The sequence below is a fragment of the Pelecanus crispus genome, chromosome 1, assembly GCF_030463565.1.
Source record: "Pelecanus crispus isolate bPelCri1 chromosome 1, bPelCri1.pri, whole genome shotgun sequence".
Lineage (NCBI taxonomy): Eukaryota > Metazoa > Chordata > Aves > Pelecaniformes > Pelecanidae > Pelecanus > Pelecanus crispus.
Genome location: NC_134643.1, coordinates 67,617,141 through 67,689,229, shown reverse-complemented (window position 1 = coordinate 67,689,229; position 72,089 = coordinate 67,617,141). Strand labels below are relative to the sequence as shown.

Below are 72,089 nucleotides of genomic sequence, written 5' to 3'. Positions count from 1 at the left end.
GTTACTCACATATATTTATACATGTATTTAGAAGACCACATATGTAGCTTTGTAAGCTGTAAATGTTCTTTCTTTTCCTTTTTTTTTTTTTTTTGTTGCCTACTTAGCAATTGCAAACACATTGCAAGAAGACAGGCTAGGGCATGAAAGATGAGGAAGGAAAAGATGTTTGCTGTGATCCAGCTGACAGTCTTGCAATTAAACTGCCAGGGAAAAAAATACATGTTTTATTTGTCTAAAGAATGGTTTCAAGCCAAGCACATTTTGTACTGCACATTCAAGGAAGTAATTAGCATATCTAGCATTGTAATAGCTTAGGTGATGGGCAACAAGATATTAGTCACTGCAAATAGCTGCAGTATGGGACTAAAGTACATTACACGGATGGTTGTCTGACACCATTTATCTGAGGAGAAAGAACATACAAATGCATCTAAATAAATTAGAATGCAAAATTATGTTTCTCCCTTCATTTTGAAAACAGGACTAAATGTAATTAAATAATTTTTACATGCTTGCCTCATATTGTCTTTTGTTTTTTTTAGAATAAAAGGGCCAAGGACAGTGGATAATCACAGATCTCCTAGCCTGTGCATTAGCCCATCCTCTCTAGGAGCAGCAGGGATGGAGATTACTGTGTCTGATTCCATCCTTTGCAGTGATGATATAGACAAATCCAGTAATGTCTCATAACATTTTTTTTGTGTAGGACCCCATGTTCCTCAGATGAGTTAAGAAACAATTCATCTGAATCAGTTAGTCATGACAATACAGGCGTAATACAAGATCCAGTGCAGAGTAATGTCAAGGTAAGGAAATTGTTGCAAGGAACTACACTTAGGTCCCAAATCTCAGTGGCAGCCAGGAGGCGAGTCAGCCTCTATACTCACACTGGACAGCCTGAGATCAAGGACAACCACATTATTTTTGTCTGGTAGAAACAAAACAAAACAAAACAAAACAAAACAAAACAAAACAAAACAAAACAACACAACACAACACAAGTCATACTGTCAAAAGGAAATTCTTGCCTGGGGTCCAGTCTTCTTTCCAAGTGTTGCCTTCCATAAAATTTCCGCTGAGGGTAGTTATTTGAGTCTTCAAAAAGACTATGTGTCCCAGTGTACTCGGGTAGCACATGCTCAGCTAACACAATGTGAATGGCAGATCTGATAGGGAGCACTAATTAGGCGTCAACTCAGATGTGACAGCAAGTTCAGAATTAAATTATCCATGAACACTCACTAGACGAGTCTCTGTAAAAGTAAGGTCACAACTAGATAGCAGACCCTTGTGCATTGTGGATACTAACAAAAGCTCATTGCTAAAAGAACACTATTGGTATAGAGGCCTTGACATTTGTCCATGGCTGTAAAACATGCATGTCACCTTTTACAAGATGCTAATCTTAGATAAAACTTGCCATAGACTAAGTGATAGAAAAGACCTATCAAACACTTCTACATCCAGGAATGCAGAGATTATTTTTTTCAGCTACAAAAACCAGCCCATATGATTTTAGGCACACAGTGAAATGTCAGCTGTGATTATCAAGATTACTACCGTAGGCAGGTATCCAAAGGCTAACTGTAGCGAATGGCTGAAGCAGCATATTACCTGCATCTGTTATTGATTACATGGAGAAATTCTGGCTATATATGGGGGTCTGAAGAAGGCATCCAAAGGGGATATATTTACTTTTCCTGAGTCTCTCAAAAGGCTTCAGATCAGTTTAGCTGTTTGTCAGAGGGCTCATTTTCATATTATTGACTAAATCAGACTAGATCAAATTGAACTTCAGTAGTCTTAGATATAGTGTTCTTGGACTAGTCATCTATTGGGAATCTCTCTGTATCATTAGCTAGTACTTGCTGGCACAAATGGTAGTATGTTTTGTGGAGAAACACAGACATAGAACTGAAGACTCACAGGTGGAATTACAGTTTATGTGTAAGTAGGAACCATAGGGGAAATTTAATCCTCTTCAGGGGAAAAATTCTCTTCAGAAAGGATTGCATTCTTTTTTATTTCTCAAGAACTTCTCTCCTCCTGCTGTTTTTATTTTGATTTTTTTTTTTGGCTCTGTGCGACAGTCTATGCTTTATAAATTGGCAGTAGGAGTAGTGCATGCTTCCAAATTCTCACTACTGCAAATGTTCTCATTGTTCATTCAAGAATTAATCCCACATCTGGAATACAGTTATACTCCTATTCCTAGCCCTGGTCGCCACTGTGAATTAAACTATTCACCTTTTCACTACTGACATGCACAAAAGTAAGAATTTGCTCTGAATATTAGGATATGTTCAACTGTACATAGTCCCTTTGTCCAGGCTCTCTCCTGGAAGAGCATGACATGACTGAAAGATGAGGGGTGCTCTCCTGCAATAGGTTTGGGTGCTGTCACTGGAGTCTGTTCATATTCAAGCTGATTGCCCCACTGCTGTGTCCCAGGCCCTCTCTGGGACATCATCTCTGGGATGACACAAAATCCTTTCTACTATAGTCAGAGATGGATGAACAATTTTTTATGTATATAAATGTCTGCACACACTGCAATACAAGAGAGAAGCAGGCTGAATGAGTTTTTTGTGGTCTCTATTTTCTTTAATCTTATGGAATTACTTCTGAACTTTTTCCAGTAATACCTGGGCAAATCTCAAATAACTATTTGTTATTATGATACCACATTACCAACTTGTATGTTACCCATGGCTAGTATTAAATTGTGCTGGTTTAAGGTTTTTGAGTTTGTTGTGGAGGTTTTTTGTTTGGATGTTTTTTTTTTTTCTGGCTGAGCTGCCTACATTGATCATCTTATAATTTGTAATCTACACTACTTCCACATATAGTTGTTTTGGTGCAGCTTAGCAAGTGAAATTGGTCACTGCTGTTTGAGTTGGTGGAGGCATCACCAAGTATACTAGCTTACAACTAGTTCCATAATATGTGTTATCCACAGGAGCTTATTTTTAAGCTAAACTTGAGCTCAATCTTTTTGCAGGATAATTTTACAGTGAAAAACTTAGGGAAAAGTAAAAAAGTGTAAGGAAAGCAATAAGAAAAAGTATTAAAAATGCATTGAATGACTGAAGTGTGCATGTGAGTATAGGAGTTAACATAAGTTAAGCCTAGTTGACAACAGTGTCAGCATAAGTAGACAAGGTTTAGTTAGCCCCTTAGAATCAGGGAGTAGCTTAGTCATATGAACAGAGGAGTAACTTAAGTGTAAACAATCTGTTATTCATTGTGAATGCTGCAAAGGTGTTGAGACCCTTTGAGACAAGCAGATCATGAGCATCATTGGTGGTGGCAGCCATTTGTGGGGTGCCCAGTGTAAGAAAGAGTCAACTAAGAATGCGGTATTCCCTATGCAGTCCTGTAACAATCGGTGCCTGGAGTCACTGGGGAAGAGACTAGCAGAAAAGCGGAAGAAAGGCCATGTCTGTAACAGTTAGGTCTACAGTTCTCATGCCCAGTCTTCTAAGATTTACTGTATAGGAAGCTTCAGAATTATTTTAATAGAAACATACAGATTGTTCTAAGCATGTATGTGTGAAATGAAGAAAAAATGGTTATTTATTAGTAATAAGCAGTTTGTCATTATGTTAAATGAGACAGAAAAAAGGAGTTTGAAAGAGTTTGTTCAGCTGTGGCATTTGTTCAGACTTGACAAAGTAAACAATCTTTTAAACAGCAAGAGGTCACAAAGAATGTGGGATATAAGTATCACAGATTTATAAATCAACATGTATTGCTCAATGTTATCAGAGTGTGGGGACAAATAGGGGAAAACCCAGTCACTAGTTATGGTGATGGTTTGATTTTGCACAAATATTCTCAGAAAATGAAGCAATGATTTCTTCATCCTAATTACAGCATGACACGAGTTACCTTAATCTACACATGCCTGTTCAGGTGACTGTAGTGCATGAGGAAATGTACAGGACAGCCAGCCTTGTCCTTGTAGTGTTCTGAGGTTTGGACACAAGGGAAGATGGAGCAAAGGAAAAGGGAAAATTTTCCCTTTTCTGTGGCAGAAGGGGAAGATTCTACTTTTATATTTGTGAGATGAGTGCTCAGCAGGTTGAGCAATATGAAATCGATGCAGCTGAGGGAGGCAGAGGGGGACTGAGGGACTTTGAAGACTACCACTATGAGAAATAGTTTCAGACTCTCAGGGATGAACAGAACAGAAACTATTTGTCCAGGCAGATGGGTAGGACAGGGAAAGAATAGGGAATGAATAAGATAACCTTGGCTCTGCTCACACTCTCTACAACTCAGGAAGCTTAATTCTGCCTTTCATAAAGAAGGAGCTATCTTGCAAACTCTTGCACATTATCTCGCTAGTAATCCACTTAACCAATCCTTGGCTTTAGTTCCCATATTACTTCAAAAGTGAAAGAAACTACAGACTTCTCAGGAGTATAAATGCAAAATTCCCAATCCCAAATCCACAGATTCACAGGACTATTTCAAAAGGTTTGTGGTATGTACTTGTGGGTGGTGAATGTCAACATTTACATGTATCTGAATTTGTGGTCTTCCAGGTACACTTCAGTTGCACTTTAAAATTTATGGCACAATAATAATGATAACATTTGCTTTAGTAGACCTTAAAACGTAGCACCTTCTTGTGGAGTCAAAGGCTGGGGTTTCAGGAAAAAAACCCCAAAAAACCCTCAGAACAAATACTGTAGGATTCCTAAGAAACCTAAGATATCTGTCCACTGCCAGTTCAAAAGGACTACGTCTGTGTTTTCATTTGTACCTTTTACAGGCAAAAGCCCTATACCATGGCTTAAACAAAGGTTGTAGTAATCTTGACAGACAATAATTAAATCTATCACTGTTTGAAAACCCTTTACAGAGTGTATACAGCAGCTAGTGCTGTATGCCAACATACCACTGCTCCTCAGAAACAAGAACTGAACAATATTATCACAGGATTGTTTTGGAAACAGTCAGGACTATGAACTGTAATGAATCCACCTGCATATTCAGAAACTCTCCTTTGGATGCAGGGAATAAGAACACTCCTCTTCCACAGAAAAATTCACCTTTGTATGTAAAGAGATGTTATATCTTTTTGTATATCTCAGTTGTTTCTCTGGAAAGCATAGTTATATTTGAATCAAAATGCTTGCAATTTGAATGTATATTCCAAAATAAGAAGGAGAAACAGCTTTGTTGGTTTATTAAATCTAGATAATACAAAGTGACACTAAACACTCAAAGTAATTTGCCTGACTGCTGTCACCAAGCATTGCTACTGAAGATGGATGATAAAACTCATTGAGTTTTTCTGTTTCCTGTTTTCTCTTTCCAGGTAAACAGCTGAAGGAAATGTGTCTGTGTTCCTCTATTCTTGCCCTAGGGCATTTTGATTAATATTGCCATCATCAAGCCCTGTGCCAGTGGACCAAAAGAAGAATAATATATTATGGTGACTAATCCAATACTGACAGCAGCAGGCAGCCTGAATTCAACATAGAAAAATATTTTTAGTGGATTTCTCCTGAGCCTAGGACTGAAGCCAGCACTTGGCAAGAGTCATCACACACCAGACAATCAGCTGTAGCACTGAAAGCTTTTGAAGACATGAAACAATATAATCTTACTCTTTAACATCTCACCTTGCACAATTGGTTTTAAAGATAGCTCTATTTTTTAATTCAACTTCTTTGGACAAACCAATTCTTTAGAAATATCTGCCAGTCCATAGTGTTGAATACAGGAAGTTGTATGAACACAACTAAGCAACACCAGCTGTCGTACACTTACAGGATCAAAACTGCATGACTTGCACTAGAATTGAGTATGTTCCATTTTCTTCTCTTTCCCTTCCCCTTGTTTGCCAACTTCTCATCATTCTAGTTAGGCTGGAAGTGTTTAACAGAAGCAGATACTGATGGGCAAAGAAGATGGTCACCCTTGCAGCTAAAAATTGTGTTGGTGGGAAACAACGTGATCCTGGCTGTGCTGGTGGGACTCCACTGTTGTGTGGAATAGAGGAGTTGGGTCTAGTCAGTTGCTCTGAGGACAGGACATGGTCTGCTTACACAGTGGTGGAAGATAGACCAACATCTCACAGTATCTTCTACACCTTCTGCACACCAGGGCTGCAGTCATTCTGCAGAAAGTGGGGATTTCATGTCATGTTCTTCCTCTTCATGCAGGTAGGGAGGTAGAGAAGATAGGAAAAGGGCTAAGTTTTGGCTTTTTTCAAAGTATCATTTCAAATGGAAATGACCTGGACTGAGGAGAGCATAACCTGTTATGAGGACAGCCATCACATGTGCTTTCTTCCTGAAGCAAAAGAGAAGTCATGAAGACAGTGAAATGTCACAGATTATGCTTACTTCCACAGGCTGATCCTGGATTTGTAAGTTCTGCCCCTGGGGAGAGAAGTGAGGCTCAGTCCAGCCACCTAAATATCAACCATGATGGGTGAGAGAAAGCAGATGATTGAATGGTGCAGAAGGCTTTTGGGTGAATAAATGACATGCCTGAAAGGGAACAATACATAGTTCTTTTTGGTACAATCCCACAGCTTGCTGTGGTAGGGTCTCTAGCTGAAACAAAATAGAAGTTTATGTTCACTGGTAAACAGGAAAGAATCTAGATGTGAGCTTCCTAGCCACATGTACTACTCCTGAGTTAGGAGAAAAAAATAAACACTTTAAAAGTATTTAATTTCATCATATGCTTACACAGTCATTAATACAGCATACACTTTTAAAACATTACTTACAGGTTTTCAATTAGATTTGCTTGATATCATTTTACTTCAGTATGCAGACTGTATTTGTCTGCAAAACTTAAATATCCAAATTCAATTAGAACTCAATGTAAATATTTAAATCCAATTATTACTTGCAGGCAAGCACACAGATAAATATTACCACACAACAATGTCTGTCAAAATTACATGTAATTCACTGCACTTGGAAGGCAATCAGAGTTTATATGAGCTTGTGAGTTCTTTATGTGATAAAATGGATACAAAAATTAGCTTGTATTTCCACACTGTAGGGAGGTTATCCCAATCAGCTAGCTAAGGCCCCATGTGGCACCATGGATGGGTAGTGTCAGACAGCTTTCCTTCTCTCATTTGAAAGAATTAGAAACCAGGCTCTACTGCTATTCAGATAAATGGTTCTATCTGCCTGACTGACATTTGTTTTTCTGCTAGAGATATTTATGTAGAGTCACTTTAAAATCAGGCCAAGAGAACTAATGAGAGTCAGCTGAGAGCAATCAAACATTGTATAGTTTGACAATACATTTTGTTTCCTTTTTCTTATCTACCCTGGGTTTCTTCCTTCTGCCTCACCTGAAAGGCTGCTTCCCTGAAACAACCTGAATAGTCATTGAATTTATGGTTATGCTGATCTCATTAAAGAGGATTTGTGCCACAGTTAGAGCATGCAAACCAGTTTCTGCTGCCAACAAAAATGTTTGTGAGACAACGAGAATGGTCCCCTGTGTTATTGCAGTGGGTGGTCACTTTGAATACATAAGTGATTTCATGGACCTTGGGAAAAAGAGGAGGGAATATTTTTTTCTGATGCTTGCATGCTTGTGTGAAGGGTTCACTTCCCAGCCTTTAACCTTAATGGATTGATTTTATCAGGTTTTAGCAATAAAGAACCAATCAACAGTTTAGGAATAAAGTTTTAGGACTAAAGAACAGACAAATATTTCCTAGAACATCTACATCCACTTTTTAACTAGCAGCCACAACGCCAACCAAAGTTTTGCTACAACTTCCTCCAGTGAAACACCTCTCCTGATTGTATGCACAGGCAAAACTATCTAAGCTGCCAATTCTCTGCCACTAGCGAGCTGTGTGGAGGTGATGTTCTCCAGCCAGGTGTTTCCCATGCCCACCTCACCAGTTAGAAGACCTGACATTATGTGCATAAATCCCAGCACATTTAAGTCAGAAGCACGATCCACAAAGGAAAATCAGTGAGAAATTGTTTGATGCTGTCTCTCTAGATACCTTCCTGGTTTAGGAGGTTGGCTGCTGTGCTGATCAGGGCTCTGGCCTTAAGGACCTGAGCACAGGTACTTTTCTGTTTGGCTGTAATTTGTTGTTGATGTAGGAGTTGGTGGATGACTAAGATGGTTAGCTAGCTTGTTTGAGACTGACTTGGTATCAGAAGGCTTTTAGCAGGATGTTTCCTTACAAAAACTATTTCAAGAATTTGAATTCAGGGATTTCCAAAACTCATAGTTATGACTTGGTTTTAACAAGCTGGCTTTAACAAACTTATCCTAAAGAACAAGGCCAAAGGGCAGAGAAGCTTATTAGGAAGGTTTCTTTGTGGACTTAATGGACACAGAGCTCAGAAATGAAGAGCTCAAATGTCAAGAATTCCCAAATGTAAATTCTGGGTTAAATGAAATCTGAGTATAAGTGAGCCATACTTCCGTTTTGCTAATTTCATCTATATTTAAGTACAAAAGCATTGTATTTCAGTACTTTTAGGATTGTTTTGTGCTATCGACAAAATTAATATTCAATGAGGAAAACACAGTCAGCTTTGCATAAAACATGTCTACCCAATACCACTCTTGCAAAGACTTTACAAATAATCTGTTTTTATATAACATTGTGTATGTTATTTAATATGTAAAGTCTCAGATCTTGACTCGATTCTTGAATCTCAGTGAATGCTTCATAACAGCCAACTTTACAGAAAGTCTTCTTCAGTCAATCCAAAGAAAATTTTCATCCTCAAAGGCTCTATGTTTGCAATTCTGTTAGAGTTGGGACAGGCAACAAACTTGTGAACCTCACTCGCTTTAGAGCAAAGCAATTTTCTTTGCTGTTTTCCTTGAGAAGCAGCATTAATGCAAAGAAAATTTATTTTGTAAAGTTATGAGAGAAATTAAAATGGGAAACTGTGACTGGTCATCTTAACTGGAAATCACTGCTCCATGGGATGTATGACACTGACACAAAGAGAACTGCTGGTTTTTGAAGAAGTGTAATGTGAAGCCTGAGGACATAAAAGATATATGCTGGAGAGGACATAAAAGATATATGCTGGAGAAGGCAAAAAAGCACCTGAGTGTGAGTGAGTGTGCTCACCACTTTAGTAGAAGAGCTAAGGCTGTGATTACTGCATTTTAAAGTTCCAAAGGGGAACGTAATTGAGCAATTTCAGCATGGTGGACATGTTAAGCAAAACCTGTCCATGTGCAAATCAGAGCACTTGCAGTGCTCCCAAAATACCACCTTCAGAATATGACAAGTGATAAAGATTTCTGTCTTTCTACTGCCAGAGACTTAAAGCTTTTAAAATAATCTGTTTTGTACAACTATAACCAGCATTGTGATCAACTGAGCTGCATACAAGCAGCACAGAGAATGAAGTTCATGCAGGACCTTTTGTTCTAAAAATACATGTCTGTCATTTGAGTTAAACAACAGACTCTGTTATCTACAACAGTAGCAGCAGGAGGGCTTTTATTCGACTTTCAGAATGACATAGTAGGCAATATTGTGAGAAAATAATATTTCTGTTTCCTTATCTGAACCAATGTGTTTTAGCAGGATAAGAAGGCACTATATATATATATTTTATTTTTTTGAAAATTTATTTTCTGCCTCCATATGCATAACAACTTTTCCTTTGGGAGACTCATATATTCCATGCAAAGTACAAATCCATCTAGAGGAATGGTAGTTTTGTGGCCTAGAAGGTGGGACATCTGGATTCAGTTCTGATTCCCGATTTTCTCTGCATCAGTTTTAATGTTGTGGTAATAGTGTACACTGGCCGAGACAGAGTGCTCTTCTCTGTGTGTAAGAATATTTAATAATTTGTGAAATTATGTCATGTTTATTTTTCACTGGATTAAAGGGCTAGAACACTGTGGCTTTTTAAAAGAACCATTCTCCTCTCCTAAAGTCAATGGGATGTAACTGTTTTAGTCTATTTCTAAGGCAATCTGGAAAGGGAGGTGACAGCCACAAAAAGTTTCCCCAAACCATAAAGCTGTCTGAAAATACATGTAAGTCTGGAGACAACGTATGATGGTGCATCGTGAGCCCTTTCACTTGCAGGAGCAGGTGCGTGAGAGGAGAGGCAAAGCCTCCAGTCGTGCAGCATGACCTGAGCCTGGTGCTGGGGCCAGGCTGCGGAAGTGGCACTGCAGAGCATGGGAGATGCCTGCACCTCCACCTCGACACCCCTCCCCATGCAGCCTCCATTGGGAGCTGAGGAGAAGCCACCACACTGCGCTGGAGAACACCCATTTCTTGCTTTGTGATTAGAGCAGAACTAATAGAAAGGCTAAATCTCCCAGAGCTTTGTTTGCCCTCCTTTCTTCTCGTTTCCTGACAAATCTGCTCCCAGTTCCCCTTCTGGTTCTTGCACCATTTTAAGCTGCATGTTCTCCAGCTCCTCTGTGGGCTAGTAAACTTGATTATTGTAAGAAATGCAGAAACATTCAGGAATGATTTAAGTAGAAGAATTAGGACTTTATGAGGAAATTATATTGCACAGAGTGCAATGAAATCTTAGAGAAGGTGGTGTTGCACCTATGTGCACTACAGCTAATTTTCCAAAATAAACTACACTACTCATAACCATCAGAACCCATTCCTGTAACAAAACCGAGTATTTTATATATTAAAGAGGAAATACTAAGATTAAAGGCAATGGCAAACAGGAATGACATTACCCTTGCTAGAAAAAGACAAGCAGTTTTTCGAAGAAAACTGAATCTTTCAATCACAGATATAAACCAAGTCCCTGAATTGAAGTGGAGAACAGAATTGCATTTAATATCTTAGCAGAAATTTGACTTAGGATAGATTAATGTTCAGCCAGCAGAGATCAGAAACAGGATTGGAACCTCAATATTATATATCTAATTTCACCTCCGGAGAATTACAAAAACCTGCCAAGGGGCAATTTCTTGTATGTTGAACTTGGATACTATTTTTCTCCAGACAATATTCTCCAGTGATGGAGAGATACTACAGTGGTGTTTTTTCCCAGTTTTTATCAGATGGAGTTAAGCAGCTGGTAGAATGAAAAAAGACCACATCCAGTTGAAACTGAACACTTGCAGCTTAGGTTTCTTCTTTAAACAGTACTGTCCTGCTAAGTGCCAACAAAGTATCTGATATGTCTGAGCCTGTCTACCCTGAATCATCACTACTTCATAATGTGTTGCCATTAGCACCAATTCAACTTAAACATAAATTAAGCTTTGTACAAATCTGGCTTTTTTTCCTTTGCATGGTGGTAAAGGTCTTGTCTGTTTGATCTAAATGATTAGGCAACTAGGCACAAGGAAGTTGGAAATTAGGCTTATGTCTCTTAAGCGAAATACTTTAATAATCTTAAATTGAATAATTAACCTATTATTTAAAATACAGTCTAATGACTTTGAAGATTACAGTAAACAATATCATAGCAGGAAATGGAAGATAATGTGAAAAGCATTACACAAAGTACTAGTTAATAATGGAGTTGCTTGATTTGTTTTCATTCAAAGTTACTCTGTCTTCAACCCTGCAAAGCTGGTGGCAAAAATGTCCTACACTTCTTCATAGTGTAGACTTTTAAAGTAACAGATTCATGAGAAGAAAACATTTGTAATGGTACTTGGATATAGGCAGGGGTGCTCAACCTGGGGCCAACAGGATAAGAAGGCTGCTCTTCCCACCCATGGAAAAGAAAGTGAACTGACTTTTCCATCTTAGAGTTGATCTTAAGGCATCAAGTCAATGGGAATATGCTGTAGGTGCACAAGGTATTCTGGCATGGAAAAGAGAGAGAATAAATGGGAAAAGATGATCTCTACATCTACTTAGTTATAGCTCTGAATGGGGAGCTGATCAGTAGCAATTTTTCCCAGTATTGTCCAGTATTGTTTTCTGGTAAAACAGAATGCAAAGAGCAATTATAACCCACTGACTTCCATTTACTTTTGAATAGTTTGCTTTTGTAAGAAAGACAAAAAAATGAATCATTTTAATCACTTTATTTCTTGTTCAAAATACATATGAAACAATTAGAATAAAATTATTTCAAATGTGTTCTTTTCTTTTTCTTGTCTTTTTTAATATAAAATTATCACAAACTGTACACTTCATAACATCTTTTGAGGTTTCATTGTTACATTTTTTTTTCAGAACTGACAAATAGATTCACACTTTCTAGAGAATACATTGTAAAAATACTGAAATGTGTTACAGCTCTCAAAGGCTAGTGCAAAAAAACCCATGTACTATCAGTAATACAATTTTATGCTGTCAAGTTTCACAAATGGCCATTTAGCGCATACAAAAAGCCAGTGACACAAGTTCAAAAAGTTTTGTTTTCTTGTCTCTATAATGCAGAAGCCAAGGATATTGACTTGAACAATGGCTAGGTATCAAATCACAGACGACTTTTAAAAAGTCACATCATGAACACTGAATAAAGGGTACTAAAACAGTCAGGTATTTAATATTAGATCTTGGTCAGCCAACACCACATAGCAAGAAGAGACAAAATCTTAGAAGAACTCTGCAGTTCTTTGTAAGCTACACAGACTTGGCAACATTTCTGATCTAATCATAAAGATTATTTTAAAGGTAGGGAGTTCTGTTAGAGTTTGAGCCAGTTAGGGCCTAATCCAGAACCCCACATTGTCACAGCAAAGATGCTTATTCTGACAGGCATTGTATTGGGTGCTTTCTTTTAATATTTCAAAATACTAAGTGTTTAAATATTGAGACGGTTTTCTTTTAGCTGTCAATGTTTCCTATGGCCAGGAACTCCAATTTAACTTCCTACCTTTTGAAGCATACACCCTGGAGAATGCCTTCCCCACAAACAAGCATATACTAAAAAACGTAATGCTCTATGCTGAAGAAAAGATGTGGCTGATTTCTGTATTCTACTCCCCTTGCTTCAGTTCTTGTGAGGAGTGCACTGAAGCCAGTTGGCTTGAATGCAGTGCGAACTACAAGCTCATGAGAAGAAAGGAGAAGCTTTTTGGGACTTCCCTTGCAGTGGCTAGAGGAGCGTCTGGCTGGCACACAGAGGAACCAGCACTGCAGTCTTGCTGCCTAAGGTGGTGAGGACTGGGCAGAGCAGGACAATGAAGGCATGCAATTTGGCTTTGCCCACTCTCATCCCAGCTAGTACGGCTACGCTGGCATGGAGGGTGCTGAGATGTGCTTTTAGAATAGATTATCTGTGAGACTCCCCACATCACTCCATTACTGGCCAGCAAACCACCTGAGCGGCTGCTCTGCTCAGGGTCTGTGCCCAAGCCATCGTGACTTAACAGGGACTCAATCAGCAGGTCATATTTAAAAAATATTTCACATGGTTTGCTGAACAAAGGTCCTGGTGATCAACACCAGAAAGGGGAGAAAGCACAAGTCAGAAGTGCGTCTCCAAATCAGGACGCCAACAGTGCCTACTTGTAAGGTAGAGAACTACCCATATCCAGTCCTTAGACATGTGCATTTAAGTCCAACGTATCCTACTGAGACTACTCATGTAAATAGAGAATAGAAAGAATTTAGACTCACGCTTGGAAGAAAAAGAAACAAGAAAATATGAAATATATATCCATAATTTTTTTTCTTGAGAAATAGTTTTCTATTTATTGAACAAAAGCAAAATTTGTTCAATATTTTTCCATAGAAATATAGAGTGAAAAGAAGTGCTTTATATCTGATGTGCAACAGGACTGTCTAAATGTACATATTAAAGATTTAGTCTATACAGATACCCTCTGAGCTTTAATGGCAAGATAGCATGTGGAAAACTGTAGGCCACTATTAAAAAGGAAAAATCCAGTAAAAATACGTCTGACCTCCATGCCTGACTACAGAGACCAGACATTTTTATTTACCAAATTGGGCAGCTGACGGTCATATTTCTTAAAGGTATTAGTAAAATCAGCATTTGCAATAATAGTTCATACCCTAGAGATGCACTGAAGACTCTTAATACAGCTTGAATTGTCAGCAAGCCGCAAACATCCATTGTGGATATAAGAGAATTCATTCTGCTTGCTTTGAGACTCCTTACTGGGTTCATTTCATAAGATGCTACGATACATCATCACATGCAACATGATGCAAAGCCAGTGGAAGCCAAGAGCAGTGCTTCTGCTTGATTTCAGTGGTGGGCTGGTCAAGTACGTAATACTGTGCTTTGAAATGAAATGACATATTAAAAATACCTACAGAGTAATTTTGGTGGATATATTTAATGGTCTATTGCCACGATATTAAAAAAATATTTCCATTTTAATTAACACAAGAACAATTGCCATACAAAGTAGCAAGTGATAGACCTAAAAGAAAGCTTCGTTTGAAAGCATGTTGTAATTCTTGTATATTGGAAATACGGTAATGAATAGATTTCGGTAAGCTTTTGTAGTAACACAAAATATATAAATGTGTACTGTTAAAACTGCACCTTAAAAGGCTGAATTGAATCACTTTTTTGTGCTATATTATTTCAATAAATACTAAAGCTACAGTAGATACATTTACCAATTTGTGTTTTTCTTGAGATAGCCAAAAAAAAAGGGAGGTGAAGTATTCTAATTCTACTTAAAAAAAAAAAAGAAAAAATCACAGAAAAAGCAAAATGTCTCTTTGTCAGTATCTTTATATTTTGCTGCCACAGGTATTTTTGCTAAAAGGCTTTTAAAATTTTTTTTTGCGTCAATATTATTTTCAGTGCATGAGTAGATTGGTACTTTAGTACCACTTTTTGCCCTGCTAGATTAAATTATAAAGTTTGTCTCAAAAAAAAGTTCATTTTTAACAACAGTACAGAAAACAAGGCAAAAAATTCTAAAAGATGCCTTGGAATAATTTGAATGAAATCTCTTTTCTCAGCACGGATTGCTCATTATCAAGCCCTCTTTAGGTAGGACTGCTCTTTGACAGGCTGCCCTGTTTCTGGAGGGCATGCAAAATTAGACCCAAGATTTTAGAGGTTAATCCTCAGACCTTTACTGAAACCTGGCTATGACCTACAATTGTTTGCTACTGGCAAGTAGCTAAAGTGCAATAGTGCCAGGCTCTCTTTCAGAGTAATACAGAAAAGATCTAGCTGTGCAGATTCAGTTGCTGGCTAAGATAAAGCTATACTTTTTTGTCAGTGATTTTGATTCTCTGGCCCAAAGTTACCTTGGTGGACTATGAACTGAAAAGGTTGTAGGTTTAAATAAATTAATCAAGTTCTTGTGCTACAAGGATAATTAAGATCATTAAACACTTATATTACATAAAACTTCAAAGGAATAAATGTAAGAGTGTAAAGTGCTCTTTGGAGAGTCTATCAAAATCTCCTTTTTCATTTTCTGTGGTAGCCAAATGTCCATTTACATAAAGAAGACAGACACACCCATCCACACATACCCATCTGACAAAAACAATTACAACTGGCAATTCTAAGTCTTGTTCAGCTATGTAGTCATTTCCTTCATAACGATTATTATGCAATTAAGCCTCAGAAAACCATGGTCAAGGAAGTAATGGTCCTCTATTGATCACTCTGATTTTCAGTAAGAGGCAGCCATTCTCACAGTGAAACAATCACAGTACACCCTGACAATTTAGGACAAAGGAATAAGAATTCATTATTCAGCTGAACCTGCATGAATAGGAAGAGAAGGAGATGGGATTTGCCTGGAACATCAGTTCCAGGACCCTATACATACACAAAGACCTGTGGGATATTGAGTGAGAAATACACCATAATTATGACTTCAGTTTTGTGAGTCACTGGAAAATTAGCACCTGCAACAGCCCAATGACTTTTCCACCATTGTGGGACCTTATTTTAGGCTTGACTTGGAAACAAAACCAGTACCTTGTGTATTACAGCAGCATTTTCAGAGGTGTTTCCTATTGGTAATTCAAATACTGATTGTCAGAAGCTTTGAAAATGTAAAGAGGCGACATTATAAAAAATTATTTTTCACCTATTGGAGGCTTTCTAATCTATGCCAGGTGCAAATAAATAGGATGCCATTACAGCATCTAGAGAGGAATGTGTCTGAGCACATGCTGGCAGTGTGCCCTTTTTGCCTCAATTATGCTGCAAGAGAAAGACTGGAGGGGGAGGACATGCCATGAGCAACTACCAGTGCTCTTTGCAATGTGAATCTTCTGGACTCGGGACCTGTCAGGCGGAGGGCTGGTTTTATTTTAAGAAAAGTTCTGCAACATGGCTCCCACTACCTTGTAAGCTTGCAAATGGCTGTACAAGATATGAGGTAGGGGAATTACATCAAAAATCTCCCTCTTTTGGAAATGTTTGCTACACATACATTTTTGACTATTGAAAGCACTCTCAATCCACCCCCTTTTTATATTTTCCACTTCTCTTTTTAACAGTTTTTTTCTAGAGAGCTTTTTATGTGCTTAATAGACTTTCTCCCTCCTCTCTCACGTCCATAACTCAGATGCCACAAAAGATTTAAAATATCTTCTTGTACAGTCCTCTTCACTTCTGATACAATTATCAGTTTCAACTCATAGTATATTGGAAAAAGCAGCTCTGCCCTTTCTCTCTCTCCTCTTGCAGACAGTATTTATAGAAATACATCTGCTTCACAGAAACAGCTAACGGCCCACAACCTCTCCTCCCCTGAAATTAACCTACAAACTGTCCCCAAAAACCAGGTTCCTTTCTGGTGATGTTAATCTTAAGTACCTAAAATGCCTGTCTGTTATGTTGACAAGCATTTGTTAGAACATCTCTGATACTAGGAATCACACAGGGACTAGGCAAGTAGGAATTCTGTACCTGTAGAAAAATACTGGTTTACAATAGGAGACACAGCCTTTCCTTTTAACTCTAAGAGGTCTCAAGATACCAGGTCTTAAATCTATACCACTGTCCTACACAGGAAAGCAACTTTAGCCATGTTTTAGAGCTTTGTTGGTTTTGATTTTCTCCCCCTTTTTTTGCCTCATGGGTAGATGCACGGGTAGATTTGCTTTACTTCAGGGGTTTGAATTTCTAAGGTATGAAAAAATCCCAAACTATTTTAAAAAGCAATCTCTCCAAAACATTTCTATGCTTGTATTTTGAGGGAGAGTAAAACTATATGTACAGGGTAGGTTCCTTCATGAAAACATGTTGCTGGCACCCTTTTGCTATGCCCTGCATAACAAATGAGAAGCAAAGCTCTCTGTGAGCTCTGAAGTTGTCATGAAATAGCTGTACACCCACCCTTTCCTTGGTCTGTCTTCAGCTCTCCCTTCATGTCAGGCTTCATGACTTCACCTCTCCAGAGGAGAGGCAGAATTTCACAATTCTCCTATAATTATGCTGGGCTCTGGGACACTGTGTCTGTAGTAACCGTGCTAACCCAGACAGTCTGAATGGATTTGCAACTTTTCTTTCAGGGAGTCTGTGAATATGCCACTTCATTGAAAACAGAATGTTATTTAAATACGGAAGCTTAAATATTTCAAATAAATGGATTTGAAAATAACAGTCTATATGCATACCTGTCCTGCCTCAAGCTTTCCCATCCATTAATGGGAGATTAATCCAATCTATTTTCTCTATAAACTATAGCAACAGCTTGCAACCCAGCCTGCTCAGATATAAATCTTCTCTGTCCTGAAACAGACCTCTTGATCTTTCCTATGCTGTTTTTCTTATGCCTGCTTGGGTTTTCACCATTTTTGATGAGATGCATTTTTCAGACTGGTTGTAGTGCCGGTAGAACCTCCCAGGCCACCAGTATGGACATTAACATTTTGTAAATCTCACTTTCTTTTAAGAGGCACTCCCTTGTCAAACATTTTCTGCCTGTTGTTCTTTTTTCCCTAAGGCTTACTTATTGAACTCACCTAATTTGAGACCAATAGCCAAGTCAACATATGGTATTCATGAATTATTACAGAGAAGCTCCACTTTCACACTGCAGCTATGTGACTTCCTGCAGATCCAACTTTCAGAGCACAGTCCTGAATTATGTATCAGGGAGTCATTACGTCTTTCCCACTGGAGAGAGCTTTGGTACTCTGATAACCTATATAACCTGTATTTATACTTATAAGTTATATTTTGACAATATTGATACTGAGGGTCTTCAGTAGTGCTAACATGGTTCACTAACATGGCCTTAGCAATAGAGTACTGAACAAAATGCCCTCCCTTGGATCAGTAAGGCACCAACACTTGTCCTTAGTATCAACAAAGTCCTCATGATGGTACGGTGCAAAGCTTTAATTGATTTTTCCCGCTCTGCAAATTTGACATGCTTTGTGCCCTTCCAGAGGACTGAGTCCCATGTAACATAAGAGTCACAGTCTATACTTGGGTGGAAAAATTTTACATAGCAATACCAAAGGCATTCTCCTCTCTGAGCCAGTAAAGAAGAGGTTTCCCAGCAACAGCAACATTGTAGAGGTACTATCAGATAAAACATAAAATCACAGCCCTGAGCACTTGTTATCATCAAGCATCCCCTAGCACTCAGTACAAGATTGAAGGTGTTAGTTCCATTTTCCTGGACAAATTCCCCTGTGATATTTAAATCCCACCTGCAGCTTCACTTTCTCTTAGAATTCCAGCTCTTGGTTTCCGGCGTACTGTTAAAAACCTGCCAGTTTCTAGGTGGGACTAAGGAAAAGGGGAATTGTGTAGGAGATATTTATTCATTTGGATGAGTAAAAAAAGGACACTTTTTGAAGTTAAGATATTATTTGTCTTGGAAATGTCAAACGGCTGTGATCAGCACCTCAATTAACTCCTATGCCTAATGCCGAGTCTTCTACAGTACAGAAATTATATGAATTTTGTTAATTCAAAGTCATGTGAACAAGTTACATGAATGTTGTAATGATTATCAGTTCTGAAAGGAGGCTTTTCATTTCAGAGTGTTTGCAGTTGCATTGAATGTGCATTTACTGCCACATTTTCCTTTGTCTCTCTTAGCTCTGTGGTCTGTTTTGTGCCATGATTTAGCTATTTTCTGACACCAGCGAGCTCAGTTTAGACTGGCAAGCCTCAGAAGCTAAGTGAAAGTGAATCTTGAGCAAAGGGTTAAACTGAGTCTCAGCTGTGGTGTGAATGAGATAGAAAAATTTCCATCAAAACATGCATTAATATTCCTGTCATATACACTATATTTTATGCATATTTTGGATGGTCTAACATATTATATGAGCTTTGTCCAAAAGCCACCTCACTGTCTAATTAACATATAAGTCATATTTTAACACCTACAGAATTTTCAAGCATATTCATTTGTAGAAATAAAGACATATGAACTTTTCAGGTCAAGGAACTGTCACTGAGTACAGATTTGTCCAGTATTTGTCACAAACTGTAATATATTTCTGATTAGACGTGGGTGTTCTGTTGTAATCGAAGTGCTAAATAATAAAGGTTATACATTTTGCAAGTGCAAATATTTGTATGTGCAAATCTAGGTTTTTGCATGCTCTAATAAGGTGGTTTTCAAATTTTGCAGGCACATTTATGGATCTCTGAAAAATTTGACATTTTTAACAGGAAAACAATGCTATTACTGAGCTCTAAAATAGTTACTCACCCTTCTTTCAAATGTTTACACACTTTAAAAATATAGTAAAGTGATTTCAGATGTATAAAGCTTGTTAAATTGATGGAGTGTAATAAAAAGTTTGTACATACAAAACTTTATAAGATACAAGCAGTTAATTGATTAAAAAGATATAGCAAAATAATCTTGGAACTAGGCTATCATGTATTTGTTGTGCATCATCATGTTAAAAACTTTCAAAAGGATTACATTGAAGCCAATTAAAAAACTGAGAAATAGGAGAAATTGATAGATGAAATGAGTCTTTTTTTGAAACTTAAAGTTTTCTTAATATTGCTTAAAAAATGCATCCATAGAAAGAAATTAGGAAGTAATTGTTTTTTTCCCTTGGAAAAAAATCAACCCGACGAAAAGTTTTCATGTTTGCTTAAAATTTTCTTCAAAAATATTGAATGTGGTTGTCATTCTTCAAGAAAAATATATGGTTTTGTTACTTAAGCATAAGAAGTCAAAACAATTCCATATATTGAAGAAGAAATTTTGCAGGGGAACTTTTGTCCTGATATATTATATTTTGTTTTATCTTGTGGTTCTGGCCACCTTCTCTGTCCCTGACCAATATACACATCCCTGAGATATGTATATTGTTCTTTTGGGGCTTGCTAGAAGCAAAACCCCAGACAATATTACTGATTTCTGAATGTCTGATGATCATAAGGGACTGCAGAGAAGGGAAGTTACTTCCTTGACAGCTCTTTGTAAAGTGAAAATGAGAGATGTAGCTATCCTACACCTTTTGGTCACAACCTCACAGGTTTCATATTACTACTTTTTAAGGCCAGGCGTCACCTTTCAGCAGTGCAGACAGCAGTAAGGGCCAGGTCTCTACTGCTTGAACAGAAGGCCAATATAGACAAAAGATGGTGGGGAAAGAGATGTTACTTGCTGGGAGAGTGAGGGGAAGGGCCATATCGGCAGAAGCATACAATACAGTGATCTGAAGTTGAGATCATAGAGTGCAGTACGTGACTGACATCTTATTGAGCATCTGCTCACCTGTGCTACTGTCTGCAGTGCCACTAGAATCCTAAATCTACCTGTGGTTTAGGGTCCTACTTAACATTTTGCATAGACCTAATAAGAATTTTATGGTTGCTTAGAGCAAATCTAATGGTCCCTGAAAACTTATTTAATGTGGGGAAGGGAAACAATTGCTTGAAAACAATATTTACCCAAAAGACTAGAATGGCTCATTAGATACATTTGTATGTGGGCTTTTTCACTTTACAGTGCATTATTGAAAATAAATATAAAAATGTAACAGCTCCCCTGGAACCACTTAATCCATCATGTACTTTCTCTGTACAGTTCTGTGGTTTACTGTTGTGAAAGTATAAAAAAGCTCTGCAGTGCAAAATACAGTTCTTATTAAGTACTGTTACTGTTTCCAGTAAATCATTTCAATAAAAATAACTCAGGCTTTTAGGAATGTGAGTCTTTCAAACTGCTGTAAAATTACTACAATATATTTTACACCAACCATTTGCCAGATTTGATTTTGCTCAAATTAGGCTAATGTTTATGATATGGCAGAAATGTGGATAAAAAACAAAAAAAAATTCAGGATGGGAGCAGGGAGTTTATAACTTCCCCAAATTAAAATATTTTAAATTTCTTAATAAAGACATACATAAAGCAACATATTCATTGACTAAAAGTGTGCTAAGTTTTTACTCGGGACTTCTGTGAGTAGACTTAGAGAGTAACTTGTGAACCAGGCTCTAACAGCAATGGGTTGGTTATACTAAATATATACCCTGCCTTGTGAGATAGCTAAGAAAGCAGTGGGGAAAAATAAAAAACATAATCTTTTGCATTACTTCTATTAATCACTGATAAGGGACTAAAAATCATTAATTAGGGGACCATTTTTGAAGTTAGATGTCCTGATAATTTTGCAGCCTGATTTTTCCTGGATGCGGAGCACTCATAAATCAAGTGTAGACACAGAAGTCATTCACTATTGTTATTAATAATATCAAAAATAACACAAGAGGGCACAAACCGAGCTATTATTCCTTTGGTGTTTGACAACAATTTAAATTTAAGAAAATGAATATTGAAATACCTTACTACTTACGATGAAACATACAGGATACTCATAGAGAACAATGAAAAGATGTTGCTCATTGCTGAACACTTATGCTACATTTGATCGTGAAATTGTTAGCTTTTTGGATATTAGGTGCAAAAAAGTGCAAAGAATATTTAGTTAACTGTTACAGTACCACATTACAAAAAGTATTTCCTAGGCCACAAAGGCCACTGCTGATATAATTTATATTAAGATAAATGTATACACAAAATAGTTTTTCAATCTCCACATATATATATATATATATATCTGTTTCTATACCAACCTTGTAAAATCACAATGAGAATGATCTAGGCCACAAAACCTCATGTTGATAATGATGGGAGGAAAAAAACCCCACAGAGGAGAGCTTGTTCTCCTATTTAAAAAATTACTCAGCCAGAGAAAACAGAGGAATGAAATTCTGCAAAGCTGCTCTGTATTTATGGTGATGAAAACACAATCCTGAGCAGGGAGGATCAGTGTTCAGCATTACCAACCCTCTCTGGGAAAAACTATTTCTGTCTAGAGGCCATGAGTAGCAACCTGGAACAGACATACAAAAACTTGGGCTGGAACCTTTTTTTTTTTCTTTTTTTTTTTTTTTTAATTTGTAAAGAATGTCTGAAAGTTTTATTTGTTTGTTTGTTTGTTTGCTTGCTGTGTTTGTAGGCACAGAAGGCAAGGTATAAAACTTGTCTCCTTTTTTCCCTTAAAAACACCAGTAATGTTAAGACCAGCCTTCCTAACTTTCTGGGAGTAGTTAAGACACTTCAAGATATGTTTGACTGTCTTAGAGATTAGTTAGCGGAATGGAGGGACTGGATCTTCATAAACATATTCTGTGTCAACCAGGCCAAACTAATCAAGCCAAAACGGTTCTTCAGAAGTCTGTCTAAATTGCCTTTTCCCTTCTTAACTAGATTAATTCTCACAAATTCTTCCATTATCGTAAAAGAATCTTCCATTGGCACTTTTCTTGTGTATGACACTTTTCTTCTGTAAAAATGCTGTTTTGGAAAATACTGTCTTCTCAGTTTTCTTTATACATTACAAAGATACAAAAAGAACCACCACCCCAACTTTTTTCTAGTTGCAGTTCAGCTTTCAATCTCAGGCCCAATCATGCAGTCTTTGCCACACTCTTCGCAGAAAGAAAAAAAAAAAACACAAAAAAGAAAAAAAGAAAATAACTGTCTGGTTGAGGTAAACTGCAGTGCTAAAAAGAGCTAAATCCACAAAATAATATGTATTTCTCTTCCAGTTTTTAAAACAGGTCACTTCAGCCAATACTTCTTTGCATTTGCTGTCAACGTGTATTCTAATAAATGAGTTTACTAGTTTATAAAATTGTTACATTTCAATTTCTCTCTCCACATATTGACACAAAACATATTTCAAATTCATAACTGGCATATAATTCTAGAGGCAACCAGCCAGGGACCAGAGACTACTCCACATGAGGTATTCACTCAGTCAACATAACTTCAAAGAAATCTAATACTGTCACACTAAACCAAGAATCAAAAAATGTGCTGTGTAACTGCAGTTTTTTGTCAATTTTGTGAACAGCTAAAATACATTAAATAAATTCTTTTACTTCAGAGCATTCTCTTGCCTACAGTTTGACCTGCGTAAAGACCAAATAAGGACTGCATGATGCTAGCAGCAAATGGATTCTTTCAAAGGGCCTGGATGCACCTCATCTGGAGACATCATCTCTGTGGAGCTATATCAATTTCCACGCAACTCACTGCATACATATTTACTTTCCACAACGATACCCGTACATGTGCTGTTCAGCGCCATGCAGAGACATCCGAGCTAGCTCTTCATCAGCCAGTGGGTAGCTGAAGCAAAACAGCTGCTGAGTACGGCCTCCTGCCTGGGCACATGTGCCTTGTTGTTTTGCTGGACAGGCTAACGAGTTCCTGTCGGTGCAACGGGTGTCTTGCTTGCTGGAAGATTATAACTGCATAGATCCAGTTGTGAATTCTGTTCCGTAAAGGCTGAACTAAAACCCAGTGAAGCCAGTAGGGTCCTTCTCATCAGCTTCAGTGGGCTTTTGTTCAGCCCTTCCTCCCTGCCCAAGGAATGAACTGACTTTCCGAACACTCAAAATGTGACAACAGTTGTTTTTTCATGCAACATTCAGTTTGAAGCGTTATCTTGAGAAGTCATACAGGATTTAGTGCAATTTAGAAGAAATTTACTACAAGAGCTATATATAACTATTTGTTCTCCCTCAAAAGAATTAGGCATTACAAGCTGCAGTGGTTTTGAGTTGCTTAAGGTTTTTTTTTTTCTGATTTCTTTGTCTGTGCAAAGATATAGGTCACATCAAAACACTGCTTGGATATGACACTGGATGTATGCCAGCGAGAAAACAGGTGAATGAATTTGTATGAGAAAGGGCTATACTTGGCTCAAGTCAACTTCATTCATACATTAAGAAATTATTATAAACTGTAATATAAGACTTAGAATAGGAAAAATGTATTTTAATAAAAAAATATGGATACAGTTCATCTGCAGAAGCCAAACCTTCTATTTATGTAGATGTGAGCTACGAGGGAGCTTTGGACACTGAACACGATGAATCCACTCTTGTTCCCTAGGGCGTAAGCGGTGGTTTTGGTGATGAACAAGATCCCTGGCTATCAAAACTGGTTGCTCGGCCAGGTAACTGCAAGAAAAGTGTTAGTTTTACAAATGTCGTCACATCTGGCCATGCATCACACTCATTTCAGAGGATGAGAGGCCCCCTCAAAGAAGAACCTGAATCACATCTAGACCCTTTCTGGATCAAAGTCTCCAGCCGAACTAATAATGGAAAGAAAATTCCAAAAGTGAGCTCCTAAAAATGCATCTGACTTATTCCACAGGAGTGAATTTATTTCCCCAATCAGGGGTGGCACATAATCCAGAGAAAGCCATGGACCTTTGAAAAGAGACTTTGCTGCACTGGCTTAGTTTCCCTGCACTCACAATTTAGGTGTTTTACTAAAGCTTTGCTTTTGGGCTTTTTCTACCTGTCACTGGAGATGCTACGTAGCCCTGTGCTACACAGTGGGGAAAACAAATGGCCTGTGATGCCTCAGACAGCAACTAATTTCTCTACAGACTAGGGAGGACTAAACAGTGTGTCCTCTGTGTCCCAAAGCAGGGCCTGCTGCTTCTTGAGGCTTCAATATGCATCTTTCTGAATGCAAAGCTGTGAGCATTTTGTACACACAAAACCCGTAAGATGTGGCCACAGCCAGGTTGAAAAGGGAATCCAAGCCCAGGCACTTGTAGACATAATCACGCATGCATTTGAATAAGCTTCCAATAAATGTCTGAGTAACTTTGGAGGTAGCTGCTGGTATGTTGCCTCAGCTTAGCCTAATTAGCAGGCCAGTTTCAGATTAATGTTTTAGCAACATAACTATTCATGCTAAAGATTTTTTAATAGGAAATGATTGCTTTTGAAATACTTGCAAATGATATTTTCTAAGTGGATGTAAGCTCCTTACGATAATCTCTGGAAATTTCAAATGTCTTAGTTGTTTAATGGTACAATGCTGTCAGGGCATCATGGCAACTTTTGAAGGGGTGCATTCAAGTAAGCAATAAACCTATGCAACTAGATTTAGGTTGTGCTAAGGGTCTTATAGCTGCTCCATAGGTGCTGCACTGATTTTCATGATTCTCAGAAGCACATAAGTGTGAGAGAGACAAAAACATTCAATATACTGAGAAGGAGAGAATTTCACTACTTCTTACCTCTACTAGTGGATGCCAGTGAGTTATTGGTTTACGCGGGTAAGCCAACATTTCATTCCAATGATCTCTTCCAAGCCCTTCAGCATCAATTCCTGTCCGACATACCCCAATGACCTCATTGTGCCCTACTCTGAGAATTGCAGAGAAGCAGAATTTTTTTTAATAAAAATAGTTTTAATAACACCCAATGTACAATTCAGTTTACTGGTTTAGTGCAGCACAGAATACATGCCCAAAATTTTCACATTATTTATCACAGATACTAGTTTTAGTGGTAGTATAGTAATATTAAGCTCTGTAATGGTAGCATCAAAAAGCTCTAGCCACTACCAGACTGCTTCTAGCAGTTATAAAAATAGCAATGAAGATGTAATGCTTGCCATTAAAAAGTTACAACCCAAATGACACAAGGACAGAAAAGGACCATAATACACCAAATGATCTAGAAGGAAAACATGCTTAAATTTTGTGGGAGAGGAAGGTGAAGGAAGATGGTGGGGAGTACATTTCCTGCTGCAAATACTTCGGATGTCACTTCACACTGTATTTCCCAGCTGTAACCCTTGTGGTCATTGGAACTCCAGCCAAAAATGTGAAAGAGAGTGGTATAGCCGTAATAGGCTATACCTTAATACTTCATACTGCTGACAGCACCATAGAGTTGTTGAGGGACTCCAGAAAGTAATTTTCTGTACCTTGCCTATATGTACCTTAGAATAATGTTTCCTAACTTTCTGTTAACAAATGCTTTGAAAGGAGCAGCTGAAGAGGCCTGACAGTTGTTGTGCTCTTCTCCCCCTAACAGCACTGCAGTGTCCCTTTCACATCTGACTGAGAAACTCTTCCTGACAGAAGTTGGAGGACAACCAGAAATCTGATGTCGAGGAAAAATAATCTGAAGGTCCATGTTACTAAACTGGACTTTCACTGTTTATTTGCCCTGCAGTCTCAAGAGCTCATTACTAATAGCACTTGAACGAAGCAGACTTGGCTCAGGCATGATTCTGCCAGTCACTGTCTAGTTTAACCTGCAGTCCTTGAGCTTCTCTAAGCAGGAGTATCTTCCTGTCAGTTCTCAGTGAGGACATAGATAATTGAGGCTCAGATGTGTTATCAGTGAGTGCTGAACCCAAAGGTTACAAAGCTTCTTTATTGTGTCAACTGAAGGATTAATTATGACCTAATTCAATGAGGTAATTAGGATCTAATTCTTTTTTAGTTATCCAAATTTTCTTTGATTTCAAATACCTGTCATTTAAATAGAAATTAGAGGTGTGAGGGTCTCTTTAAAACTGAGACATACCTGATTTATAAAGTTTTTACATAGTCGAGCCACCAGATGGGGACAGAAACGTAGGCCAATGCTAATGGCCCATAAAAAGTTTGAGCCATGTTTCTTCCTCATCACAGTTATTTATGATGCAGTTAAGAAGGCCTGAGCTTTAAAAGGTGTGGAAGCTTTAAAATGCTCCAGGAAAAGACCCAAAGGCTTTATCTTTTGTGACGCTGAACCAACTTTGAAGTTCAGGGAGGTAGAAAGCAGTCACTTGCAACGATCAGGTAACTTTTCACTGAAGATTAATGTTCAGAAAGCAAATTGTGCTTACCGATCATAATCCATCACTGCAATGGAGAGGCTGACCTGGTCCACATTCTCTGGAGGGATATCAAAGATGATGGCCTCATTATAAACGGGATTGAGTGTGTTCTTCTTTGTGGTCGTTTTCCGCTTTTTCAGTCTTCGACCCTCACACATCAGTGACACTTTGACATATGGATCTGTGTAACAGATAATGAGTTGTGGGCCTTTGGACTCTACATTATTCAAATGCGTAGCACAAGAGCAATATTTTTTTTTGTAGGAATGTCATATTGATAAGACAAAAAATTGCAAAGATTTTAGTGACTCTGGCAAACACTGCTTTCAATATGCTGTCAATACAAAGGAAAGGTCCAGGCATTCTGAACAGAGAAACTGACTGCCTGACCAAAGATAGCCAGTAGATCTGAACAGGGCCTATACCCATTCTCCTGCTACTTCGATTTCGCAACCATGCCAAACACACAAAACCCAAGGATTTCCTATTTGTCCCCTTCCTGAATCAACTCTGCCTTGTTATTTAACAAAGAAGTAGATTCACCTGATGCGCCAGTTATATCCATTGCTTTGAGATTCCTACATTTGATGACTGTAAATGTCATTCTCCCAGCAGTAGGCAAATAACAGAGGGAAAACATGATCTCACCCAAATCTATGCTTTCCTGAAAAAGAAAAACAATGATTAGAAATCTGACCATATTGCCAACAACTCATTTCAGATCATGCAAAAATTTAGATTTTCTTTTTAACATGGAGAGACTTCTTTTGCAGCCTCAGATGCTTTTGAAAAGGTCACAAACAATTTTCAGAAATTATTTCGATAAAATATGGAAAGAGTACCAGCAGGATAATATTGTAGTGACAGGATCTAGAATTACTAAACTGAGAAATTAAAATAAAAGCAGAGCCAAAACTTTCTGGATTCCTGATATGTTTATGTTGAATCCACACAAATGAAAAAGCGCTGAATGTAGAATGCCAAGTTCTGATGTTAAAAAGACTCAGACTCCATCCTCCCCAACAGAAAGAAATACAGGGGAATATTTAGATCACAGTCATTTACATGCCTTTTAGCCACTGGAATTTATGTAGGAGATTTATTTCTGCACACATGTATGCATATGAAAAGTTTCTACTGTGTAAGTGCTTTGAAAAGATGAATGTGCTTGTAAAAGTTACTAGCTTTATTGCTTTTAATGTTCTTTGAGGGGTTGTTCTGTTTTAGATAAAAGCAAGGTAAAGGAGTAGCACCTACAACTTTCCTGGTTCAAGGGCAACTTTTTGGAGGATAATATACTTGAAAAGCTGGATAAGGCCCCACCTTAATAATACTCACAAAGAGATAGTTTCTATGTTGAGACAATGTGCTGGGAGTTCGTGCAATATGATGTTGCTATACATTTCAGATGCTGCAACACTTGAGAAATGTAATCTAAGAGAGGTTCCATTAAGTCTTATTTTTTCTTTCCTCATAGTTATATAATTAACCTAATATCACAAAAGTTTAGTTGTTGACATGTTAGTTATGTTCTAATTTCCTAATTCCTGTACTTCTAAGATTTTAAAAATGCCCCCCAAAAAAGCCCAAAGAAAATTGCATATTAAGAACAAGTCAGGATTTTTAAATATGAGCTTGTAAGGAGCATGTAAGGAAGTCACTGCTGTAAGGCAGCCATTCTCAAGCATGCTCATGTGATCTCAAAGGACTTTCTTTGACTACTACTAAAAAGCTTATTTTTAATATCCCAGCTTCAATATTTTATCTGTCAAACCTCCAGCTACCCCAAGAGTACAAATTTGTTTGGGGACTGCTGGATTTATGGTACAGCTCTTCTAGCATCAGAAGGCAAGCATGATATATTTTTAAATGATGCATACTAAAGTAATGATTGCTGTGTAGATGACAAATATATTGCTTATAGTTATGAGATAGACTGGGGCTTCTTGTTCACATTTTTCAGCTGCTTATATGAACGGTTTTATTGACTTCCTTCGGGTTAATGCTCTGTCTAAATTGAAATAGGTACTTCGGATCTTTCTTGAGTAAAGATGGACTTAAATCACATGCTTCAGGGTTTTTGGTTTGGGTTTTTTTTTTTTTTTTCCTGCATTGCAGACTCTAGATTGAGGAATGCAGTTTTAGAATAGCCTTAAATTCTCTGTTGCACTGTTAATACTGACTTTTGTGTAGGTTGGTCAATTCACATGTTCAGTCATTTTTCTGGGATTCTGTCCTGAGAATTAACAGATTGATAAGCATGTGAACATGTACTGTGGGCAAATTTCATGCTTGTCAGGATTTCAGGATTTCAGATTTCTTAGGATTTCAAAATGACTTAGCTCATTCAGTTCACATAAGATAAATACAGCTATTTGACATCTCCTTAGCTTAACCCCTTACTTCACCACACAGAGTGCAGAATTTTGTGCCACAGAGTACAGTTACAAACTCCCTTTTCTATTTCAGAAAATATAAATAAAACTTGAACAAATGAAGTGTAAATCTTTTCACTAATTTGTTAAAGTGTCAAGTGCTCTCATATTTTACAGGCTTTGTCATATCTGAAATCTGTTTTAAGCACAGCTTCTGTTGCTAGCATTACTTTCTGAATGCAGAATCTAATCGTTGTTCCTCATATCCATATGTGAAAGAGATCTCACTCTTTTGTTTGAAAAGGAAATATAGTTCCCTCACATCCAGTGCTTCAAAGTTTAAAGGGATATGTTGAGGGAGGTGATGAAGATGAGTTGGATCAAAAAACACAGTGAGCAGCTCATAAAATGGACTAGTCCTTCCTTCTTCAGAGAGATGACTAGTGTAGGTGAATAGAGAAAAAATCATTTTTGCAAGATGGGAGTATGAACTTGAGTATTCTGTTATTTCTTTTTGAAGAGAAATCGGATAGACACTCAAAGGTTTGGGTGAGCTCAAATGATAAACAAGAGCTCAAATGATAAACAAGAATACAGACGGACAGGACTATTTACCATGACTTAAATAATTTAAAAGAAACATTGCTCAAAATACTTGCAAAACTCCATATGGTGGTTACTCTACCCTCCTTTTCTGAAGAGCAGAGAAAAGCATCAGTGCTTAACAAAATGGCAATGGTTTGAGGCTTATGCTCAGACCTTTTGCGTTCCTTTCTGAACACCATGTACTGAAGTTATACTGAACAAGAGCTTGGCAAATCCCCTGCAATCAAACCCAGTGATGCAACCATGCAATGAATAAGCAAGATGCCTTAATGCAAAAAGAAATGATTGGATAGCAAATGACGGGAACCTTTTCACTCCACACAGCAGACTGTCCAAAAGGCAGATGTAATGAAGTTACTGGAGCTCTGTAACCTGTGTCCTGACTACTCAGTTTGAAGTTATAAGGGATGGTTTTAGGATTGGGAAAAGGCTCTCTACCCCTCTACTGTTTATGCAGGCATTTTTTGACACTTGTAACTGGAAAAAATGTGGCTTGTGCTGCCTTGAAATGTCTGATTTTCATTTGGTGGAACAACGCTCATGTTGCTCTATGCACTACTTCAACAGATAAATTCTGCAGTAGACTAGAATAGATAACTATTTCAAATAAATACTTGTCTATATCAAAGAGATTTGTGAGTCACGCATTGTAAGATCAAGGGGCTAGTAATAGTTAGTAGTTACACTGCACTAGTCTGTAGACACCATTTAACTCTTCTCCTGGTACAGAGAACTGGCTGTCCTAGATTGCCACCACAGACTAGGAGTTCCCATGGTCCTCAGAGCAAGTTCAAATACAAGTCCTTTCAGAATCCTTTGAAATAACTCTGAGGATTTTATCTTCTTAATTTAACTTTGGTACTGGTTGTGGCATCTGATATTTGGTAGACAGTGTCTTTTTGGTTAGTAAGGAATAGAAAGTCCTAATACTTTTACTCAGTTTATACTCTGAGTATCTGTCAAGATTGGTGGTCTTTCTTCATACTTGGGTGAACTGAGTACATTTTGTTAGGAGCTCTAGAAGTCATAGGGAAACTGGAATTAAGATACTAAAATGTATCATTAAAATAGATATTCTTTGGCACTCAATCACACAGGGTGAAGCCCAAGACTTACAAACATTTAAATGTTCTTTTGAAGGATTAAGATTAAAATTATGCACATAAATATGATAGCATCAGAGACTGGGTATTGGATAAAATGTCTGGAATATCACCATTCCCCCCTCCACTTTTTTGTTAACTTGAGCACTAGAGTTTCATGCACTACAGCTGAAAACACAGGTTCAGATCTAGATAATGAACAAAGTAAGGCTCCACATTTAAGCTTCTCATGGCAGTCTTTGTCTACCACATTGATTATCATGAGTAGTATTTTTAAATGCCCTGGATCCTTAAGTATTATTGATTTTAATTGAGATTTAAAAATAGGATTTAAATTACTTCAGAATCCCAGGCTCTAGAAAATTCATATTTCTCTCACTTTATAATACACTAGATACTTAAGTTCACACAACTCATCTGACAGGAACCCTTCAGTACAAGCAAATCTGAGGAAGACCAAGGCATAGACTATTCTCAACAATCACGCCTGCATTACAGTCCATTTCAAACAAAACACGACTCAGAAGACACAAGCCTGGACCCAGTGGCTGCTCTTCATGCAAATTTATAACTATGCTTCAGATTGTCTTGTATGTACCATATATTCAACTAGAATTGCACATTACTTAAGTAACTCCCATGAAATTTTATCTCTTTCCTAGGCCTATTTTGAGTTTTCCTTTTTCTTCTTAAATTAAACTTAGATTTCAATTAACAGCTAGCTTTACAGATGCTTGTAATGATTCCCCCCCCCACCGACTTCCAATAACGGGTACAGAAAAACCAGCGTTGAGCACAGCTGCACTAATGCAAAAGGAAGCATTTGCCGTACTGCATATCTCTTCTTCATTTATTTCCCTTTTGTGTACACAAGCCATCATACAGAACTAGGGAACTGGAACGGTGGTAAGCTCTATACCAGCTTCAGTTATTTTTATGGCTCCCAGTTCACCTCACTATCCAATCCTTTTTCTGGTACGGCAATGCTAGAACAAAATAAAACAAAGAAAACATCGACCTCAAATGTGTATGTCAGCCATTCAGATGAACTTGGGGTTTTTTAGCTACATTACACAATACAGGTTCTTCAAATAGCATAACTCTCATCCCACATAAGCAACCACACCTGAATGGATGTGCTAATAATTTTTTCCATTAGGTTACCAAGGATCTGTCCACATCCCCTGCTTTATGGGCTCTTGGGAAAACAGTCCAGTGGTTGGCAAAGTCAGATGAAAAAATAGTCCTTATTCTATTATTTTTTTATCTGACCCACTGGACATCAGTGCTCTCATTTTCACGCTTACGCCTGTAGAAGTAGCAGCATTTCTACAGAGGCTAGGCTCCCTACTCACAATATGGATAAACAGCGGAGGGATGTGGGGAGAAGTTTGAAGTCCTTGTAGGGGAGCATAGATTAGTCTGATCAAGTTTTTAGAACCACTGTTGCTGGAGAAAGCTTTGCTGTTTCTTACTTCTTTTAATTTTCCCAGTTGTTTCCATTAAATTAAACTGAAGAGACAACTTTTAGCTAGGAACCTCCACAAATTCAGTGAAGAAGTTAGGCAGAGATCTTCCCACGTTCAGGGTAGTTTCTTCTCACATATCACCACTCATAAACTTAAACTGAATGGGCAAAATTATTTACTGACAGTGTAAGAACTTGCATAATCTCCCTCCTGTATTCCAAGATCTTCATTGGTTTCATATACCAGCAGGAGTGAAAAGCTTATAGGGAGCTGATATGTGAAATAAGGTGTCACTTCTGCATGCCTTTTTTGATCACAAATGAACTCTATGCCATTTTTTTACTGATCGTTATTTCTTCTTCTTTTCCCTTGGTTTTTCAAGCTTTGCAATTCAAATGAACTCTTAAAAGAACAATTCACTAGAGATTCTTACAATAAGCTACATAGATGTTACTGGAACTAAAAAAAATATACACTTTCGTTGTTACTGGAGTGTCATTAATTTCCATGGTTAAAACAACAAGTATTTGCACAATTAATACTGCGTTAGAAATGGAATTCCCTAAAAACATCTTGTTACTTTCGTTATCATTCAGATTATCATAATCCACAACAATTAAACATTTTAATTTTTAATCTCAATTTTAATATCCAGAACTACTTTCCTATTAATTAAAATTTAAATGATGTTTTAAAGATTGCATGTGAGAATAGCATAGTGAAAATACAAAGGGTGGCATAAATTTATTTTGTGCTTGATTCTTAAACAAGCAATTTGAAATTTTTTTCTCTTCATTTTCCTGCTGTATTTTGAGTAAGCATCTCTACTAAGGAATAATACTTTTCTAGATATCAAAGATGTTATTCAGTCATTTACATTCCCAGACTTTTAGCTGCTTCCTTTAGTCACATTGAAAATTCCTTTTCTGTATAGTATGCAAATTAAGAAAAATATTGGCAGGCTTAGACCTTTGGATTACTTGAATGTAGAGGAAAATAATTCCCCCAAGGGACAGATTTATCTCTCTCTCTTTTTCTTATTCTGTTTAGAAACATATTATATATGTATATTCCTGCTTTCCAATAAAAACTGACCTCAAGCTTCAAGAATCAGGGATAAAATAAAATATAATGGTAAACGTTGGGGGTTGGATGGAAAGAAAAGAAGAGAGAAACCTGTCCCCTCAGGTAGTTAAGAATGTACAGAGACATTTATGGTTTTGAGGTATAGATTAAAAGAATTATAGGAAAGAGCAGTACAGAAAGCTACCAGTCTGTTTTCTCATCAGGAAACATGAAATTGCTACTATACCCTTAATCGGTTTACTGGTGGACTTGGTAATGTTAGGTTAATGGTTGGACTGGATGATCTTAAAGGTCTTTTCCAACCTAAATGATTCTATGATTCTATGCATTTAGAATTCGATGGCATTGATGCTATCACAGGAATTGTCAAAAGTTACATGAAACTTGAACTGGAGAGCCAGTTCTGCCACCTCTCAAGGGGATTTTACTTTGGAAACCTTGCCCCCCCCAGCTAATATTTATTTTCCTCTCCTGTTATTCTTTGCATATCAAATCCAGCTCTTTTTCTTCCTGCCAGCACCACTTATTGATCGAACTCTTGTCCTGGGAAATGAATCAGTGAGGTTTGTGTTTGTTCTTGCCTCTGTGGAAGACAGTATGGAAGCAGTGGGGCCTGTTGCTCTGTAATGACTCCATCTTCTGCTTGTGGAGGCCTAATGCTTGTTTTAGCCTGACATCCTGATTGCTCTGGGTAAGCGCAGCTGCTGATTGCAGTCCTGATTGCAAAGAGAGGACTCCCTGAGACAGCATGTTGGGTCCAGCAGGCTGAATGCTCTCAATAGCACCCCAGGAAGCCTCCTGGGTGCTTCTTTTGTCACTCCCTCTGTACATAACCATCCGTCTTGTGCACCAGGGGAGTAGTTTCATCATGCCAGGCAGCAAGGAAGCCCATTCCTGCCTCAGAAGAGCTGAGAACAGAGGTACTTCTGTGAACTAACCGTGGCATCTACCAGCACATGAATGAAATAAAGTATGTGCGGGTTCCAACACAAAGATGCATTGACTGCAAAGACATTATTTGCAGAGAAAAACTCAGAGAGCACTTAGGGCACAGCAGATCAGTCAAGCCATGCACCTTACCATAGCTACCATGGTACCACCTGGACACAGAGATAGTAACCTCCCTTGAGGAAACCATATTCTTTGTCCATCTAATTTTCTTACTTTTAAGGTAGACTGAAAGAAGCAGTTTGCCTCTAGAAAAGCAGAATATTAAAATAACTTAATGTTTAATGTTTCAAATGAAAAGTAACATTCAATAATAATAGAAAACTTCCCTGATTTCAGTAACTGGACAGAAATCCACCCTTTCTCCATCTTCTTTTCTAGTTATCGCCCAGAACTAAAGCAATCCCAAACCTAAATGAAAAACCTCAACATGTTTCCTGTAAAGACTGACCCAGGGTATTTGCTCATGTACTCAGCAGCAGGTGATCACATGAATGCTTTATGTCACTGGCCCTGATTAGAAATTACAAGTGCCAGCTATTCTTGGCTTTAAAGGGTCTGTTCCCATCATAGAGATGATAAATGTTTCTATATTGGCAAGCCTTTACTCTTTCACACATTTATCATTGTGTTAAAAATTTTATGCTTTTTTATGCTTTGGTTTTGGCTGGGATAGAGTTAATTTTCTTCCTAGCAGCAGGCATAGTGCTGTGTTTTGGATTTAGTAGGAGAAGAATGTGGATAACATGCTGATGTTTTAGTTCTTGCTAAGTACTGCTTATGCTAGTCAAGGACTTTTCAGCTCCCAGTGCTCTGCCCTGTACACAAGAAACTGGGAGGGGGCACAGCCAGAATAGTTGATCCAAACTGACCAAAGGGCTATTCCATACCATGTGACATCATGCTCAGTATATAAACTGGGGGGGGGGGTTGGCCAGGGAGCAGTGATTGCTGCTTGGGAACTGTCTGGGTATCAGTCGGCGGGTGGTGAGCAATTGCATTGTGCATCACTTGCTTTGTATATTATTGTTACTATTATCATTATTATATTGTTATTATTATCATTACTATTTTACTTTATTTCAATTATTAAACTGTTCTTATCACAACCCAAGAGTGTTTCTCACTCTTACTCCTCCAATTCTCTCCCCCATCTCATCGGGATAGGGGGAGTGAGCGAGCGTCTGTGTGGTGCTTAGTTGCTGGCTGGGGCTAAACCACGACAATGTACATTTCCAGAAACACTAATAGTCTAAGTCCATTCTGATGAAGATGGTTAATTGTAGAGCATAGTCCCCTACATTGCTGGTGATAAAACATTTCCTGATAGTGCTGCTCTTTGAACACTAAGAAATGGGACAATCCTTATAATGTGGCCTCAAAATTTGACCACCGTAAGACAAATCTTTGTCAGCTCTATACCACTATTGCCTTACTCAGACTAAGGTCTAATGCGCCAATTTTTGTGCACTTACGAAATAGTGACCTATGGAGAAAACTAAGCAAAGACAATGCCTGCAAGTGCTCTGGGTGAACTGCAGAGGTGGACTTCATTCTTCTTTGATCAGAAAGTCAGAAGAATCTCTTTCCATAACAGATGCCAACAGCTAGCAGGATTACCTGGGTAACATCCTACTCTGGCAAGTGTTTGAGATAGATCTACTGAGACAAATGTTACTATCCTGTTTATTAAAAAAAGGTATCTAAGCACTTCTGTCTTTTCCAGTAATGCTTTTCCAAGTGCTTTAGAAACAGCAATCACACAGCATGTGCACCACGAAGTCTGTGTCCTTACAAAACCTGCTTTTATATCCCACTTCACAAATGAAAAAACTGCAGCACTGAAATGCCTGGTGTTGGAAAACTAAATAATAATAAAGTTCCACCCATCTACATGAGATAATTCAGGAGCCTACAAATACATGATAGCTCCATGACCAACATCCCCAGGAGACTACCACTGTGCTGGAAATGGCTTTCATCTAAATTCTGAGTCCTGGGTTGTTTTTTTTTTTTCCCAATTGCATAGTTTCCTATAATTGGTTACACTAACAGAGTTCACCAAATACCTTTGAAAAGAAAATGTTTTTGACAGTCACTCACCTATTTTTTTAGGCAATGATGTTAGAGGCAGAGATTTCCAAAGCAATCAATCATTTTAAAAAGTATAGTAGGAAGTTAGTAAACTTTTACATCCAGAAAGTGTTAGATCACAAGAGGTGGTCTTTTTGCCTAAACAATTTTACAACACTGAATATTTGCACTTACGTGTTTGTTAGCAATTCCAATAAATGAGTATTTTTAAAGTATGCGGTATATTTTGATAGCAACAAAACCTCAGAAATATATGAAAAACTCACAAGCACTTTGCAAAAACAGAAGCTAGATATGTTGACTAAACAATCCATTTGATATTATTTGTTTGCCTCTGATGTTGTGAATTAATATCCTAAAGTGTATTAAGAATTACAGTATTCCAATACACTGAACAACCTTCACAGGTAGTCCAAAGCTGCCTCTTAAGTTTTTCTTTTTTTTTAATTAATCAAACAAACAGAAGTAAATGATGGATTATTTATTGAAAATTCAGTCACCCATGTATAAGCAAAATTTGGGGATATTAATATCCTCAGATATCTAGGATACTTCTTTTCCACAACTGATTTTACACCAAATTTACCTTGATGATTTGACATTAAGAAATGAAAATGCTTTAGCACTTACAACAGGTACATGCTATATATTATACAATAGCTCCAGGTTTTCAACATAACATGTAACAGAGAAACAATGATATGGGTGAAAAATTAAAGGAACAAAATACAAGCTATAAAAGATGAATAAATATCAACAGTTGAAAATCATAAAAATAAGAATGAGCAAATAGGGATGCCAATCTTGTACTTGTATAAAATATTTTCAAATTACTATTATGAACAACAACAAAAAAGTACTAAAACTGTGGATTCCCACAAAGTCATTGGTTTTATGGCCAAAAGGACTCAGTGCAACCATCCAGTCTAATTTTCCTCAGACTGTGTATTTCCTGTACCAAATAAAAACTCTTTATAGATATGCAAGCAAATCTTTTAAAAATTATGTTAACTACTGACAGAGAGTCTTTGTGTAGCAGAGAATCTCCCGATCTCCTGTGGTAACTTCCTTCAATGATAAAATGTTGCAGTTCATTTCCTTGGTCAATCTGTCTAGTAGGTGTTCAACTCCAAGACTGCAGAGCCGTGTGTCATGAAAAATAGGTTCTTCTTTCCAAGCAGGTAACAGGAATGATTTCTACCCTCACTCTACCTTCCAAATAGAAAATTCTTGACTATGGAAGAGATGTAAAAGATTCAAAGCTGAGGAGAGGCTACTTCTGCTCTGTGTTTTCAATTTTGGACCAATCCTTTGATCTATCACTTCTACCATTTTCTACCATCTATCATTTCGCAACAGCATGAACAAAGCACTGGGTGTAGGAAGCATATCTGAACAAAAGGCTGAAAAACTTCACAGAACACACAACAAAACAGAGGTGAGGAAGGAAAAAGCACAAGAGAAATATATTTGCAGAATGGCACCTTGGTTCCTGTGCTCTACTGTGTAAGGACGGACCTTCCCACTGAGACAGCCAATTTGTTTTTTAAAGATTCTTTAAGAACACCAAAGAATGCTTGCCTGGAGTACAGTTATTTTTCACTAAATGTAGAACCAGCTGGATCTTTTTTTTCCAAGGCTTAATCCAAGTCCAATTGACTCTGGCAAGCATTAGTTAGTTATTTAATTGCTAGTTAGTGACTTTGGTAAACTTTAGATCTGGTGCTTAAGACTGTAATTCCCCACTGATTAACATCTTATGCACTATTTATTCCCATGCAGGACTGGCTCCCTCATCTTACAGTTTCTGAAATGGCAGAACTAGAAACCTTTATTACTAGCCAATTTTAATCTACATGAAACAGCTGAAGTAAAACACAAGGCAGCACACTGAACATATAGTAACAGGACATCTTATAGGAGGGTTTCATTTTGCCAGGAAAAGTCAATTCAATCAGTTTCTTACATAATTTTCTGAGAATAATGTAAGGCTTGTGAAAGCTCATGCGGTCACCCGATACTAGAAGATAGCTCAATTTTATGTGTTGACTGTTAATGGTTTAAGTGGAGACAATTTATTCATAAACATGGAATACTGTAAACTATACTGGCTGAAAGGCTGAAATCCAAAAACTTCGTGGTTTCTCTTAAACTTCATATATAGTAAAACACCAGCAGAGTGAATTAAGCACTACAACTGCATGTACCAACTGTCAGTGAGGAAGAAACTTGAATTAGAATTCAGTGCCAAGATTAGCAACCATTTTCATCCAGATGTATATTAGTATCTCTCCCAACTGCATAATTTGGTATGGCATTTCAATCTGCTCAAAACGAGTGATGAACAGTCCAGGGATTCTAATTTGCTGAAACCATTCTAGTTATCAGCTAAAAATCTCACACACATGCCTGTTGCAAAGGACCACTGGGCATTTAAATTATTACTAAAGTATTACAGATAATATCAAAGCTAGAAGAAATTAAAAAAAAAAAAAAGTTACTGGGCTATTATTCCAAGACCTTAAATACAGATTCAATTTAAGCTTGAGAACACAGTTCTTAAATTTACCTCAAATCTGAGCTTCATCAAACTAAGCATACAGAGATGCAGTTTTCTGGAGGTGTGCCGGAAGCTGTTCAGACCAGTTTGGTAGACCCAGCAGTTAAAATAAATAGCTGGTTTTGTGAATTCACATTCGAAAACTGTCTCCACTATGCTCTGCTCCCTAGTATTTCTCCTTTCTTAGGAAACCCAGTGCTCGTGCACAGACTGGTGAGGAAATACCAGTCCTCTCTGTCCTTCTAGTCATGCAGACTTACTAGCACATATGAACAGCATGAAAACATTTGGGAAAAGAGGCATGGAAAGTCTCCTGCTCTATTGAAGGGATGGTATGAAGCTTCTGTCACTGAAGCAGTGTCTAGTACTGCCCTGTCCTCTGTTCATCCCCGCTGTGGAAGTCCAGCCCATGCTCAAATCCAGGGATGACTCAGACTTTTTTAGATATCTCCACAGAACAAGGGATGGGAAAACTTCCATATAAATAGCATAGTAGTTAAAAAAACCAAAACCAAACCAAAGAAAAAACAAACCACTCCCCACCATTTAATCGCCCCACCACCACCACCACCCCCCCCCCCCCCAAATTCCAGCAAGGGAAGATTACTTTGGATTTCAAGGTTAATAAAGACAATGTTCGAGTTTGGAGACCAGTGGTTTTCCCACTGGTAGCCTGTCATCCAGCCTGCTATCCATGCACGGGCCTCCTTTTCTTGCTTGCAACAATAAACAAGTACTTTCTATTTCCTAACTCTACTTGCTTGTGCCTCTTGAGTTTTGCTAGTAACCAGCAGCAATGAAGATACATCTACTAGGGACCCTAAGTACAGGGAAGCCAGCAAAGAATGTTTTAGACTTCAAGCATTTTTAGCCTCCCTCTCTTCCTTCACAGGATTCCCGACCTATGAAAATCTGCTAACAAGAGCAGGCCCTGTCCCTTAATAGATGGTCATTTTGAGGGACAGGGTATTTTGCTAACAGGAAAATGTTAATTGTTCTTGTTAAGCAGCAACTTTCATGATGTACTATTTAATTAATAAACCTAATTTATATTTGCACAGTGAACCATAAGGGTGGTGGTATGTTCCCAGAAGATTTTTTAGTAATTAAATGTTATAGCTTCCTAAGCATCTTATTCTCTAAGCTCAAAGGAAAATATTGACAACTTTTTTTTTTTCCTTCCAGACTCTGCTGATAAACAGGATGCTCTGCCACAAACTACAAAAGAAAAATGAAAATATCACGTTAACGCTTTTGGAACACATTACTTACTGTGGTGGCACAGTGGATGTCTTTCCATACATTGGCTTCCCTGGAGAGATCTGAGACTTCAAAAAGGTTATCAAGAATAACTTCCCCAATCATGTCATGTCTAGAAAATCTGTCAAAATCATAAACACTGAAATGCAATTTCCTGTTGCTGAGTTGATCATAGGCTACAGGAAACTGAAAGGTTTCATCAAAGACAGGATTTAATGTCTTTCTGTGAACTCGTGTCTGAAACTTCTTTTTCCTATCTGGAAGCAGGTAAATCTTAACGTAGGGGTCGGATGTTCCTGTGAAGTCTTTAGCAGGCAGATCTAAGGCTTTGACAATTGTGACAGCCAGAAGTTCATTCTCATAATCATACCGGAGAGTGAAGTTAAGTTTTCCACATGTTTTCACATCTTCTTGTTGCCCATCAGAATCCACAGACTTCTGTTTGTAGAGTTCCGGTTTTATTCTCCCAATGCTGGTTGTCGTCTCTCCCCTTTGCAAAATCGGATCTGTCCCCATGTTAAAATCAACACTGGACACTTGCATCTGCCTTGGCAAGTGCCTCCTGAAAGAATTGTGCCTGCACACATACACACACACACATAAAATGAGCCATGGTTACCTCTGGGAAAAGACCGGGCTATTACTAAGTAGAAACCACAAGAAGACCAAATTAGCAAGGATTTAAAATAATTTTGAAATAACCCCCCCGCCAAATGTTTTGCAAGTGTTAAAACATCCTTGAGAGGAAATGATAATTCAGAATGAACTTCTTGACCTGAGAGACACCCAGCGTCCTGGCAATACATATATTTACAACCTTGTTTTCAGGCTATGCAGCTGAAACTAAATTCAGGTTCTTTCACAGAACAAGTTGACAGTTCCACCATTCCTTGATCCCACTATGCTAGTGCCTGAGTAAAGTATAGTCAGGCAGAAAACAAATCACTTGCAGAATTATCATCAGTACTTCATGGTTGTTGGAGGCATTCTGTGGTGGTTTCCCAATTAAACATTTACCAAGCTTCACACTGATCACTGTGAAAGGTGCCTGAAAAGGCCATGCAGAGCTGTGTGTGGAGGTTTTCAGCATCGTGCTTCGCCATCCTACAACATTTTATATACACCTGCTTGGTATTTGCTACACTGAGGTACAGGCTGCCTTCTCCAATTGTACTCGGAAAATTTTGTTCTGGCTGCAATACATTTCAAAGTTTTTGTCAACGTTTTTCTGCGATAGGTTTTTTTCCCTCTGTTCTCACACTCCGCTGTATAGTGTATTAGAAAGCCAATTCCTGCACTCCTAGCAAGAAACAATGTTTAAATCCTTGTAATTCTGAATACAGTGTTGCATAACCATATGATTCTATGTATTTATGGGCTTATCTTGACTCATGAACATCAATGGAAATTTGTGCCTTTCCTACTAAGACTGAAATCAAACCCTTGGTATGCCATACAGCCTTATAGTAGTACAAAATCACTGGTCAAAAAGCTTCATAAAATTAATCACCAGCAGACACCATTATGACCACACTGTCCAGTTTATTTTTGGGGCGTTTTCACATCTCCTTGGTATTTCACTACCCCAACAATCTGTACTGGAAAAGCTCGCTATCTCCTCCTGTGAGCGTACTTAGTTGCCATTAAAAAACAATTTAATTGTCAGAATTTCCTCTGCTTTTTGCAATCAATTGCTTATTAATGCCAAATGCAGCCTTGCCTTATTGCTTGGTTTCCCTGTGGTGTTGTGTTCTGAAAACAAGAGGTGTCACAGCTGTGTGTTTCTTTCTTTAAATCAGAAATGCAAATTGTCCATTTGAAAGCAACCAGGACTCATTTCATAGATATTATTTGTATTTTTGCTCTAAGTGAAGTGGTTGCAGAAGGCATGAAGCACAAAACTACCGCAGTTCAGCTGAGCAGAGATACAAGAGGGTAATCTGCAGCCATTAAATAATAGGCAAGAACATTTCCCCTTCTGGCTGTTTCAGTACTGGTAGGTGCAGGGAGCAGTCCTATCACAACACAAGAATAGGAGAGGGAGAAGTTCATAGTCTAGATTTGAAGTAGCTCCAAAAAATCCAGGTGTTTTGATCTCAAATTTAGATGAACAATACGTGCCTCTCATAACACATTCTACCTTTCTTTCTTTACAGACAGACAAGTTGAAAGACTTAAGTGTTAAAACTCTCCAAATTCATAGTATACGATGTCTACATCGGAATGGAATGAGAAGTCAAAAGGCCCTAACTAGTCAGAAAAGTACAATATTGTCCTCAGGGAGTTTCAAGGCTGTCTTTGTGCCTTTGTCCTCCGAGAATTCCAGCCTTGTAGGTGTGCTAAACACAGGGAAGGAACTGAACTCCACCCAAAACGTAGTAGCAATAAATGTTTAGGCATGCAGCAATTCAGGCACTAGCTCTCTAGTATCTCTGACTCATAATGAAGTCCAGGAAGACTTGTGTTACTGCTACTTCTGTCTGTGCTCATGAAACTTGTGTAGGTAGGCCTTCCTGAGCCCTCCTCACACCTGCAGCTGTAGTACTGAGACACCCAGATAATCATGTTCAAATCCTGCCACAGACAAGCAGTAGAGAAAACTGCCTATGCAGGGGAAACAGTGAAGCTGACTGTATGGCAATTCGAGTTTGAGTGAAAATGGATACACAACAAATTCTCTTTTCCTTGACTTCTCTTGCATTTATGAAGATCTGAGTTAATACTTGTAAAAGTAACATATAAAACCCCAAATCTATGATGTCCAAGGTACCAACCTTCTTTCAAATTTTCAAACTTTATGCACGTTAAGACCCTCCAGTGAACACAGTCATTGTTGCGATATGTCACTAAGTAAAACAGTGCAGATGTATGGCTGTTCCCTGTGGGAAACAGCAGCGCTTTTGCTCTGGTAAGCCAAAGTCCTAATTATATAGCGCCTAGTATCTGTTCTGAGTCACAGCATTTCACCAAGATAGCTAATTGGTCTGTTAATTATTAAGATGCTTCATTGTTGTCATGGCAACATATTTACCTTCTTTTGTTCTGCAATAACAAAGGAATTAATGACTGTGATAATGAAGTACAAGAATGTCAGGCAATCACGTTGTGAAAATGCTGCAAAACTACTAACGTGTGCAAATCCAGGTACTTCAACCCCTACAGGCTCTTACATGTAGCACTCCTATAATAGACATACCTTCCATAACTTAGAACAAATACATTTTGAGTGACAGTAGATCTGTTTGTAAATCTCTAATATAAAATTGTGCTTGCATAGGAATAATGATAGTATGAAGATGATTTCTAACTCAGTAAGACTGCCATATGTAAGACAAAAGAGAAGGATAAGATGCTGATTTATGATATGACTTGAGATTTACGAGGGGTGGCTCTGGTTTAGCTTTCTTAGATGGCATTAGACCAATCTTTTGGACCAAATCCGGGAATGAACACCAGCACTTCTGGTGTTTAGACAGAACAGAGGCTGCTGTCTCCTCCTTGCAATCACTAAAATCAACAGATCTGCTTGTTTTTCTTTAACCTTAACATTCCCAAGCACCTCACTTTTGCCTTTGTGCCTCTTGGGAACCGACTTACTCTTTGTGGTGCTGAATGACAAGCTCCTCTCCCACCAAATGCTGAAGAGCAAAAAGCATGTCCTTTGAAAACAGAGGTGAACATTTGAAGGAAGGAATATCATAGAAGCAATAAACTATATTACAGAATACTTTCACAAAGTATTGGGAAGAGTGATTCTCAATAACACAGCAAAAATATTTGTAAATGAACACCATTGATGCAGGATGACCTCTATTGCAGTTTACTGGTTAACTGGGATCAAGGATTAAAGAGCTTTTGTTTTGTTTTGTTTTTTAACAAGCAGGTCTTTTCATATTATCGGGAACTGTGAAAATTATGTAATTGTAATTAAGCAGAAATTCATCATTTCTCTACACTAACGTACCTCCATGTTAAATGTACAGTCTATAAAAAGTGATCAGGCACATTTTATTATTGCTATGAATGGCTTCTTAAAATCCTTATGCTTCAATTACAATGACTTAATATGATTCTATTTCTTTTACTAAGAGTAGATGGCCGCAAGAACGTATCACAGAACTGGTTACAACCCTTTTCTTCGCCCCAGCTCAGGTGACATCAGTGTAGAAGAGACAATGCAGACAGCAAACATTTATCTTAGATCCTCTGTCAACTGAATACGTGTAGGAGATGGTGCATTTGGGTCATTCAGGACTCCTTGAGTACAACGAAGCAGTGCTGCATTGAAGACGGTGCAAGAGAAAGCTATGCTACCTCTGTGTCTGCTAATGGCTCCCCTTTATTTAGAGGTCCCTAATGAAGGACACCAGAGACAGTTTTCAGTCACTTTGTGAGCCAATATTCTGTGACACAAAGGAGAAAGAGTAATCCAGAAAGTGGGTCTAAATGGACAGCCTTCATCTCACATATGATATTCTTGGCAGTAATAATTAGTACAGGCTGAGGGAAGGTTAAGACTCACTTAAGGCAGGCAGGGGTATATAAAAAATGTATTTACAAACACAGAAAGGGCCATTTCTGGCTAATTTTTAAGACACATCTCATGCTAAACATGTTTTGTAGCAAGGGCGCAGAGTTCTTCAGCAAACTGTAAAGGAAGGTGATGTCTCTGAACACCCTGCTGTGAATTGGCTAAGGTGGGACAGCCAGGGTTACTCAAAGCAAAGGAACTGTCCCTCTCAGGAGAGATTTAACCCTGATAATCTAGAGAGAATAAAAAGAAAAAGCTCCCTTACAAAAGTTACCAACATGTGCAGAAAGAGTAGGATTGATGGCAGGTTTTAATTTTGTAAAACTGTCATTGGCTTCATGGATATTTTATATGTATTTAGATCCCAGTCCAAATCATTCTAGAGGTCTGTGGGAATACTTTCACAGCCTGAAGTAGCTCTGGATCATGTTCCTGGAACTTCTTGCTTCCCCTATACTACCACAGGCACTATTCAAGTCCATTTGCCAGCCAGCTATTTCTTCTGTTTGTTCAGGAAGTCAGGCAGTCTACCTACGGATTTACCATGATGGATAAAACTCTTCTAATTAATATCCTATTAGGTAATAGCAATTTGTGTAATATCCTTGTCTTGCTAACCTGTATCAATTTTGTTCCCTCTGTATTTAGTATAGCAGTTACAATTTCAAAGTTGTCTTCCCAGTATTTTGGAAATGTTCCTCAGAGTGGCTTGCATACTGTGCTCCCATTCTTAGCAGATGGATAGAGTAGCTGGAGCCAGGCACAGCCAGGGCAATATGGCTTAAAGCCAGCTGTACAGTCTCATAATTCAGGAGATGGTTCAGCTGCTAAAGTCAGTTAGACCTCCCCTGGCTGGAGCACTCTCATTTTTGGGAGCCTCCTGTGGTCGCCTGTTGGCTGTTCCATGCTGTTGGAATAGCTGGGAAAGAGCACTTCAGCACTCACCACCGCAATGAGTGCACTGAGCTGGCAAAACACTGTCTTAGGGACTCACAGAAGGCCAGCAAAGTGTGTGCCCACTAAATGTAAAGCACGTGTCCTCCAATGTTGTGCCTCCAATGATTATTGTGAGTGTGAGCTTTTTTTTTCTCCTCCTCTGGTAATGTGTTCATTTAGCAAATGTTTTCTTGAGGAAAAGCTACTTTCTATACAGCATTTGTATTCTTACTTATGGCATTATGCAACACTTCAGGTGCCTCCTTTAGCCTTCATTTTCCTATTCTTTGTTTATGAAACATCCCCCCCCCCCCTTTTTTTTTTTTTGATGTAGAAAGTGATCTTTGCAGTTCACTGTTTGTTTTCCATGCATTAAATTTTCTGACAGTATTTGAAGAAAACCTTGTTTGAAAGTACAGGTCAGCGCACATGTCTTCACTACTTTTCAATATAAAGCAGTACCTGAGACAAAATTAAAATTTGGGTCCTCCACTTTAATACAAAAGAAATCACTTCAGCAATACTACATTTGTCATTTATTTAAGGATCTATGTAAAATCTGTACTGCTTTAGGATCAGTCCATAAGGCCTACATTCTTAGACTGGGATTTTAATTCCTTTATAAATGGCAAACCATGTCTTAAAGAAATGTGCCATCAACAACAAATCTGTCATTTATTTAGTGGAGAGGGAAACTTTCATCTGCAAAAGCAACGGCTGTATCTATAAAAATATCTCTGTGAAAAGCCAGACTTGCAGTACTTTAAAAAATAACACCAAAATAGATTTTCCTATACACAAAACCTAAAATGGAACATGCTTAAAGTAGTAACATATGTATTTACAAAATAATAAAGACATAGATTTGATCTCCATATGTTAAAATAACGATGTAACTGAAGGTACACCGTATGTTTCAGAATATTCTGTTCAAAGGACACTGAGGCTTTGCCTTCATGTGACTGCTGTTTCACCCGTAACTGCTAAGAAGTCAGTGAATAATCCAGGATCCTGGAAAATTTCAGCACAGTGTTCTGGCTCTACCTGTTCTCAGGAAATGTGCCACAAACGTAAATGCCCCTGACTTACCTTGATGACGATGTGGGCTCAGTGATCTGCCTCTGCATGCGTGCATGTCTGATCAGGTGTTCTTTCAGTGCATTCTGGACCTCTGCTGGTATATCAGGTGAAGTGTGGCTAATTTTCAACGCAGCTTCAAGTACCTTTGTTGTAGGTTTCCCATTTTCTTTAACTTCCTTTTTCTCACTGGTCTCAAAAACCTCCGTAGGAGCACTGGAGTTGCTCTGAGGGACATTACTGGCATTGGAAGTGAGAGGTTTGCTTCTCCAGCAGGGCCAACACAACTTCCAAAAAACAAAAAGTGAGACTACTAGCAAGGCGAGCCCGCAGAAGCTGACGACTACTGCTAAGAGACTGACTGAGATGTCTGCAAGGAATTAGAAACAAAGATCATCATGACAGACAAACATGGAGAGAAAAAAAATTAAAAATGAGACAGGTGAAGAGATAGAATCATTTTGATCATTATCTTGTGTAAAGCTTCAAAGTCCTATTTAATTTTTTTTTTCCTTTCTGATATCTAAGCCTGTACCTTTAAAATGTTATCATTCTCTAGTATCTGTTTCACAAATACTCCATTAATTGTTGTTCAGGCCACGGGCCAGTATCTGTACCACTAGCCACGCACTCAGTCAGACTTCTCAGGAAGTAAGTGACTACCCAAATGGTCCCAAATATACCTAGCCATTGTTGTCAATGGGTGTCTGCTCAGGAACACATCTTGCTCAAAAAGTTAAACCACAGTCAACATTTTCTGTGAGTGCACATGAAGATAAACCAGTTCTAAATCACCAGGCTGATACATAAATTTCTTCAGGACTTGCCAGCTTTTGACTATGTGTGCTAACTGCTTCAGAAACATGTTAAAACCTAACATTTAAGTGGCATAAATAGGGATAGGATATAGTCTGTCATAAGTAAGAAATTTCTAGGGTTAAATCTTAAGCTCTGAACCAAGACTGTGTTAGACCAAGACAGCACATATACATCAGTATCTAAAATTCTGCTCTGAAAATGCCGTTGGCTTCAGAGTACACTATACAATTCCCTGAGTTGTACAGAGACCATACTGTACACTTAGCTACCTCCACTGCCCTGTATTTGACTTTTTCTGCCACGATTACTTAGCATATCCAATAGCACAGCCAAAGATAAGAGAACAGATTTCATACCAACAAAATTCTGTGAACAGACTTGTATTTTAGGAGATGGTGGATCACCAGAAATGCCAGTTGAGCCCTAATTAGGACTTTTATTCTATGTGACATGTTTCAGTTTGATTTTTTCAGTATCATGTAATATTATAAAATATAAATTAAAAAATCCATTTCCTTCTGAAAAGAGCCTTTTGTATGCTTTAAAAGTATTCAATAAACCCTGCTTAAATGTCCCTCAAGCAATGGCTGCTCCTGCTTGTTACAACCAGTTTTGACAGCTTAACAGCTAATATTTTGTATCCATAACTCCAGGCTCCAGGCTACTAAACTCAACCAGTGGAAAAGTGCAATGAGAGTTGAGCATATTTTTTCTAGAGGATCACAGGAAGAAAAACAGTCCTCTAGGTATGTATTAGCTCCATGGAACAGTATGTAGCTCACAGGTCCTTTTGAGAGATGAAGATTCCAGTAGAAAATTTGGGAACATTTTCTTTACTAATATGTAATACCCAGATACATCTCTTGGTAACAAACCCTGAGCTTAAGGCCCATTCAACATGAAAATGCATGAGAATTAACAAAAGCAAATAGAAAATGTTTGTAGTCTGAAGATTTGAAATACATGGTTCTGCTCAACCTTACTTCATATACGTCCTGGCCAGTGTCATGGGGGAATTGGCAGAGGATGTGCTTCTTGTTAAAGAGTTTGGCACAAGCTGCTGCCCTACCTTGAACAGAAGAATGCCTCCTTGAAGATTTCCTGCCAGTCCTGAGAAAGGTGTCCTCCTTTTCTGCCTGTGGTTAAATGTCAAAATGTAGCCCTTGGAATATACATGTCGGCTTAATGAGAAATTCATATGGCAAAATCTGATTTAAGATGCTTCCATAAAATTAATGGATACATAATCATATCTAATAATAATGTAACACAAGAAGCAAACAAAACTTTTGCGTATGATTTTCCTAGATAATTTAACCCCAGTAGGGATTACTAGGCTATTTGGTTTAATCTACTGTTTACCCTGATATCCTTCATGAACCTAATTTTTAGTTGGCTTGTGCATGTTCTGCAGCAGACGGTCCTATCTTGACAACAAGAGAAGACATTAAGAGGTGCTGAGTTTACAGCTTGTTTCAATGTTAATCACTTCATTGCAAATTTGTATTTCTGATTTGTATTTCTGTAGTTCTAATTTACAGTCATTGCTTTCACATCTTTGTAGAAGAGATTAAAAGATATGATATGCTTCATAAGACATGCCTATACAAAATACAAATAAAATAAACTGTGCCAGGAAACAAACCCAGGACTTGAAACTCAATTGCCTATACCAGTCCCTGGAACGTTTTTCAACTGGGCCAGTTCATACCCTCCCAGCCAATTCCTGGGCATGGATCAGGAATTAGAGCTGGTCAAAAATCATTCTTAATAGGTGGTTTGGAGGTGGCCCTTCTATTTCAGCAAATGACTTAATAGCATGGAGAGAGGCTCTTACACATGAGTTGGCCTCAGTGCCAGAGAATGGTCATAAGTGAGTTTAATATATTAATAAAGAGGTATGCCCCACTGAAGGAACTTTTTTGATAAACTGAACCAGCTGAATTTTCAATCAAGCTGGACAAAATATTTTTCCATTCTCAAGGTGTGACAAAAAGTAGAAAACTTGAAAATGTTGATGATCTATCAGAAATAATGAAAAAAAAGAAAACAAAAAGCAATTCAATTTTGGGTCACTTGTGATATTTCCAGCTCAGTTTAGAGATGGTTGGCATAATTAGGTTACCTTTTAAGAGGAAGGCTTTTAGAACTGAAAATCATATTTTTTTTCATTTAGAAAATGTCGAAACAGGATGTTTTAACAGCTTTGAAACTGCTGGAAACATTTCAAAACCAGAAATATGAAAATTGATCCCTTCCAGCAGAGTTTCAATTTGATGACTAGATACTATCAGCTGAAAAAACATTCCATCAAAGCATTTCTAGCCAATTCTATTTTAAGTTTTTCAGTGCAAGACATTTTTCAAGCCTTCAAATAGCTTGGTGTCTCCTTTCAACACCTACACCTGTACTTCAATTTTTTCTAAGCTTTTTTCCCTGTATTCTCATTAAACTATTTCAAATTCGAAGTCACTCCCAAAATCTTTACAGAAGAGATATGTTTTATAGCCCTAAAACAATCACATGAAACATCTGAAGTCTCAAGAGCAGAGAAAAGGAGCTGATTCTACAAACAGTTGCACAATTATTGTCTCCATTTTTGCTATTCTACTAATAAACCTCACATACTGTACTTCATAATACAACAAATACTTAAACAGAAACATGAGATATTTTAATTGCTAGGAATTTGAGAAAAAAAATAGTTCATTACAAAAAGAAGTATTTAATTACATTTACTGCCCTAATTGCTAAAAAGCAATCACTATGCCATATAAATTGACATAAAAAGCATATTGCTTCATTTCCTCACTTCTGACAGTCATTCAATTGAGCAATTATGAGAGATTTGCTGTTATGTGAAGGCTGAAATCATCTGTAGAAGAGCAGTCAAATGGAGCTTCCCAGACCCTTTGCATGTTAGATTGGATATGTCCTTTATATGACCTTTTTATACGATGTTTGGTTTAAGAATACAAAACATTAAGAGACATTTCTGCAGACCAGGAGTTTCTTCACATCCCTGCCAAGGAAACCTGGTTGGAAGGGAAAATGGGTACGGAAAGATGGATGTGTCATCAGACCAGGGTTGTACTTCACATATGTAAGTATTATTTAAAGATGTAGAACTGGTGACAAATTGAAAGACTACCTAAGTTTTTAGAGGCAGAAGGAGATATACTCACTCTCCTGGGACAAGTTATCAACATTGTAAACAATGTTCTCACTGGTCTCTTGTATGAAGGAAGAGAAAAATCATCTTGAACTACAAGCAGTTTGACAACTCTTTTTCTGAACTGGTAATAGCAGCTTGTCTTCAATGCTACACATTTGCACAGAACAGGACATCTTTCTGAATATTCATCTGGACATGCAGCATTATGCTTTTGCCATTCCTGTTGTCATGCTGGCTAAACTCAGGAATGTGAAGAAAATCCTCTTTCTCACACACCCCCTTCTGATCAGTGGGAAATCCTCCAGTGAATTCAATGGAGTTACCATTTTACTCTTGGTGATCTTCCTTTACTGACCTCTGTCCTTAATGTCATCTTCATAGTCTTGATAAAATTTCATAACTGAAAGAAAGTATCCTGTTTCCTCATGGTTTTCTATTTAAAACTACTCTTTCAAGATATGGAATTTTGGACACTTCTGTATTTCCTATTTGAGAAAGGCACGGCTATTTGGAAAGCATGTGAATTCTATCTACCTCAAAATGTCTCTGCATTTTTGAAAAATATCCTCAGAAACATTTCCACCATAAGACGCTCCTTGATAGCCAGTCTTTCATATTAGGCAAGTACTGCAGAAACATCCTCATCCTTTTTTCTGGATGCTAGGGAATGTTTTGAGCAACGGTTTCTGTACAATGGCTTCCAACAATTTGTTGATTGAAACTTGCCTCAGAAAAGTTCTGCCCATGAATCCATTCGCAAACATGCACATTGGCAGATTTCCATTTCCAAACCAAATTAAGTTTGTTTACACTTTAGTCAGTGCCCTGATAGCATATGCCTTTTGATGCTTAGCTTTGGAAAAACGTACTCCACAAACCCATGATCTTGAATGGAGAAAGATAGTGCCATGGCATAGCTGCCCATGTGCATAAGGGGCAGGCATGTGTCTGATGTGGACCATGCTAAAAAGAATGTGCTCTTGCCAGCAAGGGAACAGTGGGAGAAGAAACACCTGGAAAAAAAGGGGGTTATATTCTCTTTTGACCCACGTCTTGGTCTATATCTGATCTTGGTTCTCTTAAATATTTAAAGTACAATGTCTCTGCAACTTTTTTCAAACATTTTTCTTTAACTTTTAATTTGTTCTCTTGTTCATCAGCCATAAGGAACTTCATTCTTTCTATAGCGACCACAAGGGAAGTCTTGTGTCTGGAATATCAGGAGTCAGCTCAATCGGATAAATTAGTATGTCTCTGATTTTCTAGGATTTGGAGGGAAGCAGGAGCTTTATCAGTTATAAAAGGTCTAGGTCCAATAAATCTCCCTTATCCCCATGTATATGAACTAGTTGGTCCAACCCATCATTTCTGCTGTTCAGTCTTCCTCAGGGAAATTTGAAGAACATAAAAAGTTAGTGGTGTTCATTTTCACTTGGCATTAGCAGATCTTCCACAACTGTTTCACCCAAATCCTTGCAGATGGGGATATAATACTTTCGCATGCCTCAGAAAGTGGCAGGTGCAGAGTCTTGTATTTTCTCTCATAACCTGAACCTGTCAAAACACCCGACTTAAATTTCAAACAGCAAAAATAGCCTTTCACTTAAAAGTCTACATGTGATCTCCTCTCCTGATCTCATGAAGAAACATACTTTGAAGATCTTCTTCACATCTTTTGACTCTAGCCCTATTGTCAATGTGTTCTCTCCTAGGCTGTTAATTCAGTCTGATGTCTGAATTTGTTCAAAACAGCCATCACCATCTACTGGCTGGTATATCACTTCTTAATGCTAACAGAGCTCTATGGTAATATGTTTCTTGACAGTAAGAGAATCAAATGAAGTCAGGTATCACTGTGATTTACTAAATGATTACAGCACATAAAATTATTAATCTCTTGTCAAAATCCTTTTATCTAAGTTACATTATTTATTTATTCATCTGATAATCTCTATCTGTCCAACCACAAATGGAACACCCTCTGTTGCCATTTCAGACTCCATGTACGGGACTTCAGATTACGTGACATACAGCAGATACAGGGTATTTCCCAAAAGCTTATTAGCCTTCTCCTAGCCCACATTACCTTCTGTTTTCCAGAAATCAGAAGGAATATGCCACAACAGCTGTGTATTCATGAGCCTCAGTACGTGATTTGTGTGCTGTATGTAACTAGAGAAGATGTCTCTCACTTTTGCCTGACTGGGCCATCGTGTTTTGCCTGCAGTGTAGGAAGCAGAAGATGTTGCACTCAACATTGGCATCTCCTCTCCAACGCACCAAATGTAAATGATTTGTCTTCACTTTCACGGCTTTTTCTGGCCTACCTACTTTCCTACTTGTTAACCCTCACTTAACCTCAATAGGAGGTAACTCCCATCTCTGCTCAATCCATGTCTGCCCCTCTTGCCTTCCGTTAAACAAGAACCCAGCTTCGGGCTTGGTCCCATGCTGGTCTCACAATTGCAAGAAAGTCTTTGTAAGCATCTGCAAGAAAACCTCATTATCCTCTTTCAGACAAGAAAATGAAATGAAAACACATCATAAGTCCATGGGGCTGTCATTAATCATAAGCATGCCATAGCTGTAACAAGGTTCACACAGCTCAAGTGTCATTTTTGAATTGTCACGGTTATGTTTATTCTTACCCAGCATTATGTAACAAACATCTCACACAAATGTTGAGACCCAGCAAACACTGTGTCTCTTCATCATTACAGATTTGTCCTCCAGCTGTTATAACCATTTCTGTATTTTTCATCTGTATTTCTTTGCAAAACGTGTATGGAGGAAGATTCTTTAGTAGAACTCTTGTTTTTACTGTGTATCACTGCTGTCTGCATGTTGAGCACTTCCACATTGTTGTGACTGCCTTCACATTTACTGTAAATAAATCTGGTCTCTGTGGTATGTTTATCCCTCTGTTCTACCTTTATGCTGCTAAATGAGATGCATTTCTGATTTTCACAGCTTGTTAACACTGATTTTGTAAAGCATATTTTTCAGTAACCCAGGACTTTTTTTCCCCCCAAACCATATTTCCCTCTGGTAATAACTTTTTTTCTGACCAGGTGATGAGCTGTATTGTAAATAATTTGATCAGTCTGTTAACTGTTCAGATGTTTGTTATTTAATTTTATCACATTTATCTGTAACAGAATGCTCAGTTGTTTCACATAACAGTTACTTTCTCATGAAGAAAAAGGTTCCTTTCTTGTATGACAGTCCTACACTGATGACAGTAGTCTTCACATTCATTCAAGCCACTTCTGGTCCCCTTCATGTTTGCTTTGGCACAATTGAGAAGAACTTGCGAGTGCATTACTGGGTAAATCTATTCTCTCTTCCCCCCAAAATGTATCCAGGCAGTGTAGTATATCTACAGCTTATACTCTACGCGTGTGTGCAAATGCATGCACGCACACATGCATGTTTAAAGAAACCAAGACTAAATGTAAACCATCAGCTGCCATCAGCAGGTTGAGAGCTGTCAGGGAAGCAGCTGACAGCCAACGGGAGGGAGACTTATGCCACCTACAGCAGGAGGACCCACAACACTGCTCTTCATGGAAGAGTGAGACTATATTACAGAATGGCCATGCACAGGATACTCCAGTGCTTTCTTACTCCCACTACACATCCATAGTAAACTGTCCATCAGGGGCAGAGTTAGAAACTTGGTAGGTTAAACTTTTACGGTAATAAAATAATTGTAAGTAGGATATTTAGGTGAATAACAAATGATCCTGTAGAAGCTGATGCTCTTTGCACGGTCAACTTAAAAAAATCATTGTCTGACAACCAAAAGGGCAAGAGCAAACATCGCTCTCTAGAACTCTCTAGCCACTCTAGATGGCTAAAATATGCCCTCCTGGCAGGGAAGCAACCGGGTTCCCAGCTCTGTTATAAACATTGGTTCCCCAAGAGAACTGATAATGAGATAGTGAAGTTCTGCAGGACCAGCAGGCCTTAGAAAAACCCAAAGACAGCAGAAGTGCCCACCATTTGCAGAGGACATGCAATGAATTTTAAACATGTCCCTAGAGCAGGATGCCAAAGCTCCTCTTACTACACTCTATGCAGTTGGCTTAACCTTCAGAAATGCTCCCAACTGGGACTTTGATGTGCTTGCTTCCTTTGAAAATGAGGAGGGATGTTTAACTGGCAAAAATTAATGACAGTCCTTTATTAATCAGATTACCTGAGTTAAAATACATGTGTAACCAAGCTGCATATATGAATTTTGGACGCTGCTAGAAAATAATTTACTTGGGTTAGAGATAGATTTTAAATTTTGTTATGTCTGATCCTGCACATCCAGCTCCCATTCATTTTCCACCTGAACTCTTCCTATTATTTGACAAACATCACAACAATTTTGCCCAAATCTACTGGAAATAAAGGTGTGAAAAAACCCCAAAACTGTTGCACATCTAATTCGGCATCTTGTAGAAAATGTTACACCTTTCAGAAGAAAGCTCACATAGTCACCTAACTATATAAAGGTAGCATAAATGTAAACACCTTCCTAATATTTTCTCCTGAGCATTCCCCTGAGATGAGGGAATTAATAGTCCTTGTAATTACCAGGGCAGAAAATATAACCGCAGATGTCGTGTCTTCACTAATTGTCTAAAGCTCTTAGAAATTTACAAAATGATTTATCTCACTAAGATTCTTTGCTGTGAGTTCCATAGATTAATTATCCATTACACTAGATATGATTACCCTTTCTTGACCCAAGCAGTGAGCAGTAATTGAGGGTCCTAAGGTGGTGGTGTTGTCACTGAGAGGAAAAAACTATTGAAGAATCAGCCATTTCTTTGATGTAATCCTGTTTGTCCACAAAGAATGTCCAAACTCTTATTCCTCTGAGAATAAGAGGAATCAAACACATAGAGGTTATTTTTTTTTTTGTTAGCAGCAAACCTGAAGAGCTCTCCTTTCTGCTTTGTTGTTTCATTTTGTTGTACTCTGCCTGCCCAAAGCCATACTCTCCATTTTTTGTTCTGACTGTGTCTCCGGCTCCCTCTTCTTTGTGTTTATTCTGTTATCCTTGTTATGCTGCTTATTATTCTTCTAGTGTAGACACCTACACTATCAAAAAAATCAGTACACAGCCTCTTTGTTTGTCAGTGAAATTTCTTGGGTCACGAGGTTAATATTGTCTCGTATTTTGCTTGGAGCCTGTGATTGGGTGGTGCATCTTTTGTCTGAAGTGGCTGATTCCTCTGAGAAGCTTGGCTGCTTTTCACGGTCTAGCTGAACAGAAAGCAATCATCACACCCACCAACATAACCAAATCACAGCAGTTCTAGTTGCCTTTTTTAACGTTTATGACTTCCAGAGAATATTTTTATTTTTGTATTAAATAGAAATGGTCTGCTTTCCTTTTTACCATCTACTCTTCTACTTCCTGAAATGTTTCTTGCTCTATTCTTTCCAAATATGTCTCCTCATCTTTTAGACTTCTTTCCTTCAATGAAATCTCATTAGTGATTTTTACTTATGCCATCTTTGTGACACTTTTAGGTGTTGTCTTTTTGAAGGAAAACTGAATGAACCCACCATGCAAAGAGAGAATATGCTACCCCTACATAGCCAACTATTATTTTATTTTCTCTCCTCTTTATACTGTCTCCTGGACTACTTGTTTTTTGGATTTTCATTGAAAGTTTAGCTGTGGTTCTATACCATAACAACATACAATAATAAACTGTTATTCTGTAATAACCCTCTCACAGTCTTTTATGTTCTCCACATCTTCCAGAAGTCCTCTTTACAACTCGAGTATCTTCTTACTCTTACTACAGTACCTTCTTGTCCACACACTTTAGTGCTTGTTGCAGGACCTGATTCCCAACACACTGCTATAGCTGGAGCCCCAGATAGCAAATAACTGAACTGGTTCCATGATGCGTATCACCCAGCATGGGCATATACTGGGAAAGTGCTTCCCTCATCATCATTTGGGACATACAGCAAAACTGATAGGGCTGAATTAGCCATTCCTCCTCTCTGCCATACAGGTACAGCTGCATGACACCAGAACCTACACGATACTGACTTTCACGCCAAATGCTACCACCCTATGTATGAGACGGATACTTCAGGAAAACACAAACATTTATGGCTTCATTCTCAGAATGATGATAGAGAACACTTAATGTTTCTACCTTTAATGAATAGGAACTATGAATGTTCAACACTGTGGACAACATTAACTTTATCCATAGAGATGGTAAGGAACTCTATGTGATTTGAAGAGCAGAAGAGATGGCACGATTCACCTTTCAATGATCACATTTCTTCCAGCCTAGACACTGTATTTACAACCTTTCAGTTCATAAAATTCATGTGAGTGATATTTATGTCTTGTCTATCCAAGTGTTTACGTATTAAAATACTGTCAATTATCAACAACGACAGTGTGTCTGTTCCTCATCTGAAGCCAGAAAGTATTAATATATATGGTCACTGGCAGTGTTATTAATGTTTAATTTCATATGTATGCCAATAAGGTTGACACCCATCATCTAATAATCATTTCCTTTTAAGGGGGAAAAAGTGAGATTTAGGAACCCAGCTGAGATGTGGGACCCAGTGGTTGAAGCCCTTGGTCTGTTAACTATGAGGTTTTTTTCTAATCCAACAATTGCAAGTTAGTTAGGGATTACAAATAAAAAAACCAAGAAGATCACTGACTTTGAAGAAATGTCTAGAATGAAGATCTTGTTACTGTATAAAATGCAATATCAAGGCAAGTATTAAGATTCAAGTTTTCTAAACAGCAAAATTTCATTTACCTTGTGGGACATCTTTGTATCCTTCACATCCCACCTGTTTATAAATCCACTTTGTTTTTACATGACACCGAAGACTGACTCCCTGTGCAGTACTCTCTAAAAATCATACAGAGAAACTAACCTTTTCGGAGCTCAATTTTCCAAGCTCCGTAGGGCAATTTTATTTTCATGCAACCTTCTACGATCCGGACCATGACAACTAACACAGCGCACGACCGGAATATACTCGGTAATTTGCATTTACAAAGCACAACAAAGCCACGACCCGTGCTGGTGGAAGCACGCCACGACCCCCGCACCCCCCTTGCCCTGCTGCCCCTGCCGGGCCGGGCCGGGCTGAGCAGGGTCGGGCAGGGTCGGGCAGGGCAGAGTCGGTCCCCCCACCCGCGCTGCCGCGCCGGGACGCTCCCGCCTTCAACCGCTGGAAATTCGGCGCTCGCCTCAAGCGCAAAGCCCTGGAAGAACCGCGCAGGTACCGGAGTCTGCAAGAAGGATCGCTCTTCTCTCAGACAAGTTTTGGTTTTTTTGGGTTTGGTGGCTTTTTTGTTTTGTTTTTTTTTTTTTCTGAGATACTACAAATACCCTGGAATTTGCAGTAAAATCTGTGGGCACTAGAAGAAAAAAAAACCAAAAAGTAACAGCTGCGGCGGTAGCAACAGCGCAGCTAGGGCACATGCTGAGGACCTGCTGCTTTTCATGACGGTGTTAATTTATTTAATTTGCACTGTACGCTTGTTATTTGTTGGCCGTAATACAAGCTGTCTATTTGCATTTATGGACAGACAGGTTACCAATGCCTTCTGGCAGAAATTAAGCACAGAACTTGGACTAATTTTCAAGCCCCGTCCTAAATACAAGTACCATGGAAAGCAAGGGGTCCAGATTGTGCAGTACAGAACAATGCACAAGCGTAGAGACGATCCCGAAAGATCCAGACAATCCAGAAATCACTGACCAAAGAGACCACCGTTAGGAGTCAAAATCCTGGTTGCGACCCCGACAATTTTTCTGGTTTCGGAATATTTAAATTAACCCCGAAATTCCCCCTCCCTCTCGCCCCAAATTTTCCTGGACGAGTCCTGGACCGGACCGGACCGAAGGGCTGCCCTGACTCCACAAGTTCCCAGCGGCTGTCCGAAAGCTCTCCTGCCGTCCTCAGCGATTAACGGAGGGGCTGCACAATATCTCAAACCCCGCTCAGAAAGCGCCCGGGGGCTCTGTCAAGTTTCATCACCCCGTTACTCTGAGCCGCGGGCTGCCGAGCTGCGCCCCGAGCCCGGGGCGGGCCCCGAGGGGTGGCGGCCGCCCGCCCGCCCCCCCCCCCGCCGCCTGGCCCCCCCCGCCGCCCCTCCGCGCAACCAGCCGCCGCCAGCCCTGTGCCGGCCCCCCGCCAAACGCAGCGGGACGGCTGGGGAGAAGCGAGCAGGCGACCGGGCGCAAACCACGCGTGGCGCGCCCGTCGCACGGAAATGCTGCCCCACCCGCGACAAGGGCATGGAGCACAGCCCTCCCCCCCGCTCCCCGCACGCACGGCCCCACAGGCGCAGGCAACAGCCCGGGCCCGAGCTTTGCATAGAGAGGAATTCCCACCGCGGGGGAAACCCGGCTGAAGCGGGGCTGCGGGGGGCAAACGAGCGAGCTGCGGGGGAAAGGGGCCGTCTCCGGCGGCGCGGCTCCAGCCGACGGCGGCGGCTCGCACGTCGGCGGCCGAGAATTCTCTCCCCTCGGCGCCTCTCCTCGCCCCCCGTCCCCACGCCCGCCACCCCACGTTTGCCCCGTCGCCCCCGAGGCGCTGGCCCCCACCCCAGGCGCGGGGGGCACCCCGCGGCGGCGGCTCGGCGGTCCCGGCGCTTCCCTCGCTGCTTCCCGGCCGCGGGAGCCTCCGCGGGCTGCGAGAGGGAGACGGATTTTAAAGCGGGCTGTGTGACTGCTCCCCCCACCCCCCCCCCTCCGCCCCCTCGGCACGCAGGGAAGGCAAAAAGAAAAAGTTGCGCTCTCCGGCCGCCCACGCCGGCGCTGCCCGCCCCGCGGCGGCGGCAGGACGGGCCCGGCGGCGGGGCCGCTGTCGGTACCTGTGCCGCCGATGCCCTGACGGGCGGTCTCCAGGGGGAAGATGCCGGCGCACTTCTCCCGCTCCACCTGCCCGCCCAGGCACAGCTCCGAGATGATCTGCAGCGCCTTGTGGCACAGGCTGCCCACGCCGTCCTCCGCGGGGAAACTCATCTTCTGCCCCGGCCGCCCGCTAAGCCATGGCCGGGGCGGGACGGCTCCGCGCCCGAGCCGCGCAGCCTGCCGCGGGGAGCGGAGCGGGGCGGAGCGGCGGCGGCGGCGGCGGCGGGAGCGGAGCGGAGCGGCGGGCGCGGCGCGAGTGAACCCGCGCTCTCATCCGAAGAAGTAGTGAACGGGGGGAGGCGGGGGGGAGGGAGAGACAAAAAAAAAAAAAGGGGGGGGGGGGAGGGAAAAAATAAAAAGAGTGGGGAAAAAAAAAATAAGCATCCACTTAGCAACGCCTTTTGTGCCTAGCGGGCTTCGGTAGGCGGCTCGGCCAATGGCAGCCCAGCGCGGGGGGGCGCAGATGGGGGCGGGGGGGGGCTCCTGGCGTCCCCCGGGGAAACTTTTGCTTCCCCCGCCCCACGGCCGGGCGAGGGGCGGCGGCGCCCGGGGCGGCTCCCGGGGCGGCGGCCCCGGTGGGAGCGCGGTGGCCTCGGTCAGGGGCTGTGCGGGGAGGAGCGGAGCGGAGCGCTGCGGAGCGCTGCGGGGCTGGCGCCGGGGCCGGCGGGCGGAGTGCTGGCCGCCTCGGCGCCCCGGGAGCCCCCGGCCCCGGTGGCAGCGGCGTGCGGGGCTCCTCGCTCGCTCCTGGCGGCGGCAGCACGAAGCGGAGTTTGCTCCCCACCGCTCCGGTCGTTTCTTCCAGGAACGTTATTTCTTAGGTGACCTGGGCAGTTGCTCTTCAGTACGGTCTACTGAGCACCGTCAGATAACTTCATTAAGCAAACCACCGTCTGCACTACACTGTTCAGCAGCAGAGTTACGGAGTAGTTGGCTTCGGCTACTTCTCTAACTTGTAAAGGAGTTAGAGTCACCTTACGATTGTCCCGCCTATTTCCTCAACAAGTTCTGTAAAGTTGGTTTTTTATAGATCTAAAAGTTGCAGGTTCTGCATGTGCTTGAACATACTTCTAAAAATCACTACAGCATATAGCGCTAGCGGTTGTTTCGGTCACTGGCTGCATACCCCAACAACACTTAAGCTGTTAATTTGTTCGTATACTTACTGGAATTCTGATAACGTTTTTGTATTTGTGAAGAAAAATGCTTCTACTTCGATGGCATATGTGTGTCTTTCAATACTTAATTCTAATTAGGCATAGCTGAGAGGAAGTCTGGTTGCAGTTTGCTTAACAGCACTGCCTGTAGTCTGCTGCTAGGGTGTCTTGGTTTCGTAAGCATGAGAAGTTGTGTACTGCTGTGCTTTTTTTTTTTTTCCTCCAGACTTCGAATTTTTTATCTGTTACCTGAAAATTAATAACTCTCTCTAACAAACTGCAAAGTTTAGCATTTGAAAACTTTATAACCATCAATCAATAACTGTAAATTATGAAATAATACAGAAATGTTTATTCCAGTTTTAATTCTGCAATTCCATACTTTATATAGTATAGATACTTGTAAAAAACACAAGACCATACGTATAAAAATCAGCCTCTTGGCATTTTGAAGGCTCATGCATTATGCATATGAATTCATATGCACGTATTTTTCAAAATCTTAGGGAAGTAATAGACTCTGTTGTATACAAACTGTAACGTCAATGGAAATTCTGTTCCATAAAGCTTTTTCACAGATATAGCAGGTAGTTCAGAAATACCAGATGCTGCTAAAGAAATCATTCCCCCTTCCATGCATTTCCTGAGACTAGCATTGTCAAAAACCTGTTATTTCTGCAAAATGTTCTGACAATTCCTAGAATGTTTAGACTATAACTAGTCAGGGCACAGAACTATGTAGTACTATTTGAAGACTCATTTAACCCTCATAGGGACCTAAATCTGTATAATTATCTCATGAAAATAGGCTCGCTAGCAATAAAAAGATATGTACATATTTTCATTACAGTGAAGGCAACTGATGCCTACTCCCGAACTTCAAAACATGAACATATTTACTGTTTGTGTGACATTTACAGTCCTGTTCCCAAAATTCTGTCACACACCACTAACTAATAATTAAGCAGTCTGTTTATCTTTGAGACGTATTCAGAACCCTAGCAGAAGCTAACAGGAGATAACATATACAGACTGATGAAGGAAGGGTCTTAAACAGAAAGTGGTTTTAACGAGAGTGAGGACTGCATTTAAAGGCTGAGACCTAAGCTCTTCTATTTCTGAACCTTTCTACAGACTGTCTTTGTGCCCATGGGTGTATCACGCAGTACATGAGTGAAATTTTTTGTCTCTGAAGTTACTGGCAGTTTTGCCATTGATTATAACAGAGTCAAAGTTCACATATAGATCAGTTTGCCACCCTGCTTGTTTACTTCTGTAGTGACTTTGGTACATTCTTATGTTGTTCAGTTTTGCACGCAAGAACTTAATTTCAGTGAAGATCATACCACCTTATTACTATTACTATTGATAGTATTGATAAGTGCATAGATACAGAAAAGCACAAACAAGTATATTTACATTCATAATTTTTTTTTTTTTTTAAAAAGACTGAGATTTTCAGGGAGATATCTGGCATCAGGTACCCAACCGGTACCTCTCTTAGCTGTCCTAAGTACTTTAAAAAATGCTTTTAGGTACACAGAAAATACCAGTCACAGTAAGTAGTATCACTGTATTTTTATCAAATGCATCACCATCTAAATCCTGTTCTTCAGTAAGTAGCATGGATATAAACTTTAATTCATCAACAGAACAGTTTTTCTCAGCCTAAATACTATGAGATGAGTTTCACTAGGAGATGAACGATTCTGCTGGTGAGATAGGCCGACAACCTGGTCCTAAACCAGATCCAGACATATCTTCTGTTGTTGGGGTCAAGTTATTGATGAAGGAAATTCTTCACTTTTGTATTGAGGAGCTCAGTGCAAAATGTGAATTCAGATTAGGAATCACATCATTTTTCTCCGAATGTGTTCTTTCAGTGGAAAACTACTTTTTCTGTGTATGAAAGGATATAAAAGCTTGTTTTCTAGCTTCAGCTCCCACTGCTTGGATTTTCAATAGCCTGGCAGTTTTTAAATGAATGTGCGGTTGCATTGTGTGCCCTTGTATCCACAAAGACCATTTCCCCTTTGCAGGTGCTCTCAGGCTGCCTCACCACATGTGATTTGTTAGGGCACAGCGGACTCACGCCTCAGGGGTTCCAGCTGTTGGGATCACACCTGACCTTATCCGCTCTTGCTATGCTAACTGCTGGTCATTACCAAGTTCATGCTGGCTTGACTGCTTTCTGTTGATTGATGTCAACTAAAGGATAAAATTTCCTTTTTTCATATTAATTGCATGTATTCACATCCTCATACTGTCTATGCAATATCCAACCAGTGGTTAGGGTACTAGGCTTTGGGTTGGAAAAACATGGGATAAATACCCAGTTTTGTAAGATGTAACAAACACTGTGTTAGGATTTTTGAAGTTTAGTCAATATGGGTAGCCTCAAGGCAGATAAGGTTCAGATGTCTTTCAGAGTTAAGCTGCACTAAGTGTAAGGCCACAAATTATCTGGTGTAAATGAGCAAAGGCCTAGTCATTTGCAAAGGAAGAATGGGCTGGTCCAGTGAGTATTGAGTCAAAGTACTTTCTCTGCTGCAGGTGATGATAAGCAGGTGTAAGAATAGCCATATTAATGGTATACTCCACAATTCATAGCTTCTAACCACTTTCTGAAGTGAATTTCTGTCAGAAATTCAGCTAGAGTGGCAGTGTACAGTGACAAAGATGTCTGCAACAGAAAGTACTCTCCGACTGCATTTGTAGCCATGCTTGCAAGCAGAGGCTGGCTCTGTGGGTACTGCTGGGCATGGCCAAATGGAGGCTTTGTAAGATATACCCAGGGAGAACCATGATTTGCTTTTAACTCGTGCGGTCTTCAACAGCTCCCCTCTGTGCTTCTTGTACATCATGCCTGTTCACTTTTTTGCATAAGGACTCACTCTGTATTTTTAACAGGATGGCACCCCGGTCTTAGCTGGAACCTTCAAGTACTTCTCTTTACCTCAGCTGAGAGTTTGGCCTTGGTCTCTTGATGTAGAAATCAATAAGGATACCAAAAAAGCAACAGAGTCAGGGGAAAAGGAACATTTCAGCATTCAGCTTTTAAGAAGCTATGAGTAGAAAAAGAAGAAAGTGAAAACACAGGTTACAAATACAGTTTTTGTTTGTAATAGTTACAAATACAATTTTTTCTTGATAGGATCTCCTTAACTTTTAAATCCCTTTTAAACAGCAAAATAAGCCCTGAAACATTAAAGAATGTTTTACTCTAGCTGCATAATTTTAACCCTCTAATTTTGAGTAAGAAGTGCCTTTCACTCCTAATGTTAAAAAAAAAAAAAAAGAGCTGTCTGACAGGCATTATTACAGTTATACAGCAATCCAGGAGACAGTCAAAGCGGAACGTTCCTAACCTGCAAATTATAGAGGAAGGGTGCCATGAGCTATGTAAAGGTGCCCATAATAACAGACTGAAACATTATGTCAGCTGGATATGGGAATGCTGCTGTTCTTTGCATCCTAATTGAATGAAGATGAAATCATTTTGGTCAGAATTGGGCCTCCGCTCATGAAGTGAAAAGCTGACACAGGAATCCAACACATGAAATCACACCCACCCTTCTTATGACAAGAAAAGGTAACTGCTTGGCATCATTGTGTCATCAGAGCAAATACTGAATATGTTGAGAGAGAGCTTCCAGCTTTTTGAATATTCAGAACTGCCTCCTTGGAAAAGGACTGAGGCCTCGTGGCTACAGCAGTGAAGGGCCACAGTGTGAGTTCTCATTTTCCAACAGTCTTCAGGCTGTCCCTGTGACTTTGAGGGAAACCCTTAATTTTTCTGAGTTACAAACTATAACATGAGGACAGTAACTCTTTCTGGTATCCTTTATTTTTCTTGCCTATGTAAGGTTTGAACATTTCTGAACAGGAACCCTGTCTTAGTTTCAGAAGTAATACAAAAAAGTTTAAATTGCCTTTTTTCTACCATTCTTCTCAATTTGCTTTCCTCACTTCCATACTTTCATAGTACCTGGTACAATGGAGCCCTCATATGGGTTGCTTTTTCCAATTTCTAATTTACTATGAGCAAAAAACAATCATAGAGCCCCCCACATTTGGTCCAAACAGATGCTTCCTTGATTTTTCAGAAATGCTAAGCAACTTGATTATTTGATTTTTCCCTGCTTAATTTGGTATAGTTGATACTTAAGACTACAAATCTGAGTGAAGAGAGTCCTACAGGACCTGCACAGGCAGCTGAAGCAAGTTCTGAGAGTCAGCAGCAAATAATGTCTGCAGTTTTGTGGAATTGTTTTTTAGAAGATGTATGGCATGGAATAATTTATGGAGATTTAAGATGTTATAATTCCTTGAGAATAATTGGTTAGGGAGAGAGGGCAAAGTGATTACTATTGCATTTTATTTCAAATCGTGCTTTGTAAGTGACACATGGGATGGGGAAGTTTTTGGTGTCTCAGAGCCCTGAATCCACTGTGAGTTTTGTTGTTTGCTTTTCAGCTACTAGCTGGTAATTAAGTAAAATACTTTTTTTTGTTGTTGTTTTTCACTGCAAAGTCATAAGCATGTGGTATGGTCTTTTCTGTGGCTATTTGAGCAGAAGGAATAGCGAAGCAATCCATCAGGAAGCCAGCAGATCCCAAGAGCCCATCCTGGCCTTCTGGGGGAATGGCTGTGGGGCACGCCATTTGCCCCCTATGAAGATTTTAAGGCCTACCTAACTAATTACGTGCAAAGGAGCTGTGAACATCCATCGATTAATGACCACAAAATGAACAAGTATGCCAGGGTGTGGGAAGGGCTGGCAGCTCTCTGAGGGCCGTGGAGCGGGGAGCGATGGCGGCTCCCGGTGTGGGTGGCAGTGAGGCAGGCCTTGGCAGCCAGGGCCATGCCACCCCCAGGCAGGAGCAGGCAGCTGGGGGGCCTGTGGCACCTCCCTGGAGGGCCCGGATTGATGCGGCCCGTGGCCAGGCAGGGCAGGGCTGTGGGAAGCTGGAGAGGGGCCCTGCTGTGGTGTCGCTGGGGCGGGGGCTGATGGCCCCAGGGCCTGGAATGGAGTCCTGGGCTGTGGGCAGGGTGAGCAGAGCTCCAGAGCATGGGCAGGGGTGGTCTGGCCTGGCAGTGCCCTCAGGGCCCTGACGGTTGATGCATAAAAGGTCATAATTATTATCAGATGGAAGTAAAGGGTGCTTAGAAAACCTCATCTGGCTAATCTTCAGTCCTAAATGGAGTGAGATGGTAGTTGAAGACACCGTGCTCTGTAAGGGGGTGGCTCCAGGCTTGTGACAGACAGCGAGCAAGGTAGCAGTGACTCCTGTTGTGTGATGGCTAATTGCATGTTGGAAGAGGTGAGAATAGTGGTCTGGAGACAGTTTCCTCCTCTGATAGTTTTTTGTTTCTTTTTTTTTCCCCCCAGATAAAAGTATTTTTGAGGCTAACAAGCCTTTTAAAGATGCCATTTCTCAGTTGAAGGGCTTCCTTGTCTCTGCTCTGTGACAGCTGGCTGTATCACCTGCCTCACACAGCCTCTCATTTTTATAATTTTTCAACTACTTTTTGAAACAGAAGAAAGGCAAGGTCACAGAGAAGCAACGTGTTTGAGCATGTGTGTGTGACAAGGTGCCTTAAAAGGACATACTCTATTGAATGGTAGCATGTTAACAATCTCTGTTGCCTTTTTTCTTATTATTACCTTCCCTTCTTTCTCTTAGTTTCACTTATTGAGGAATGAGGTTGTGATTGGCATTAGAGAGGTTTCTTCAGCTGTGGATATGAAGTCATGCTGAATTAATCTGTGATTGCGAAGTAGGTGGGTTTGAACAACTCTGAGTAATAGAATAATGATTTTTTTCTTTCTCAGCAGACTTTTCAAAGTTTTTCCTCAAAGTCAGCTTCCTCTCTGTTAATACAAGCCAACCATAAGCCTTGTTGAAATAAGGTATGTTTTCCTACTAGAATAGTTCAATGCAGCCAGATTTTACTGATGAATTTGGGCTATTCATCTGCATCTAATGAATTTATGTCTTTATGTGCCTTCTAGTGAGATGGCTATGAGCATGCTCTTTATTGATTTCCAAAAGCTATTATCAACCTGAACCCAGCCACAAGTAGTTTGTTTGGTGATTATAATTTTTGTTCTGGTTTTGTTCCTCTGTACTTGATCATTTCATGGTAGAGTGCCTCCTATAACAGCTCCAAAAGTTGCTTCCAAGATACTTCATTAAAAAGCCTAATAAATTAAGGATTTTGTGGCCCATTATGTTGTATCCCCCTCTCACAGCAACACTATTTGGTGAATGTATGATTAGGTCTTAATGGAGCAGCACAAAACACGCTGAAATAATTTGTGGTAGTGCAAATACAACAAAAACATTTGTTTTGAAGGACTATACTCTTTTGCTACAATACATTAAGACATCTTCTGTCTAAGCTAATTGGAATAAAATAGACCAACTATTTATGAAATGAACACCTGTTCATCTACGCTATCAATAGCCACTGATATTATTACATCTATATCAATCATTTAGTTTCGCATAATAGAAGCAAATAATTACTACTCAGCATTGTCAAAAGAGTAAAGCTTCATGCTTATAAAAGATGCCAGCTCTGCCTCGACATTCATTCATGATAAATGAGCCTCATTTCAGCATTTGTTGAGAGGCAGGAGACCTTTATCCTGTGACATTGTTCTATTCCACTGTCATTATTTCTTAATTATCTCTGTCATCATTAGTTTGGTGCTTCGTATATGTTACTGGCCAAATTCAGCTTTGACTTAAGTGGGTACAATGCCATTTACTCGCAACAGAAATTATGTCCATTTGTGTCAGGACTGAGCTTAATTCTCAGCTCTTAACCACAGGCTCATGATTCACTTGTTCACAGCAGATGCTGGAAAATGAACTCTGAAAACTAATTTTACAATGAGAAGATGCTATTCAATACACACCTGTGGATCAGTCTCATGCTGCTATCTTCCTCCTCTCCTTGCTGCCTGCCCTTATTCTGCTGGGGAAAAAGGAAAGCTACCCTAACAGGGTGTCTGACATGTCCTACAAGCCAGGTTTGCTATTTGCACAGTGAGATATATTCCTCAAAAGTCTGATGGTGGCAGCAGGAATGCAGTACTCCTTGGCTATCCTCAACCAAAGCAGTCCCCTTAGGTAACCGAAAATTAATCAGATTCTCCCTTCTGTGCTGAATTCTTTTGTACTTTAACAATTGCTGCGTAATATTTTGGCTAGACCATGGGACCATAGTCATGTGCCCAATCATAAAGTGATATATCATGTGCTGATTCTGAGACCCTGTTTCCCACCTAAGTCATGGTAAATAAATTGTGTTAGTCTTAGAAGGATGCTTTCTATTCTCTAATAATTTTTTTTTTTTTTTTTTTTCAGGGAGAGAAAGGAACTAATCTCTGGTAATTCTAATTGACACAACTTCAATTTTGCATAATCAGTCATTTCAGGGATTTCTTCCTAGCCATTAATCACAGCTCTCCCTTTAGTTTACAGTCAGAGGAATAAGCCAGAAACAATGCTCAAAGACAATGTGTTAGCACCATGCAGAGACCTGTTTATGGGGTCTTTCATTAGTAAGCAGAGTGCAGTTGCTACTGACTGAAGGCTTTGGTAGGGATGGGGGCTGGCAGCGTGCATGGCTTCGCAGAAGGGATGGGAAGGGAGCACATAGGGCCATGGCATCAGTTTTTCTTCCAGCACTGACTAACAAAATGGGCAAGTCTGGTACACTGGAAGAAGTGTGCTGTACCTCTTTGAAAGTTTATCTTTTCCCTTTTACTAGGCCTGAGGGGAGTCAGATTGCCTGGTGGACTCCTTCTTATACAATAGTTGTGGTTTTGCAAATGGCGTAAATAAATGCCAGGAATGCTGATTCCCTCCACCCCACCCCAAACTCTGATTATCCATCTTGAATTAATTATCACAAAGTACAATATTGACAAATTTCTTGATCTAGTGTGTGAGCATTGAGAAAACTGACAGCTGCAGAACTTGCCTAGAGGTCACAGCTATTAATAATTGTGAAGGCTATATCAGGGCTATTTTCTTTTAAGTGCATGATTTTTTTTTTTTCATGTTTATGAAAAAAATTGATTTTTTCAGCTTGTTTGAATTTGCTGTCACATTCACCCACCAGAGTCCTGTGATGTATACAAAGATGTCGGAATGGATCAGGATATAGGACAGTATACCCATAGTAACAACTCAAGCATGTAAACCAACATGTTTGAGATGTGGCTGAATCACAAATATTCTTATCAAGATTTCATATCAGGGTTTCTGGCTTGTCATTCAATCATTGTGTATATATGTGAACAGTATTTAAATAAATAAATTCTGATGAGGCACAAAGTTAAAGGGGTGGGAGCAGAGCCAAACATTCTTGCTAGTACATCTGAGTCTCTAAAACTTGTGGTTCACTAACTTTCACAGGCAGCTTCTCTTGATATCTCTGTGTCCTTACAGGAAAGTTTCATAATATGTATTTCATTCACAAAATACCTATCTGAGAAGGAACATGACAGAGCTGTAGAGGACGCTTTAGCATTTCAAAGTCCCTTAAGAAAATCTATACCTTCAAAATGGCATTCCTACATTTTTTTCAGAGTTAGTTGTCACAAGTACTTTTTCTCTTAAAAACGTGAGCTTTTTCCAAATGGTTTACAACACACACACTCAAAGGCAATAAATATGATAAAATAATACAATGATGATTTGAATCAGTCATATATTAACTGACTGAGAACAAACCTCAGGAGTGCTCCAATTACAGCATCCTCCCATTCACTGTAAAAATCAGAAATCAAGCCACAGTTTTAGGGCAGATCACTGCCAAATAACTGTGAATGTTGAGTGTTTAGTGTTCCTTTCTTAACAACGAAGGATGCCCTTAGGGAGAAAACTCTGAGAAGATGAACTTTAAAAATGCATGTTTTAAAGTAAAAGGAGAAAAAATAAAAAGCAAGCTTTTTTGTAAACTTAAAAGCTTTTACATGAATTCTGAGTCTGGCACTGTAAACATCAATTTCTCCTGCCAGTAAAGATAAAAATGTGGCCAAACTCTTCTCCATATCTAGTCATCATTGGATTTAATGGAAAGAAGCCCGCAAAGAATCTACTTGTAGGTCTAGTTGTGAGACTAGTACTATATGCAGGTTTTGATGAGGGTTTGAGGTTTTGCTCTATTTCAGAGCAGCCTAAAAGCTTTTTGAAAATAAACTAAAAGATTGTGACTCCATTGTGCCAGTCTGTCAGCTAAAGATCAGCTAGAAATCACAGCTCAAGTGCTTAAGACGTAGGCCTATAAAAGAAGACTGTAGAAGAATTTATGGGTAGGATTCATCTTACCTACATTTAGATATCTACAGTGTAGATGCATGTATCTCAACTGTCATCTGTTTATAGCTTATGGATGGAAGTGGGTACTGTGAGTTATCTGAGACCTCTTACTTGTTTACCTTAAGATGAGATAAATTTGTCTCTTAGCATACCTATTCTTCTCCATTGACTGTGAAGGGATGACCAGCTCAGACAGGCACATGAATCCCAGTGCAGGATGGTAAGTCCAATGCTGTGATTTAGAATTTCAGTCTTCTAAGATAATGGCACCCATAGAAGCATCAAGATGTTGCAGTATACCATGAAACTATAGAACCAAGAGGTTCTGGGGAAAGTGATTCCTCTTTCACTAGCCTCCCAGTTCCTCACAAAGTCTGATTTCATGAGAGTGCTTGGATTTGTTCCCTGATGAACATCATCCATGATGGAAGCCAGAGGCCAAGATAGTCCTGAAGTCCCCTTGCACAACCTCCTCCTTCAGCTACTCATCTTCTGGGAAGCCAGATCCCTTCCACTGATGTCCTGCACACAGTGTCTGCTTTGGCAGACTGCCATAGAAAGGCAGAAGAATAGCTGCTTGGTGGTAGGGGTAGAAATGGGGTGGGAATGGGACTGATTTGGGAGGGAGGACTAAAACAATTTACGTTTTCCCTGCCTAATTTCCCTTCCTCTGGAGCAACCATGCCTCGGTTCTGGAGGGTGTGCCTGGGACTCAAAAGAATATGCAGAGGCTCCATTGTGGGTCATAAGATTGTTACAGCAACTAGATTATTAAGTACTGATATGGTATTTGCATATTGCCCAACCTCACCAGGAAACAGACACTCCCCATTGTGAGTTGCTTGAGTGATCTAATGCAAGAGAAAGCATGCTCTGATAGAGTTATGATGCAGGAGCGGGGTTTGGTCCTTACAAAACATGATTGAGACTACATACTTTCTAAAGCTCCCTGGCAGTGACTTGCTGTCCATGTGATGACCAGTTGATTCATGCAGGTCTCATGAGCCTAACAGTCAAAAAGTAATACATTTCCTGCATATGCATAGGCCCCACGTGGGCAGCACATGTTAAGATTGGCAGCTATAAGATGTGTATAATATAAAAGCCCATTTATATAATGGCTTTGCAAGTACAGCCCTTGCTCACTAAGGGTAGCTACCTTCTTTGGGAGTCTGTTCTTCTCCTTGAACCCACATATTCTAGGTGTTGCATGGCAGTCTGTTAAAACAGTTAGGAAGAACCAGAAATTCCTTAGTCTGATAAGCTGCCTGAATGACAGCAGAGTTTGGACTGAAGATGAGAATCTGACCCACAAAGCATATCCATGGATCTAGCTGGTGTTGCTGTGCAGTTATGTGGAATAACTTATAATGAGTATAGACATGCCCTTTAAGAAGTGGTAAATCTGTTCAAAGAACATACAGGAATAGGCTGGACTGGAACAGCCTTAATAAGAGAATAAAATAAATGCCTGCACCCTTGCAAATGCACTTGTATATATTTTATACACGTTGCATATGAGGAACAAACCTAAATAGTAATTATCTTTATAGCAATTTTTCACATCATAAATAAGATAACATTATATAATTTCTAAATAG

At 39.4% G+C, this 72,089-nt stretch overlaps 1 protein-coding gene across 1 annotated transcript; it reads right to left on the bottom strand.

The window, feature by feature from the left end:
- Window positions 1-24,287: 24,287 nt before the first annotated feature.
- SYT10 (synaptotagmin 10) lies at window positions 24,288-60,104 on the bottom strand. Its single transcript, XM_075719456.1, has 7 exons — window positions 59,954-60,104; window positions 47,094-47,451; window positions 40,550-41,114; window positions 27,580-27,700; window positions 27,046-27,217; window positions 25,439-25,568; window positions 24,288-24,359 (listed from the first exon to the last, which is right to left on the bottom strand). The coding sequence occupies exons 1-7, from the start codon at window positions 60,102-60,104 to the stop codon at window positions 24,288-24,290; spliced, it is 1,569 nt and encodes a 522-aa protein (XP_075575571.1).
- Window positions 60,105-72,089: the final 11,985 nt, after the last annotated feature.

Excerpts from the sequence above, each read along its gene's own strand:
- SYT10 (XM_075719456.1), bottom strand. The coding sequence starts at position 60,104 with ATGAGTTTCCCCGCGGAGGACGGCGTGGGCAGCCTGTGCCACAAGGCG. Across the intron at positions 27,701-40,549 it reads ACATCCACTGTGCCACCACA|GAAAGCATAGATTTGGGTGA; the intron begins GTAAGTAATGTG and ends TTTCTTTTTCAG. Across the intron at positions 24,360-25,438 it reads ACTGGCATCCACTAGTAGAG|TTACCTGGCCGAGCAACCAG; the intron begins GTAAGAAGTAGT and ends CTTTTCTTGCAG.